The sequence below is a fragment of the Mercenaria mercenaria genome, chromosome 5, assembly GCF_021730395.1.
Source record: "Mercenaria mercenaria strain notata chromosome 5, MADL_Memer_1, whole genome shotgun sequence".
In the NCBI taxonomy this organism is placed as follows: domain Eukaryota; kingdom Metazoa; phylum Mollusca; class Bivalvia; order Venerida; family Veneridae; genus Mercenaria; species Mercenaria mercenaria.
Genome location: NC_069365.1, coordinates 32035350 through 32107438, shown reverse-complemented (window position 1 = coordinate 32107438; position 72089 = coordinate 32035350). Strand labels below are relative to the sequence as shown.

General features: G+C 35.2%; 2 protein-coding genes across 9 annotated transcripts in view; one reads left to right on the top strand and one right to left on the bottom strand.

Moving 5' to 3' along the window:
• The first annotated feature begins 14455 nt into the window (after positions 1–14455).
• LOC123556854 (FHF complex subunit HOOK interacting protein 1B-like) lies at positions 14456–64298 on the top strand. 8 transcript variants are annotated; one of them, XM_045347897.2, is made up of 14 exons: positions 14456–14573; positions 26193–27028; positions 29593–29751; positions 32509–32595; positions 39882–39929; positions 42894–43061; positions 43860–43939; positions 47218–47358; positions 48071–48094; positions 49965–50069; positions 51950–53181; positions 54072–54250; positions 54850–55048; positions 57313–64298. In XM_045347897.2, exons 2-14 carry the CDS (start codon positions 26267–26269, stop codon positions 57603–57605), a joined length of 3477 nt encoding a protein of 1158 aa, XP_045203832.2. In that variant the 5' UTR covers positions 14456–14573; positions 26193–26266; the 3' UTR covers positions 57606–64298. The 8 variants fall into 8 exon arrangements, with proteins under 8 accessions (XP_045203832.2, XP_045203836.2, XP_045203835.2 ...); XM_053543099.1 differs by having other exon boundaries at positions 14461–14584; XM_045347901.2 differs by lacking the exon at positions 32509–32595.
• A 1872-nt stretch (positions 64299–66170) lies between these two features.
• Positions 66171–72089, bottom strand: part of LOC123556857 (uncharacterized) — a 12253-nt gene continuing 6334 nt past the window's right edge. Inside the window, exons 1-2 of the mRNA XM_053543098.1 lie at positions 67089–72089; positions 66171–66879 (exon numbers count right to left, since the gene is read on the bottom strand). The exon at positions 67089–72089 is cut by the window's right edge and continues 6334 nt beyond it. The gene's annotated coding sequence lies outside the window, so the exon portion shown is untranslated. The remainder of the gene's footprint in view (positions 66880–67088) is intronic.

Genomic DNA, 72089 nt, shown 5'->3' with positions numbered 1-72089 from the left:
ATCGGGCCATAAGTGAAGGCGTACCGGGTACGCGTGCGCGTTGTTTTCAGACTTCCTCATTTATTCTTGGGTGTTTCCCCTATACAATACTTATGAGTTTTCCAATGTGTATTGCCCCATACAATACTTAAATTTTTTTTCATTTTATGCGAGTTGTCCCATAAAAAACCATAAAATTTTCATCTCAAACTAGGGGGCGGCAGGGGTTGGTAAGGGGGGTACGCGCGCGGGCTTTTTTCAAACTTTTTCGTTTTTTTTGTCTGTTGCCCCATTAAATACTTAATTCGTTTTCACTTTTTAGTGTGTTGCCCCATATAATACATAAATTTTTTCATTTTTATGAGTGTAGTCCCATATAAAACTTAAAACATTTTCATCTTTTAGCACCAAACAGTAAGATTAAGTATGATCTCAAACATCTCAAACTAGGTGGCGGCAGGGGTTGGTAAGGAGGGTACGCGCGCGGCGTATTTTTTTCAAACTTTTTCATTTTGTTTTTGTGTGTTGCCTCATTCAATACTTTTTTTCTTCATTTTTTAGTGTGTTGCCCCATATAAAACATAAAATTTTTCATTTTTATGTGTGATGTCCCATATAAAACTTAAAATTTTTCATTTTTATGTGCATTGTCCCATATAAAACTTAAACATTTTCATCGTACACGTTCGCGTTGTTTTCAAACTTTTTCATTTATTCTTGTGTGTTTCCCCTATACAATACTTAAAAGTTTTCCAATGTGTGTTGCCCCGTACAATACTTAAAGTTTTTCATTTTTATCTGCGTTGTCCATAAAAAACTTAATTTTTTTTCATTTTTATGTGAGTTGTTCCATATAAAACTTAAACATTTTCATCATATGCATGCGCGTTGTTTTCAAACTTTTTCATTTATTCTTACAAGTGTGTTTCCCCTATGCAATACTTATAAATGTGTTTTTCAATGTTTGTTGCCCCATACAATACTTAAAGTTTTTCATTTTTATGTGTGTTGTCCCATATAAAACATAGAATTTTTCATTTTTATGTGAGTTGACCCATATAAAACATAAATTTTTTCATTTTTATGTGTGTTGTCCCATATAAAACATAAAAATTTTCATCTCAAACTCGGTGGCGGCAGGGGTTGGTAAGGAGGGTACGCGCGCGGCGCTTTTTTTCAAACTTTTTCGTTTTTTTGTCTGTTGCCCCATTCAAAACTTAATTCGTTTTCATTTTTTAGTGTGTTGCCCCATATAAAATTTAAATTTTTTCATTTTTATGTGAGTTGCCCCATATAAAACATAAAAATTTTCATTTTTATAAGTGTAGTCCCATATAAAGCTTAAAACTTTTCATGTTTTAGCACCAAACAGTAAGATTAAGTATGAACTCAAACATCTCAAACTAGGTGGTGGCAAGGGTTGGTAAGGAGGGTACGCGCACGGCGTTTTTTTTCAAACTTTTTCATTTTTTTTTGTATGTTCCCTCATTCAATACTTTTTTTTTCTTCATTTTTTAGTGTGTTGCCCCATATAAAACATAAATTTTTTCATTTTTATGTGTGATGTCCCATATAAAACTTAAAATTTTTCATTTTTATGTGCATTGTCCCGTATAAAACTTAAACATTTTCATCGTACACGTTCGCGTTGTTTTCAAACTTTTTCATTTATTCTTGTGTGTTTCCCCTATACAATACTTAAACGTTTTCCAATGTGTGTTGCCCCATACAATACTTAAACGTTTTTTCATTTTTATCTGCGTTGTCCAATAAAAAACTCCATTTTTTTCATTTTTATGTGAGTTGTCCCATAGAAAACTTAAACATTTTCATCATATGCATGCGCGTTGTTTTCAAACTTTTTCATTTATTCTTACAAGTGTGTTTCCCCTATGCAATACTTATAAATGTGTTTTTCAATGTTTGTTGCCCCAAACAATACTTAAAGTTTTTCATTTTTATGTGTGTTGTCCCATATAAAACATAGAATTTTTCATTTTTATGTGAGTTGACCCATATAAAACATAAAAATTTTCATTTTTATGTGCGTTGTCCCATATAAAACTCAGCCTTTTTCATTTTTATGTGTATTGTCCCATATGAAACTGAACATTTTTCATTTTTATGTGTGTTGTCCCCTATAAAACTTAAACTTTTTCATTTTTATGTGTATTGTCCCATATAAAACTTAAACATTTTCATCGTACACATGCGCGTTGTTTTCAACCATTTTCATTCTTTGTGTGTTTCCCCTAAACGATACTTATGAGTTTTCCAGTGTAGTCCCATTCAGTACTTAAAAGTTTTCATTTTTGTGTGTTGCCCCATACAAATCCATATTGAAACAAAACTGACTGACTTTTTTGTTTCCTTCATTTAAGTAGTACAACAAAATTCAATATCATGAATCTGCTATCTATTTCAGGACAAACAACAAGTATCCCTGGGGTATTACTGGTTCGAGATTATAAGATTCTTTCTCTGGTTGTAGGTGCAGATTGGAATTTCCGGCCTCGAGGGTAACTGTTTAGGCAGTAACGAGGCTGCAGCCTCGTGGACGGACGACGGACGTCATGACGTTTCAAAGACAAATAACAATATTGGGCGCTATTGTTTGTAACAAACTCAGTTCGGTTTCAAACCGGTTTGCCAAACTTTCGATTTGTTTTGTAAAACTGGTTTTGATCTCGAAAAGGTTTGTGTCATTTGTTTTCAAAAACCGCTTACCGGTTTGTCAAACCGACCAAACTGCCCCCGGAGGCGGTTTGTTCGGTTTGTTGTATCCGAAATTCATTGCAGTTCGAGAGAAAATGGCGGACCGTGTGGACCAAAATGGAAACGGGTAAAGAAAAAAACTAAGAATTGGTTCATTTCTGGTGAAAACCCGTGGTAATCTTTATGCTCAGCCGAATTCATTTGTCAATAATTACTTCTAAAACATTCTCTTTGATTGGCATACAGCGTTTTTATCAGTTTCTCTAACCATCTAAATATTCCATTCGTTCCGTTCTAAGATTATTTGACCTCCAACAGTCCAAAATCCAATTACTGTTTAACAAATTATCAAGGCCTTCGAGTTGTTTATCGTCTAATTTACCACGGTTCAGAGTTCAGATGCATAGGGATTGAACCACGAAGGCGTTAGTCCGAGTGGTTAAATACTGAAGCATCTGAACGATGAACCGTGGTAAATTAGACGATAAATAACAAGAAGGCCTTGATTGTTTTCATTCTGACATGCTCATTGATATATTTAATAGATATTATACTGGACTTCATTTACGCGAGGAGTAATGTATCGGACGTCATGCGGCAATTTGACGTCATAATTGACGTAATAATGCTCTCTTACCGGTCCGCGCATCAACCGTTGTTTATCGCAGAATATACAGAGCTTGATTTCCTTCTTTGTTTAACTGGAAATCAAACCGAGTCATGTTAGAATATAGAATAAAGTTTTAATTTATAGTAAATGTGTCTGTTTCTGAAGGATAACATACATATGCAATATTTTGTATTTAAATAAATGTCTCTGTTGCTAAGCAAGGGATCACTTCTTGAAGTGTAAAGAAACACACTTACTTTTGTAAGAATTCTAGGTTCAAGTCCTAGCAAGAAGCCCTATGCACATTGACATAACTTTATATGCACATAAACATCATTAGTATATAAATACATATGCAAAGCAGTTCTCTAGCCTGACTAAAAGATGCAGTTTTAAATTTTAAGAGCAAAATGAGTTTTTTTTTTTTAATTTTCATGCATACAACTATTCATATCAATGAACATTTCATTTTCCAACTAAATTTTCATTTTTTTTTATCCCTGACAAGATATTAATTGAAAATAAATTGACTGACAGCTCTAGGACCTGTTAACTTATGCAGAAAAATGGCCGAAAAACACTGCAAAGTCATAAATACTTGTGGGGGACTAATTTTTACGAATTTCGTATTTGTGTAATTAATTTCTAACAAGCCGATAAATACCATCGTTTTAATCTTGAAAAGATGAATTCCATAAATTCGTGTCCCCATGAAATAACCATTTCAATATAGACAAAGCAGTTATTAACAACAAAAATAAAATGACTATTAAGTCTGTAAAAAGAACTGATCCTTGTTGTCAAATGTTGTACAATTTAATACAATGCTAACTTCGGAAACAAGTTTGCACAAGTTTGTTTCAATAATTGATAATGCATTGTCTCGTTAGTGCCTTGATGATGGTGACTTTCTCCTTGTAACTCACAGGTTCTGTTGATTGTTCTGACTGAGCTCCTAGCTTAGCCAGTTTGTCTGCCTCTTCATTGCCTGCAAGTCCACAATGGGATGAAATCCACTGAAGTGCTACTTTGCAGGTTATACTCAGGTTCTGCATTCTCCTGGCTAGCTGCGGAGCTTTATTGTTGATCAGAGCTTCCATGACAGACAGTGCATCTGTGAGAAAGACGACTGAGGAGCTTTCTTCTGCCGAGTCTTCAATCATTGAGACGGCCTTCATGAGTGCTTCAGTCTCTGCCTTGTAATTGCTGCAGTGTTTTCCCGTGGCTGCGTGTAGTGTAGAGAAATTTCAATTCACCGAAATACATATAATTATATACATAAGTATCAATTATGTTTAATAATGTATATCCATGGTTTCTGGTCCCCCTTAATACAGTGACATAAAAGTTCAAAGTATTAAGTATTATCTGATCAAGTCAGGGGTGTCATTGGATGCCATCCAACTCATTGTTGCCAGATTTTGGAAGTACAGTGTGTCATCAGAAAAAAATGTCAGAGAATAAATATGTCAACCAATTTTTGAAGAATCTTAATTAATATTTATTTAAACAAGTTTTTTTTTAGGTGAGATACACAGGCTGGTCTAAAATACAACTGGTTACTTAAATCAGTCCAGCATCAGAGTCAGAGTATAATGTGCTTTGCTTGAACCTTGAGTCGTATATAACATCATCTATTTTTGCACATTAACTACATCACAACTGTCAAACTTTGCTGAGTGTGTCTAAAACAAGGAAACAGCAATGATTTCAATTTAGGAGTTATCCCTGTTACAAAACACTTAATCTCTAATTTTCAGCAAATTGAAATATACAAAAAGTCTGCTGGATAGTGGATACAGTTAATTGATTAAATCTCAGTCTTAGTCTTTGTGGCCGGATGGTTAGGGTAGTTGATTTTAAATTATTTGTCCTTCACTGCTGTGTGTTCGAAACCTTGCTCAGGGTGTAGAATTCTTTCATGTGTGGATTTTTAAGTAATCAAGCTGACTTAAAGGACAGTGGCTTAACCTAGCTGCCCGCCCATGCCTTAAATAATGCATTCAAAGTTGATATATGACCTATAATTCTGTCAGTCTGACATTAAACTTAACAAAAACAAACATTTGTATTCACTCAATTGGTCTAATGGCTTATGTTGTTGAGTGCAAAAGGCAGTGACTCAACTGTCGATGCCATAATTAGCCTTGCTATATACACATGTTAAATAGTGTCGGCACATGAGGAGTAGTAATATTAGTACATGTTATTTAATATGTTTAGCTCTTAGATACAAAATCTGTCATTTATCTCCATTTAGAATAAATTTAATCACCAGTTTTTCTAGATTCGTCATTTTGTTCATACAAACCGCCTGTTTGTTCAAGAACTCATTTTAACAGAAACCAGTTTAAGTTTATCATTATTTTTTATCCAAACCAAAACCTAAAACCCAAACCGGATTTTTGCTAACAAAAGCGCCCAATGTTTAGTTCCGGTTTTGTTTTATCAGTTGCAGCGTAACGTTATGAATTTTTGATAAAATAACGTGTTTTGAATCGAGAAATATGCTATCAGGAACAAAGAGGAACTGTCAAAGTATTTGATTTTTATTCCGTTTTTTGAAATAAAATATAAATAACTACATAAATCTTTTACATATATGTAGTTCGTAATACGTCATTTAAAGCACGAGAGTAAAAAGCACCGGTAAAAATACCGGAAATCCCCGTTTGGTATGCAAGAAAACAACAGAAGCGACATTAAGGCATACTTATGCTTGTTTACGTGGGCTACAACAAGAGCCGTTTATCTAGAACTAGTTCCAGATTTATCAGCAGAAACATTTCTACAAACCGCTAAACTATTCTGGCATATTTTGCGCAGACAACTGTAGGATTCTTGGGGGCGTTTGTCACTATTAGTGACAGCTCTTGTATGAGGTTCAATTTCCATTCTTTTCACCAGACGGAACAACTGCAACGTCATCTTAGGAACGTTCTCCCTGACTATACGCGGACGTCGTCAAAACAGCGGCCGGTTATCACTAAGCAGCGATGATGTGACCTTCGCGCCTTTCCTTTTGCTGTTTATACGAAATAAACATCATAATTTTCAATGGAAAAGAATAGGGCGAATGTAAATATTAATTAATTAATGTAGTAGTATGCACGGTACTTCATTCATTTAAGTTTAGACCTAACTTTGTTTCTACAGTGTAAGATAGTTATTATTCTATGTTTATAAAACTATACTGAAAAGAGAATGACTGAATAAATTTGCAGATGAAGTTGTGAAAACAGGGCCTAAATTGCCCACCTGTCATCTCGTAGAATAGCTGTATTTATACCAGTATGCACCAAGTTCATTTGGGAGGAAAATGTAAGTCACTAGGTCGTGGTGGGTCTTTAACACTTCAAGCAATTTTTGAATACCGATGGTTAAAAATAAAATTATAAATGCTATAGCCTATTTATTAATTAATTATTATTATTATACCAGATTTATATAGCGCCCTTTTTATGATAAACACTTTCAAAGGCGCTTTACATAATATTATAGCAAACGCAGCCACACAGGGTGCGAAAGTCATCCTCTACTGGTACAGACACAGAGCGATCTGACCAGAGGGACAGAGTGAGATATAGCCCCCAGAACAGACAGAGAGAACGTTTTAGATACAGACGTGTCCGACTAACTTAGCCTAGCTCTTTGCGAATAGACAGTCTGGTTCTTTAACGTGCCCGGTGTACAGCACCGATACACGCGAAACTGTCTTTCCTGGGAAGAACCAGTACAGGCCTCTAGTTAGGCGGGAGACACTCGAGAGCATCTCAGAAATTTCCAGTGCCTGGACCGGGATTCGAACAGTCAAGCGTGTTACCACTAGACCACCGGCCCACCTTAACACTGGTAGCCACACGAGAACTATATGCAGATATAAACTTGTCATAGTACGCTACTGCGGAAAATATGAAGTGGTATTCTAATAGATTTTTATGCCCCCGGCATCTACTGATGCGGGAGGCATATAGTGATCGTCCTGTCCGTCCGTCCGTTCGTCCGTACGTACGTACGAGGTTAACCAAATGGGACCATTTCGTCTAGCGTCAATACCCCTTACTAGAATGACTTGATACTAACGCAGATGTAACCTGTGAACATTCCTCATCTTCAGACATCACCTGACCTCAGTTTGACCTTGACCTTGACCTCTTTTTGGACTTAGGTTGCTTTATATAGGCCATCTCTTGGTTAACCAAATGGGACCGTTTCGTCTAGCATCAATACCGCTTACAAGAATGAATTGATACTAATACAGATGTAACCTGTGACCATTCCTCATCTTCAAACATAACCTGACCTCAGTTTGACCTTGACCTCATTTCGGACTTAGGTTGCTTTGTATCGACAAGGATGCCACCGGGGGCATCAAGCGTTAATTAAACGCAGCTTCTTGTTTTATTAAAAAAATCGGTCTCTGTTTTATTTTGCACAGGTGACTTTTTGAAAAAAAAGTTTAAGATTTGACTGAATTTGAATTTCCCATGGAGGTGCGGCCAACATTGTCTGTACACAAAATCATGCGGATGACGTAGATCTAATTATAAATACAGTAAATCCAGACGGCTCGCTGATTGATTAGTTTGTATTAACACAATATTGCATTCTTCACACTGGCCATAGCTTTCGCAGAAGCGGTGGGGAAATATGGCCGGCTGATTACATTTACGCTGTCATCGATCCTTTTTCTAATGAGTTTTTCACGTTTGACTGAAAACAACCAGTGAGACAGGAGCACACATGTGTACTCTTTCAGCCATAAACATTTGTTCAGTGCAATTCTTTGTCCAGGTGGGGGCCAGGCCCCCCCCCCCCCCCCCCCCCCCCCCCCCTCCTCCCACCCCACCGCCAGCTGGCTGGCTAGTTACGAATTTTATTACTATGGATCCCTCAATTAACAAATTTATACACCAGCGCAATTGGCTTGATTTGACAGCAATACACAGGCTAAAGAGCCATAAAACCATGTCCAGTAGTGGAAATTAGCCCCCAGGCGTGTGTTACAGGTAAAAGTTTATCTGTACATGCTTCATTGATCGCTTGCTTTTTAAACGCGGTACTTGATTGGGTAGTGGAGAACAACTGACCAATGAGGTTGCCCGATACATGAGATTGTACGGCATTGTAATTTTACAACAATTATGAATTTAAAACTACTGTCTCAAGTTTACTCTTTTGGGTCCAATAACCTTACTTAAAAACTCTCATGGTTTTAAAAGTAGTTTCTCAGTAAATCTTACAAAACGCATCTAAAACTCGTGGAAATCTAAAAACATTTGGCCATTTGGCAAATAAATCAATCATCTTAAAATTTCAACATTTGCTTTTTCATTATATTTGCTTAGAACACAAGAGATGCAGAAAAAGTTCAAAAAATATTTTTCGTGTTTTTATTTATTTTATTATTAATATTTATTTGTGAACTTAGTAAATCATTTTTCTACAAATCATGTCATTTTGTATATCAATTTTGAGCAGTTTTTGATAACTTTCATTTTAGTGAAATTACACAGTCATATTATATTTTTTTAAATTAGAAAAAAGTGTTTTATATTATGATTGAAAGAAAATGGTAGAATGAATGAAATTTTATTCATTTGATTAAAATGTAGTATTATTATTGCTGACAATCATATAGTTTGTTTTATTATGATAAATAAAGTTGGTTTACAAACCACTAGCTTCTTTATTAATGGTAGCTGGTTATACATTGGATTGGTAGATATCAGAGCCAATACACTGAGACCTGGGTATCATACAAAAAATGAAGTCCATACACTGTGACTGTACAATCACACATACATTGAAAAGGCTTGATGAAATGATTAAAAAATAGACTTTTCCTTAAATATATAATACATTCATGCATCCTTAAATGTGTTTCAGGTAGCAGGAAAATGCATCTTTTCATGTGCCATATTAAAAAATTTCGACATCGGGAAGGGAAACCCCTCCAGCAAAAAAAACCTGGACACGGGCCTGTTAATGTAAACACTTCTGTACAATTTGACAAGGGACTGCCGTTTTTGAAGAATTTCTATCAAAAATGGTAAAATCTTGTATTAAACGACCCCTGAGCACGTTTGCATCAAAACGTAAGTGTGACACTGCCAAGTAAAAGCTATTTCTCCGTAATCGGTGAATTTTCATTGCAGACATACAAAAAATCAACCAAAAATGATTCCAACGCAGTGTGCGGTGGGTACAATTGCAACGCATTACGGTGTATCTTGTTTCTTTAACGTTCGTTAAAGATTTTTTCCTAAACTATGCAGCACTTCTGGGCAAAGGCCAAAAAAATCACTTTGACATTAGACAGCAACAGAAACTGAAAGTTTAGAATTTATATAATATTGAATTGCACATCCGTAACACACAAAATATCAAGAGAAAATATTGATTGTTTGATTTAATGCTGACCACATGCGACTTCTGCATCGTATGATATACCAACTTGACTGACTGAAGTACAAAACAATGACTAATACGTAGCATGCCATTACAAAATGCCATTGAGCAGCTGCGTTATAGGAGTTAAGACTTTTTACAAGTAGGCTGATTTAGTTCTTCTTTTACAATATCATTTTATTTTCAGACGTTTACCACAGAATCTCAAAGTGCCAAGGAAAAAGTTCATTTTTTTTACGTAGTGACAAGATGAGATTATGTGATCGCCCTTCGTCCGTCGTCTGTCCGTCCGTCGTCCGTACACAATTTCTTGTGAACAATAGAGATCACATTTTGCAATAGATTTTAATCCCTGAAAGAGCCAAAATGTGTAAATGTTTACCTTATGAACACGCTAGAAGTGTCATTTTACCTTTGACTTTAACCACACTTACACACAATTTAAGTCACAATAAGATCTCGGTTCCTTTTGAAAACCAGCTAGAATCCATCATATGTTCAAGAGATACTTCCCCTGTAAGTGGCAACTTTTCTATTCTGGCCCTTTCAGCCATACGAGGTTTCACTTATGCTTTGATTTGATAAAAACCTGCATGGAATGTTTATCTTAATAATCTCTAGGCCAAGTTCGAAACTGGGTCATGTGGGGTCAAAAACTAGGTCACCAGGTCAAATCAAAGGAAAAGCTTGTTGACACCCCAGAGGCCACATTCATGGCCTTATCTTCAGTTATGTTTATCTTGATGATTCCAAGGCTAAGTTTAACATTGAAAAATAAACGGAGAAACAGAGTACAAACAACTAACAACAGACAAGCAGAAAGCAATGATACAACAAATAAAAGACAAAAACTTCATTCTCCTCTATTCTTATTATAACAACTGAAGAGAAATGACAGCTGCCAACATTCATAAATATGTTAAAAAATGATGAAAACTTCTATAAAATGACAAATGATTGCAGCATGTGCAGTGTGTTGGAGAATACTCCCCCGCCCCACCCAATGTGTCACCTACTTTATTATTTTGTGGCCAAAACAAAATAAGGCCAGCGGAAACCCTGTCAATTTGTATATTTGATTAGTTCGTCTGTTATATGATGTAAAAGTCGCATGTGGTCAGCATGTAATCAAACAATACGTATTGTCAGTTGATATTTTGTTTATAATAAGAGAAAGGAAATATGAAGAAAACCTTCATGCATTCATATGAATTATCATAATTGAGGTGTATTTGGTACGAAAGAATATGGCGTTATTATTTGGCAGTAGATTAAGTAACATAATTATGGTTCAAAGTAAAGCTTACATTTCGTGTATGTATTCGACCTAACGGAAGGGCAAATCAATAGTATATTATTACTAAACATTCAGTTTCTATTGCTGTCTAATTTCAAAGTGATTTCATGAACCTACATAACCCATCCAATATCCCGGGAAAATGTTTATTACTTAAGTTAAAAGTCCGTAACGAACATTAAAGAAACAAGATACGCCGTAATGCGTTGCAATTGTACCCACCGCACACAGCGTTGAAATCATTTTTGGTCGATTATTTCATATGTATGTAATGAAAATTCACCGATTACGAGGAAATGATTGTTGCTTGACAGTGCCGTACTTACGATTTGGTGCAAACGTGCTCAGGGGTCGCTTTGTACAAGAGTTTACCATTTTTGATGGAACTTCTACAAAAAAGGCAGTCCATCGTCAAACTGTACAGAGGTATTTACATTAATGACAAAGAATTGCACTTGATTGTTACAGAAATCTCCAGAGTTCAGTACCGCAGAGCGAATCGGCTTGGTCAGGAGCTAGCGTTTACTTGTCACCTATGTAAGCACTTCTCCTGAATAGCAGCGACGCCACTCCGCTGGGGGCCTTCAACCGGAGTATGGGTACATCTGCAGACTCTAACATTTCTACCAGTCGCCGACAGTACCACCAACGAATCGGTTGACGAAGAACCGTTTGACGTCCCTCGTGGTGATGCTCCGAGCATCACTTCACATATAGAACCGTGAGCACGCTCCCCATCTATGTGCTAGTTCCGCTTCTTCTCCAGGAAGGAAAGTTCGTATCTATCACTGTTGCTCTTGTTTCTCAGCAGGCAGTGATCAGGAACTGTTGTCAGGTGTACGTGTCAATGGACAATACTATTGGTGAGCTATGGGACAAGTACGATGACCACGTGTGTGAAGACTTTCTAGCCCGTGTTGGTGAGGTTTACGACCGTATGTAAATCTAAAACTCAATCAAATTGAAAGAACAGTGCCAGTGCTCATCATGTAAATAGTGTACAAAGTGTATTATGTTTTATGTAATGTATTTTTATTATTTGTTAAAGTACTGTCTTTGTTATCTTTTGTTTGACTTTTCTGTTTTACAATTTTCTGTCTTTTGTATAATGTCTAATATTTATGTTGTCTCAATGTTTCATGTAAATAGTATATAAAGTGTACTTATAAAATGTATATTATGTTTAAAGTAATGTATTTTTCTTATTGAACTATTAAACTGTATGAAAGAAATGTGAGAATGAAAAGAAAGAAAGAATGAGTGAAAGAAAAAATGAATGAAGAGAAAAACATTTAGTTTTAGCATTACTTGTATTTATTTATAAAAATGTACATTTATGAATAAAGTAGTATACTAATAAATCTGAAGATTCAAACATTCAATTAGTAAATGAAGTTATTTGTATCTAATTACTAACATGATTAGTAATTTCATCTAAATAATTTTTTAGATAATTGCAAACGTGTGTGAAACATCATTGTTAATAATACCAACGTGAATAAACCAACACCCATAGGCCATATACTTTGTCACCTACTCATATTATCTAGAACTTGTAGAAGTCTATCAATATAGCTTTTATCAATGACTTACATGCACAGTCATTAAGAAATTAAACTGCAGAAAAATATGCCCCTAGCCACAAAAAAATCTAAGGGGTCAAAGTGTCAAATAAAAAAAATGTAGGGGTCAAGGTGTCACTCAAAATAGGGGTCAAAGTGTCACTAAGGGGTCAAGGTGTCATCTTTGGAGACAAATTTTAAGGGGTCAAGATGTCAAGGGGTCAAACCGTCTAACATTCGGGTGTAGGACCAGTTACGATATAGGACACCGGGGGGAGGCGTTAGAAATAATGGAGGGCTGACTTAAAGCCCTGTACTGTCCTTGCGCACACTATATGATCTTCCAGGTGGTTCCAATCCTGTAGCGTTTTCACAAAGAAAGAGTTTCGTAATTGCTCAGTTTTACAATGTTTAACTAGAAAACCACGTAAATTGTTTATTACTTGTTTTTCAAGAACGTTTTTTGTGTCACAGTCTGTGAATTTCTTAATTTTAATGTGCCTTCTCTGTTTCACCGGATGCAGGTATTCCGATGGAGGTAGTGCTGGCACCAGACCCTCAGCCACCTTGAATAGGAAGATCAACCGGTTTGACTGACGGCGTGTTGTAGAGTCGGACGTTCCAGTGTATTCAACATCCTTGTTACACAGCCCACATCTCTGGATTTGTAATCGCCTGTTATGAATCTAGCCGCTTGACGCTGAACCTTTTCTAATTTATCGATGTTATACTTTTCCCATGGGTCCAAGATGATTGATCCATAGTCCAATATTGATCGTACAAGTGAAATGTAAGCGGTTTTCCGACATTCAAGTGGACAATAACGCAAATTTCTTCTAAGAAGAGCCATTGTAGTGTTCGCCTTTTTTGTAACTTTACTTATATGTGTTGACCAACGTAGGTCTTCAGCCAGTGTTAGTCCTAAGTATAGATTTTCTGATACTTGCTGGAGGATATGTCCACATAAGGAGCATTAAATTTCATTCCCCAGATGTTAGCCCATTTTTCCAGCTCTGATAGATCTTGCTGTAAGATGTTGTAATCTTTCTGGTTTCTAATTTTCCGGTATAATCGGCAATCGTCTGCAAATAGGCGTACCTGTGATTCAACGGATATCGGAATGTCGTTTATATGGCACAAGAAGAGCAGGGTCCGAGGACCATGCCCTGCGGAACCCCAGAGTCAACTGTACATTTCTTGGAAGATTTCTTCTACAACAACTTGCATATGTCTTTCCATTAGAAATGACTTTAACCATGAGTGTATAGGTCCAATTATGCCGTAGCTGTTTAATTTAGATAACAATTCTTTGTGTGACACTGTATCAAAGGCTTTTGAGAAGTCTAGAATAATTACGTCTGTTTGATGGCCTTCATCATTAAAAGTTAATAGATCATTAAGAGTTTCTAATAACTGAGTTTCATAAGAAAACCACTACGAAATCCATGGTTCAAATTGTAAGTATTTTATTCCGTTCTAGGTGATTTATTCTTCAAGTAAATGTAAGTTACAGACATTTAAAATGGGTCCTGATGTGTGCTGCGGCCATTGGAAATATGTCAATTTTATATAGAATGTAGTGATAGTAGGTTTATAGGCCAATTCCAACAGCCGGATCACAAGGTCCGGGGTTCAAGCCCCAGTAGGGACCTTTGTATTTTCTCTCCCAGGGTTTACTTTGAGAATAAAAAAGAACAGCTTTTTAGTGTGTTGTAACCTTCTAAAAAAATGTGTCTGTTCTACACATAAAAGCTGTCTATCTATCTAAGCATACTGCCTCTCGCGAGTGTCTTACACGATAAAGAAATTCTTAGTGGTCCTTAGCGGCGGTTAGCGGTCCTTTGTGGTATTAAATAAAACTGCAAACATTTATCCGATGCAGATTTTTCGACCTTGAACTTTACATTTGTCAAAATTTTACTTTTAACTGCAATTGTAAACAAACAGGCGTTAAACAGACATTTTAGCATATATATATATATACTTGATTTTATTGGAGGTAAGTTAAAGGTAAAATGCTGTTCATGAATTCGTCATAAAAGACTTACAAAATGCGAGCAAATTGCTTAACATAGACAAATTGCCGATACCTGTGTCGGTGGGGATCAGGGGGATAACTTTAGTATAGGAAGAGTAGCTCTATAAACAAACTTCGGTCTTAATATTTTAAAAAATATACATGTACTGGTCCAGTGCCTAAATCTGGACACTTTTGGTGGTTTTATGACCATAACTTTGCATTCCAAAACCGCACGTGCATCACATTTCAAATGTATAATTTTAGGTTCTTTATAAATCTCTATGCAAAACAACAAAATCGTATATTGCTGATTTCATCATAAAAAAGTCATCCGAAATGGGCCAGTAAAAGCTGTCAAAATCGACCTTCAGAGTGCTTAAATATTCGGACACTATTTCGGTATGAAATGCAACGAATCAGTGCTCCAAAAAATAAAAATGAACACGACTTTGTTTGAAACAAAGCAGTCAGATTCCGTCCTGTAAATTTTGTATACAGACATCTCCGTTCGATTGAAGTTTTATTACCTGTTAATCACATGATCATGTGGACTTATTTCTAATTTAATGTATAATTGCCAAATATAACAATAATATCAGGGTTCTAGCCAGGATTTTCTGAAGGCATGTTGCAGAAGGATATTTTTTGACGAACAAAGGGGTGGGTGCGGGGGTATCCCCTCCCGCTGGGGGGTATGGGGGTCACCCCAGAAAATTTTGTGTTACTACAACTCGTTTTGGTGCATTCTGGTGCATTTCAGAGTGAAAAACATAGTGGTATTTTCAGTGATTAATAAGCATTATTTACATGCACAACAAGAACAAATAAAAATATTGGGTCATAAAAAATCCTATGGAGTTTATTTGCTGAATGACAATTAAAAGTTTATCAATTTTAAGTTGCTAAAAATGTTCATTTACTATTTATTGTACATAAAACAACACAATTTTAGCACTGCACACAGATCTATTTGTTTAAAGTTTATGTCTTCTATTCCTGTGGAGTTTATTTGCTGAAAACTTATCCATTTTTAAGTTTTTGAAAATGTCCATTGTTTGTTGTACATAAAACAACACAATCTGAGACTGACTGTCATCCAGGGAAACGCTGGTTTCCATTTTGGATCAATGCCCGATTTCCTTTGGCCATTCGGCGTGGCTGGGGGGGGGGGATTCTAAAATTGTGACCGGGGCCTCAGTGACCGAGTGGTTAAGGTCGCTGACTTCAAATCACTTGCCCCTCATCAATGTGGGTTCGAGTCTCACTCTTCATGTGAGGAAGCCATCCAGCTGGCTTACGGAAGGTCGGTGGTTCTACCAAAGTGTCCGTTCGTGATGAAATAATGCACGGAGGGTATTTCAAACTTTTCTCTACAAGTTCTATTTTGAAAGTGACGACAGAAAACATTATTTCTTGCACTGTCTTTTCGATATTCCGCCCGAGAAAACACATTTCATACATGTGAAAAACATTAATATTACGGCGATAATAATAAATTGTTCAAAAGCATTTTACCGTGTTACACAATTTTTGACTTAATTCCTTCCATTGTCTTTCATTGATTGCGAAAAATATTCGGACGATAATTGTTGAATCATCTGTCATTATATCTAATGACATGTATAATCTTTAAACTTGCGAAAACAGTCACTTTCATGTACACATCACAAGATACCGCCTGTCAAAGGATTTAAAGGCGGAGCTACGATGAAATTTACGTCACACGTTCCACATAGGCAGCTGTCATTGGTTTATCGGCTATCTTAACTGGCATCGCTTTACTTAAACTATCGGGTAAGCACGTGGAAGCTTTTCGAATACACTATCGGATTAATCGGGGTGTTTATTGGGATGATTTTATGTCATGTCGCTTCTTCAATTAAGGGATGACGGGGGAAATAAGGGATGTCGAATATACAACTCAAAGTCTGAAGGCATGTCGCACGCGACAGGCGATAATAGCCTGGCGAGAACCCTGAATATAATACGCAATAAAATCTATCTTAGCGGAAATTAATGTTTACACACATGCAGATTCTGTTAATGTCGTTATACTCTTTGACGCAACTATGCACTATAATGACGCCGCGCCGATTTTATCTTTTGAATTGCTTCCCTTGTCTTCAAAATGCTGGCATTTTCTTCTTTATTGAATTAATTATTATTAGGGATGGGAACGAATATTCGAATATTCGGAAATCGGTCGAATATTCGAATATGAAAATCAAATTCGAATATTCGTAAATTATTGTATATTTTTGTTCAAAATAAGTATCATTGATTTTGGGCAATATGAGCATGCTAATTCTACAGAATAAAACCATGTCATGTTTGTTTAACGAGTATCAAAATATGTCCAATTAACAAGAAAATAGCAATGCATAATTGGCAGGGGCCATCGTTACGGATTAACAGTTTGCAACAGGCGTCATTGTGTCAGATGCATGTCAAAAGATGTCCAATTAACAAGAAAATTGCAATACATAATTACCTGGGGTCATCGCTACGGATTAACAGTTTGTATTAGGCGTAAATGTGATATCTTTATAACGTTTGTTCATTTTTATTGGCGCCTGTTTTATGTAACAAGTTGTAGAATTTTTTTTTTCGAAAACAATACCAAACTTGTAGATATTGCCGATCTTTTCACAATATTTTGTACGACGTTTCAGACCATCCGCAGAATCGGTTTTCATCCGCAATCGGCCGTATTCGAATTAACTTTTATAATAAAATCAAGATAACATATGACTGATGCATAAGTTCATGTTGAAGGAGGTTTAAGTTTGCCTTACTAGCTTTTTACACGACGATTAAAAATTTTCAAAATGGCGGCGGTAATACAACAGCGCGTCACGTGTTTAAATGGGGCGACCTGCTATTTTTAGATAAAATTGCGACGGTCTAAATTATAATCGTTTTGATTTTTTGTATTATTTTGAAGCTAAAACACTGAATTAGTTATATATGTTCATGATTATATTGACAGAATCGTGAAATAAAATGCTAGGATCGGCGGGTTTTGCTAAGTAGGATCGGGTTACCCGAAGCAAACATTTTTTGGCCTTATTACGTACGATGATCCACGCTGTAAACAAATGAATACGTTGTGTTTATGCCAATCACTTAATAAGAATTGAAAGCTTCCATTAAAGCAAACCGAATATTCGAATATATTCGAATATGGCAAACCGAATATTCGAATATTGATTTCAGTATTCGTTCCCATCCCTAATTATTATATAACAGAAATCGGTTAAATTTCTTATATAAATACTGAGGGTAGTACAGAAATGTAAAACATGTTTTACATCAGTTTTGATCAACTAAGAAAAAGGGTCGTCTGCAACAGGAATAATTGTTTTCTCATTAAATTAGTACCTCGTCGCACCTCAAATAACTGGCGTGCGCTGTATGACGTCATCCCCCGCAACACACAATTTTTACTTTTAGCGGTGCGGATATTTGAAGGTAATTTTCTCGGGAAATACTTACATTCACACACTGTTGTTGACAACTGGTCATCAAAGCGTTCGTCTGCGTCGATCATGTTCATTCCAGTAAAAAATCACGACCGTAAAGCGTTTTTTAATGGTGTCCGAATTATTAAGCACTGTCTGGATTTAGGCACTGGACCAGTAGAGCACCTTGTTAACAAAAAAATAATTTATACATACCAGTTTTCTTAAGGATTTATCTAGATCTATGAAAATAATAATTCAAATCAATTTCAACTGGCTGGTAACATTGCCCGATCGGGCTTTCGACATAAAAACTAATATTTCTTGAAAAATAGTAAAGATATTTCTTTCAAACTTGGTCCATTTATTAAGCATTTCATATGACACAAATTGAAATAAAAATAACTTGGTTGCCTTCAGTTTTGGTAGAATTATTTCCCCTTTTCAGATTTTAATGATGCATAATTTTTTAAGTTCAAACAAAATATTTTCTAATGCTAAGTTTAAGACAAAAAAGGGCACTAGCTACTTTTAGCTAGTAGAAAATGTTGCTAAATTTGACCCCTGCCAGTTCGAAATTGTCAGGTATTTCTGCCTTCAGTTATGGGTTTTGATGCATAAAATTTGGCACAGTGGTAGATTTTACTATATCAGTCAGGGGTGTAACTGTTTCAAGTTATCACAGTTTATAACCCATCTGAGTTATTGCCTTTACTTTCATAACTTGTTTCAGTTATCATAAAATATTACAAAGCCCTCCTGTGTCAATTCCTCATTTTGAATGTGACTAATGCAATCATTTCCTGAATCATTGGCCTTTTATCTTTCCAGTTATGCAGTAAATTTGTTTACGCAAGGCTGATAAAGTCTTACGCAAATGGTTTTAAAGCTATAAAACTCTTAACATCCCATTATCAATGATTATGCTCATCAGGTCATGATCAGACTAAAAGAGAATTTGATTTACCACAGTTTGCTACTAATTACACTTTAAAAGTCACTTTGTGAGAACAGCAAAAAGGCTTTTTTTGAATAACTTACCTGGGTTATCTATATTTTATAACTAATACAGGTTATTAAATGCTTGAAAAAGTAACTGAAATAGGTTACATAACTTAAAACAGTTACACCCCTGACTGTATATTTTAACTGATTAGAAAGTGCTGCTGCCGATTTCTTGTAATATGTACGAACGCGAGCGTGTCATATTTCTGGCACGATTATTGGTATGATTTCCCTACGGAGTACACTTCAGCCCTCCCGTCCAAATCTAGCATATAAACCAGGAGCGCTAAAGTATCTTAAGCTAGGGTTTCCGCAAAATACCTTGCAGAAGGTTTTTCAAGTTCATGGTGGAATTGACTAAAAAACGATAGCTAAATACCAACAACGGACAAAGACACATATTTTATACATCCATTGAACATACTGTCTTACTGAAAGCACCGGAGATCTGTCCACCCTTTGAAATTGAAATTTACATACATTCACTTATGCAACACAACACGAGACAAATCTTGTTTATTATGAAGAATGAATTTAGACGAAAACAATTCTCACAGTTGGATTTTATTAACACTGCAGCCCGTTATGGTACGCATTGTGTGTGTAGTGTGTAGTCCAACTAATTTGACGCAATCCTAGGACATAATGAATTATTGAGTTATTTTTCTTATGGACAGTACCTCCACTCGCGTCATACTCTCAATGACCAAAATAGTGGAGGAAATTTCTGAGGAATTGTCTATCGGCACGGCCGTCATGCCGATTATTTTTCTTATTCACATGATGGTTGTGCCAAATAGTATTCTTATCTGCACAACGGTGTTTCAGTAGTTTCTACTTTTTGGTGTAAGATAAAGTTTTAAAAAAAACTAGCTATTAAAGTATCATGTTCATTGTTTAAGGTATTAAATCAATAGACTTTAATCAGATATTAAAACAATACTGCAACAAATACCATTAGTAAAATTAACTGAATAATTCATCAATATTCAATTGCAAATAAATCAAAAGAATGCAGATTATTATGCACAGAAAACATATTCTTGCATACATTGATAATAGTTAGTTATTATACCTTAATGCCGTGATAATACATTTTTTATTATGAGTGTTTGACGCGAATGGAGGTATTGCCCATAATGAAAATTAGTTGCTTTAGGGATAAGGGTTGATCTTTTAGCAATTGTATACATGAAATATATTAAAATGAACTAATTTTGATAGATTATTTACTTGTATCTCATGAATGTATGTTAATGACAGATGCAGATTATCTAAAATCCTAGCCTGTCCTATAGTTTTTTTGAGGCATCTTGGTAGTCAAATTATTTATGAATTAATGTGTTTTTCTGTTAAAATATTGTTCTATACTTTAGATCAGCTGTTTAGACATAGTAGAGGCTATGACTAGATAATAAGTTGCTTACATTTATGTTATCAGTACATGTGTTGAAATGCTGCTGCTCAAAAAGTATACTGTCATTGTTTAAAAGCATTCCAGTTGTGTTGTCAGTCGGGGTGTAACTGTTTTAAGTTATGTAACATATTTCAGTTACTTTTTCAACATAATTCAAGCATTTTATAACCTGTATTTGTTTAAAATATAGTTAACTCAGGTAAGTTATTCAAAAAAAGTATTTTTGCTGTTCTCACAAAGTGACCTTTAAAGTGATATTAGTAGCAAACTGTGGTTAATCCAATTCTCTTTTAGTCTGATCATGATCTGATAAGCATAAAGGGATGTTATCAGCCTTGCGTAAAAAATTTCACTGCATAGCTGGAAAGATAAAAGTTCAAGGATTCAGGAAATAATTGCATTAGTCTCATTCAAAATGAGGAATTGGCACAGGAGGGCTTTGTAATATTTTATGATAACTGAAACAAGTTATGAAAGTATAAGCAATAACTCAAATGGGTTATAAACTGCGATAACTTGAAACAGTTACACCCCTGACTGGTTGTTGTTCCAAGATAATATTTGACAAATAGAAGTTTCAAAGAAAAAGAAAATTATAACCATTATTGTGGTATTTCCCGAGCCTCCTATTTTAGTCATTATGATGCGTTTTCCCCTTACTAACAGGTTCTGATCCCATTACCCAGCAAATTGAAATAAATACATATTCCCCCCCACCTCCAGAAAACCAAAACATCATGGCCATAATTTTCTACCAGAGTGCATGCACAGGTTAGGAAATGCCACAATACTGGTTACAATTGGTAGTTATTTATGACAACATTTCTGTCGATGAAACAGCAATGACTGCACTCCACTGTGTAAAACAAATATAAATGTATAAAAAGTAAAAAAGTAATATTCTGTTTGGGAATGGCAACGATGAAAGTTCCAAAGCAAAAAGCAACATCTTAAAATTTAAAACCACGAGTAAAATTGTTGGGTTTTCTATAATTACTTGGGTTAAGTTACTTTTTAAACACAGGGCTAGACAAAGTCTTTGAAAGCAACTCGTTCTGCAGGGTGAGCTGTCTGGAAATTTCACTCATCCTGCTACAGTTTGTACTTGTACTGCAATTAACTAAGAAAAGGATTTTTACAAACAGCGTCTTTCTTAAAGGCTGTTGAAAGTGATAGTACCTGAATCTTGTTCAGATGAAGATGAATTTTAGAGTTGCAAACCGGTCTCTTCGCAGCTCTACTTTTATAAGATTTATTATATTTTAAGTATTAAAAGAATTGCCCTCGCCCTGTTGGATGTGTACAGTAACTTAGTAACAGCATGCTCCACTTGCCAGAGTCTGATTTCTACTCGTATTTACGAATGGATTTGGCAAGCCCTGAAACAGTCAGTAGATAATGAAGTAAATAAATCACGTAATAGATCGTAATTGCAACAAAACAATAGCTGGTTATAAACAGATAATGTGTCCGTTAATTGACTGCAAATTGCAACGCACGTTTCAATATGTTTATAACATACGCTACTTCACACAATGCATAAATGCAGACTGCATATCAGTATAGTGATGTTTTGTCATCCAAAATCGTTGGCAAATCATAGGAAGCAGTCAAAATTCAGAGGTTATGATTTAGAACAAACAAATTTTCTGTAGAAAATCGCATTTTCGTCACTCACAATTTTTATTTGCCACTTGAATCGTAAATGCGCCAATTAGCTCGAGTGGCAAACACCAGCTTGGGCCCTGAATTACAAAATATATCGAGTTGTTCAGAATTAAGCTTAGTATCTGTGTACAGGTAAATTTTGCTATCTTGGGCAAACAAAATATGATAAATTAAATTGATGTATTACACTATTACATAAACAAATTGATTACCCAATGACTAGAAAAACATTAGCAGATAGGCTAGGCATCCGGTTCATAAAACTTGCATCAATTATTTACCTCATCAAGATGAATTGCAATAAATAAAACCCCAAGTCACTTGGTAGGTCAAGGCCACAAAGGTCAGAGGTCAGATAGTTGTGGCTTCTCTATATCTTCAAAACTGTATGGAAGATTTTCATCAATCTGGCATCAAATTATTACCTCATCAAGTTGATGTGCACAACCTAGGTCACTACACCCAAGGTCATGGTCACACTTGGTGGTCAAAGATGATCAGATAGCATAAATTTGAATTTGAGTGCTCTATATCTTCTTAACCACTGGAAGGATCTTCATAAAACTAGCATCAGTTTTTCAAGGTCACAGGTCACACTTTAAGGTCAAACATCATGCTCACAGTATTTTACTTTCTTTGTTTCAAAGCTGCATTTGGGGTATTAATCACCTTTAGTGATAGCTCTAGTTTTAGTAGTTATGTTGGTTTAATATAAAGTAATTTAAAATAATAATATGAATAAGCAGCACTATAATGCAGGGAGTCCAGCAGCTGATATCTAGGGAATTATGAAAAGCTATGTACAAGAACCTATACATATGATTGAATATAGGACTGGTAAATCGGCAACTGTGGAAAGTTTCATTGAATGAATGTGTGATCAAAAGTGCAATTTTCTGTAGTAGAAGTATCTGTCTGTCACAAAGCTTGTCCGCACTCTAAGTCGAACATTTCTCATCCGATCTTCACCAAACTTGAACAAAATGTGTTTGACCATAAGACCTCGGCCAAGTTCGATAACTAGCCAAATCCGCCCAGGCACTTTTGAATTGTGGCCCTTGAATTACTGATTGTATCCACTCGTCCAGACCATCTAATTGGATCCACTCATAAAGACCATCCAGAGAAACTAGACATTTTTCATAAGGGCAGTTTTGGGAGACATGCGCTTTTCTCAAAAGCATCTCTAGTTTCCTGGGTGTCGTTTGGAACATAGTTCTGATTCAGTGCTACCTCAATCAGTTAATGCAGTAGGCATTCCAAATTGCTGTCAGGTCACTGTTGTTCTCCATTGTTTCAGAAATAAGTTGGCTCTTGCTTTGTGCACTGAATTTAATATGTGTACAATTGTTATAGGTTAAACACTATGGCCAGTAGCTTTGCAAAAACTACAAAATGTTTGTTTTTTCTTGTTATGAAATTTTTATGTCATCAAAATCATATTTCATGCCATACCTGGTAAGCTTTATGTTACTCAGGTGAGCAGTATATAGCCACATTGCTCTCTTGTTTTATTTCTCACCAAAATGACTGCAGGGGCCACAATCTGACACATTTTCCCAGAGATGCAATATACAGTAAATCTGTGAATTAACACTGGGAAAATCAGCTGACAATTGAAAACAGTATTGATGATATTCAAGTATAAAAAAATTCCTTCACCAACTTTCTATATCTCATATATCACAGCATGTATAATTCTAGATCAGTTTAATTTATAGAAGACAATAACTACTGGTAAATGTGACTGTTTATTTTGGGACTGCTGTTGGAACAATTACTCCCAAATTGAAAAGCACAGACAATATATTATGCAGTTGCAATTTTGCAAGATTTGATAGTTTATAATATATACAAAAAAATTGATTGGCATTATGGTACTTGAGATAATCAGATTAGCAAGATTGAATCAGTGTAAAATGGACCTTTTATGAATGAATATTCTTACATTTTCTTACACAGAAAGTGATATATTGTAATCATTTGTAACACTTTATTATAAGCCAATGTTGTTTTCTTTTGAAAGGTTGTGCTGTATATATATTGTTAAGGCCCCTAGAGTGAGAAATATTTATATAACATTACATCCTGTCATGAAATAGTTATAAGTAAATCAGTAGTGCTATCTTTCATCAGTATTTGCTTCATTAAGGATCACATATCTGTTACAAGTAAAACAAGTGAATGAAGTATTGCCATGCAATACAAAGTCCCCTACTGGAAGGCACCTAATTTTCTCTACTGCAGTATAACATAATGAACTGATATCTGTCAATGATGTATAAACAATATTGTACTACATATACAATATGTTATAACAACACACTTGGATTAAAATGTGCATATATAAAAACCCACAGTTGTTTTCATATTGAATTTTTTTGGCTGATTATAAAAATGTTATCATGTAAGTTATTTATAGTAACAACAAAGGGAAATTAATCTTTAAAAAAAAAAAAAATAAAAAAAATAAAAAAATAAAAATAATATAAGTCCACAAGAAACTCTTTACCAGGTAGAGATAGGTCAAAATACACCTAAAAATTGGATGTAACATGCATGCTGTACCACAGAAAAGTGGTCTCGATTTTTCTCTACCGCCAGTAATAAAAAAGTTACATTAAAATCTATTTATAGTAACAACAAAGGGACGTAATTCTAAAAACAAGGGTGCCTCATGGTGGTGAACATTTGGTCCAAGTTACATCAAAATCCCTCCATGCATGAAGAAGAAATGTTCCATACAAAGTCATTCTTGAATTTGACCTTTGACCTCTAAATATGACCTTGACCTTAGACCTAGGGACCTGGTTCTTGCGCATGACATGTTGTCTCATCCAGGGGAATATTTGTGCCAACTGATATCTAAATCCTGCTTTGCATGACAAAGTTATAGACCGGACAGGAAAAAAATCCTCTTGACCTTTGATCTCAAAGTGTGACCTTGACCTTTAAGCTAGGGTACTGGGTGTCGTCTCATCATGGGAAACATTTGTGCCAAGTAATATTAAAATCCCTTCATGGATGGCAGAGTTATGGACAGGACAGGAAAAAAACTCTGTTGACCTTTGACCCCCAATTGTGACCTTGACCTTTGAGCTAGGGGTCCGGGATTTGTGCATGACACGTCGTCTCATCATGGGGAACACTTGTGCTAAGTGATATTAAAATCCCTTAATGAATGTCAGAGTTATGGACCGGACACGAAACAGACCCTGTTCATGCTATGTTAACATTTGACTGCTAAGTGTGACCTTGACCTTTGAGCTAGGGGTCTGAAAGTTGTGCATGACACATCGTCTTATTATGAGGTACATTTGTGCCAAGTAATATTAAAATCCCTTCATAGATGGGAGAGTTATGGACCGGACAGGAAAAAAGCCTTGTTGACCTTTGACCTCCAATTGTGACCTTGACCTTTAAGCTAGGGGTCCAGGTTTTGCGCATGACACATCGTCTCCTCATGGGGAACATTTGTGCCAAGTAATATTAAAATCTCTTCATGGATGGGAGAGTTATGGACCAGACAGGAAAAAAGCCCTGTTGACCTTTGACCTCCAATTGTGACCTTGACCTTTGAGCTAGGGGTCCGGGATTTGCGCATGACACATCATCTCATCATGGGGAACATTTGTGCCAAGTAATACTAAAATCCCTTCAAGGATGGGAGAGTTGTGGACCGGACAGGAAAAAAGCCCTGTTGACCTTTGACCTCCAATTGTGACCTTGACCTTTGAGCTAGGGGTCCGGGTTTTGCGCCTGACACGTCGTCTCATCATGGGGAACATTTGTGCCAAGTAATATTAAAATCCCTTCATGGATGACAGAGTTATGGACCGGACACGAAATTGCGGACGGACGGAATGACAGAATGACGGAATGACGGAAAAGTGCATTCCTGTAGTCCCTGAAACTGGTTTTCAACCAGTAGGGGACTAACAATGTTACTGTTGTCACAAAATCAGAATTAATTCATTTTATCTGTCTTAAAGGTATCGTAAAAAATCATCCTCTTAGAAGTTGATAGCTTGTTTTCTTGTTTTTCAGTGAATGAGAGAATACCTGAAAATGTGTTTGCACAGATATAGTTTTAACAGCAGAAAGCCAGTGTAACTGTTACAATGAGCTGGTTTAAAAAGAGAACTGATTCCAAGAACTCCTCAGATGCCAGCAGTGTAAATAGTGAAGGACCGATGGAGCGTCGGAGCCGGCGTGACACGGATCCAGCCACATGCCTTGAGGTGTTCCGAAATCACTGGGACCAGGCTTACAACATTATTAGTAGAGATGTGGAGAATGGAACAAAGTCAACAGATGATGAGATAAATACAGTCAGTCATAACTTCGAGCAGATGATCACTCTACTTGCCGGGGAAGCCGGAGAAGATGGGCAGGGAATGCCAGGTCCGATCCTGCATTACCTGCTAGAGCACGAGATCCTTGAAAAGTTCTGTGGATGGTGTCACAGGTACCACGATGATGTGGGCAAATTGGTGCAGGAACAGCTCCGAATGTTTGAACATTTGATAAGTCAGTCAAATCAGCTGCTTTTAATTCATAAACCTGTGATACGTCCACTGTTGAACCTTCTTGCTTATTGTTCTGATGACAATACAAGTGGTATAGAGGCAAGTTTGGTGCTCGTTTTACATCAGCTGTGTGTGAGCATTTCAAAAGAGACTGTTATACTGGAGAGTGTGTTCAACATGAATGCTGATCATGGTCCGACTAAATTCCTCATATTTTCTTTGCTCATCCCATACCTACACAGGGAAGGAAAGGTGGGTCAGCAAGCTAGAGATGCCCTGCTCTTGATCATGACAATGTCTTCAAAACATCCTTATATTGGGATATATATTGCAGAGAACTCAGACTTTTGTCCTGTAAGTAATCTAGAGTTGTTCCCCTTTACCATCTTCATGATATGAAGAAATTGATGTTTTTCCCTCTATTTTAGCATCTTTTGATTGTTTTTAGCTCACCTGAGCCAAAGCCTCATGGTGAGCTTTTGTGACCGCTCAATGTCCATCGTGCGTCGTGTGTCCGTCAACATTTTCTAAAAAAATCTTCTTGAAAACCACTGGGCAGAATTACACCAAACTTCACAGGAATGATCCTTGGGTGGTCCCCTTTCAGAATTGTTCAAAGAAATTGATTCCATGCAGAACTCTGGTTGCCATGGCAACTGAAAGGAAAAACTTTAAAAATCTTCTTGTCCAAAACCGCAAGACGTAGAGCCTTGATATTTGGCATGTAACATCATCTTATAGTCGTCTATCAAGATTGTTCAAATTGTGCCCCGGGGGGTCACAAGTTTTACATAGACTTATATAGGAAAAAACTTTAAAAATCTTGTCTAAAACCACAAGACCTAGACCTTTGATATTTGGTATGTAGCATTGCCTTGTGGTCCTCTACCAAAAATGTTCAAATTATTACCCTCGGGTGAAAAGAGGCCCCGCCCCGGGGCCTCAAGTTTTACATAGACTTGTATAGGAAAAAACTTTAAAAATCTTCTTGTCTGAAACTACAAGACCTAGGCCTTTGATATTTTGTATGTAGCATTGCCTTGTGCTCCTCTTTGAAGATTATTCAAATTGTGCCCCAGGGGTGAAAAGAGGCCCCACATAGGGGGTCCCAAGTTTTACAGAAAAACTTTGAAAAATCTTCTTGTCTGAAACTGCAAGGCCAAGGCTTTTGATATTTGGTGTGTTGCATTGCCTTGTGGTCCTCTACCAAAATTATTCAAATTATTGCCCTGGAGTGAAAAGAGGCCCTGTCCCGGGGGTCCCAAGTTTAACATAGACTTATAAGTTATATACAGTCAGGGGTGTAACTGTTTTAAGTTATGTAACCTGTTTCAGTTACATTTTCAAGCATTTTATAACCTGTATTAGTTATAAAATATAGTTAGCTCAGGTAAGTTATTCAAAAAAAGTCTTTTTGCTGTTCTTACAAAGTGACCTTTAAAGTGAAATTAGTAGCAAACTGTGGTTAATCAAATTCTCTTTTAGTCTGAGCATGACCTGATAAGCATAATGGGATATTAAGAGTTTTATAGCTTTAAAACTTTATCAGCCTTGTGTGAAAAATTTTACTGCAAAGCTGGAAAGATAAAAGGTCAATGATTCAGGAAATAATTGCATAAGTCTCATTCAAAATGAGGAATTGGCACAGGAGGGCTTTGTAATATTTTATGATAACTGAAACAAGTTATGAAAGTTTAAGCAATAACTCAAATGGGTTATAAACTGCGATAACTTGAAACAGTTACACCCCAGACTGATATAGGGGAAAGAAAATCCTTTTGTCTTAAAGTTCAAGGCCTATGCCTTTGATATTTGGTATGTATCATTGCCTAGTGGACCTCTATCAGGATTATTCAGATTATGTCCCTGGGGTTAAAAGAGGCCCCGCCTTGTTGGTTACTTGTTATATGATTTATATAGGAAAAAATATTTCAAAAATTATCAGATCATATTTCCTAGACTGTTTAATTATATTTACCTGATGTACCAAAGTGATTACATGTCACCTTACTGTGACCTTGACCTACTGACCTACTTTCTTGTTTTTTGAGATACAGCCTTGAAATTTGGATGACATGTACAGTTTTGCATACCGATCTTAAAACTGACTTTCAGTTACCATGGATGTGACCTACTGACCTACTTTCTAATATTTTAGCATCAATTTGCCATTTGAAAAATGTGGCTCATATTACTCAGGTGAGCGATTTAGGGTCATCATGACCCTCTTGTTTGTTTGTTGGGGAGAGACAGATTTTAAAATGACAGTGGAAATTATCTTGATTTATTTCAAGTCTTAGAATGTCTGTAATTATTATATTTATAACATATGCATTGGAGTGTGTTAGCTGATTTTGTGTACCTGGTAAATGAGGTGAATACTGATAACTTTGAAAACCTAATACCTATTTAAGACTGAAGTGCTATTTTAAAGTAACGTCATGATGTTACATAGTTAACATTTTCTAACAGGAAAACCTTGTACGTATTTTTAACTCCTTTGATTTTTGAAGAAAAGTCTACATGGCTAAGAGTACTACCTCTTTTCTTGCATATATTGCATTATGTGAAGCACTGGCATTCTAGTGCTGACACCTGCAGGGATTTTATACTTGGAAATGAAAGTGAGATAGAATATATGAGCCGTGCCATGGGAAAACCAACATAGTGGCTTTGCGACCAGCATGGATCCAGACCAGCCTGCGCATCCGCGCAGTCTGGTCAGGCTCCATGCTGTTCGCTTTTAAAGCCTATTGGAATTGGAGAAACTGTTAGCGAACAGCATGGATCCAGACCAGACTGCGCGGATGCGCAGGCTGGTCTGGATCCATGCTGGTCGCACACCCACTATGTTGGTTTTCTCATGGCACGGCTCAATCTAATTTAATGTCATTATAATAGCACTATTTGAATTTCAGGTGCTGGCCACAGGATTGAGTGGATTATACTCTGATCTGCCACGTAAGATTGTGATCCCGTCAGAGAACTGGTGCCAGATTACTGATGATGATGTTCAAAATATTCCTGAAATGGCGATGTTTCTTAACTCCCTTGAATTTTGTAATGCTGTAGCTCAGGTATACTTCAGCCCTTATCCTGCTAAATTTCTGTAATGAAGTCCATCTTTCAATTTGTACAGTACCGTTAACTGTTAAAAGGGGTGCTTACTAAAAAGATACTGCCTGATGGGCAAACTGTTGAGTGCAGGTCTTTTGGATCTACACTAGTGGCAAAGGCAGAATCAATCCTGTCCAGCATGATAAGGGTTAATATGATAGAGCATATATTTGTATATATACAATATACTTCTATACATAGAGATTTACTTGTAATCTTCTTACAGGTGATAATCTCTGAATAAAGTACTTCAAAGTTATTTTATACTTAAACTTTGATAATACATTTAAATGCTAGACTTGATGCAGACACACATAATTACCTGTATCTCAGAGTTGATATGTACACAAAATTATAAAGTTGAACTTCAAAGATATACAGATATAGTATACATAGTTATTTATTCAGGTAGATTTCCTTAGCTTTTGATCTGCCAAAAAAAATTCTTTTCTAAATGTATAATGTTAACATGGAGGGAGAAAGATTTTTATTTAGTGTGGAGAAAGTTCATTATATTTTATATGAAATAAAGTTTGCAGCATATACTATACACGTGGTTTGTTAGGGGGAGCCATTTTCATCCGTAGTTAAAGCTGTTGTATAAGTGGGTGCCTGTAATTAAACATATCAGCCATGAAATGATTCTAGAATGACAATTTGTAATATTTTCAATGCCATGAAAGTGTAACTCAATCATGTGTAAATGTGTCAGATGAAAGGAAAATGTCAGATAATGATTAATATTGCAAGAACTGTACTTGAATGTGTATAGCCTAACACTCCATTTATATGTATTTGGATAAACTGCAAGTTTCATGCAAACTTGTCTCAAAATAAAACATATTAAAGTTGAGAAGATCTACTATATAATAGATAATTATTCTATAATCATGTGTTACAACAGTGTCATCTTTTCCTGATTGAATGTTATCAAGATGGAAGTTTAACTGAAGATTTTCGTTTAAGATAACTCCGGTGAAAGCAGTAAGATATGTCTCTAGGCAAAACAAACTTTGCCAATATAGCATTGTATACTGATGCTGCATTGATAGTGGATATGATAAAATACCTTCTGAATAGTTTTAATTAAATTTTACACTTACAGTGAAAGTATTGTCATACCTGTTATTTAGATATAGTTTTTAGCTCGACTATTCAAAGAGTAGTCGGAGCTATTCTACTCACCCTGGCATCAGCGTCACACCTTGGTTAAAGTTTTGCGTGCAAGTACTTGCAGCTATCATTTAAAGGCATATAGCTTTGAAACTTTTTTTCTTTTCTAGGTCAATTACCTAATTCACTGACAGGTTCCATAACTCTGATATGTATCTTGGCCAAATTATGCCCCCTTTTGGACTTTGAAAATCCTGGGTTAAGTTTGGCATGCAAGTTTCTATCTCCAAAACTAATGCAGATATTGATTTTAAACTTTACATGTGTCTTCAGGGTTATAAAACTAGGTGATGGCATCAAGTCCCATAATCCTGACCTGTATTTTGGCTAAATTATGCACTCTTTTGGACTTGCAAGTTACCATCTCCAAAACTAATGCATATACTGGATTGAAACTCTAATATTTTAACATTTAGGGTAATATTCCTGCTTCTGGGACAACAGTTAGAATAGTCAAGCATTGGCTGTGTTACGGACAGCTCTTGTTTTTTAAATAAGCAAAAATACTTCCGGAAAAAAATTTGTTCTGAATTTGGTTTAACTTGTATACAGCCATGTGTTAATGTTGCTGAATTTGCAGATAAAACAAAGCATTTCAGATCTTGAAATCTGACATAAATTAATATATTTCATTGTTTAACTTTTAGCCTGCTAAATTTCTACAATGGACTGGTCCGTCATCCAATTTGGGCAATACCATTTATTATTCGAAGGGGTGTTTACTGAAAATTTATTGACTGAATAGCAAACAGAGCATACCAAGATCAGCCTGCATGGATGTGCAGGCTGATCTTGGTCTGCACTGGTCACAAAGGCAGAATCACTTGCCACCAGCAGGCTAAGGGTTAAGAGAAGTAATAAACACTTTATATATTTTAATACCTTCATTACAATGAAAAGGCATTAAAACACTTCTGAAACTTTCCAAATATTTATTTGTACTTATTATAATAACAAGAATAAATAGAAATTCTAGCATTAAACTGATGTTGAGTCCTTTTCAAAGGGTTTTTAACAGGAGAGTAAATGTGTGTTACCAGAGACATTCTCTACCTTAGACTCTGTTTTTACTCTTTTATGTATGTTCATTTTGCAGCAAATGGTACACAATAATGGCTCCATAATGGATTAAAAGGAAACTGATTGCTTATACATGTACATGTTTTTCAACACATTTATTTTCAAAAAAATTGAAGTGTATTGAATTGGAGCTTTATGTGTCAAAATATTATGAATTGTAAAGAAATCAGTAGAAGATGTAGTAACTTGGGTATGGATATACAAGTCTAGAAATACCTAGTAATGGTACCACAGTCTCCATGATCTTAAGTGGCAAGACAACATGTCTCTCTTGTCAGTAGCATTATTTTGCATGAATAGGACAATAATATGAACATGTTTCCCTGTATGCACATTATCACTCTATACTCTTGCATTGTAGTTTAAAACTTTTCTTGTAGAAATAGAATGTCTATCTACTGTCACCTCTGAATACATAATAATTGTGCATGATAAAGGCAAGTTGACTGTATGTTTGATTCTAGATTGCCCACCCACTTGTACGAGACCAGCTCATCAAGTTTATATACAACGGCTTCCTTGTCCCAGTGCTCGGACCCGCTCTTCATCAGGTTGGTATTCTAACTTTCCTGTCTGTTAGACCATCCTAGAAAAAAATGATTGTTTGCTGTACAAATAGAGGAGTAAAATTGATATGTTAGAAGCAACACATTCTATGCAAACTTATTTGTTACTCATATTGAAACTTCTAAAATCAATTATTTTTCACAAAATTATTGTTTAAAAGAGACATAATAAGGAGCATAACATGCTGGCAGTTTTAGAATGGTGTAATAGCTGAATATGTCATTAGGTGTACAGCAGATATACATTTTGAAAGGATGGCTAGGCCTGTAGACTTATTGAAAATAGATAACTCTGTAGTGATGCCTGTCTTTGGATTGACAGTGTGTTATCTTGTTGAACTTTGTTAGATTATTGTTCAGTTCTTTATGTTTTATAGAAATACACTGGACAAAGTAAACAAATAGTTGTTTTCGAACTTTCAAACTACACAATTATCTAAATGTAATTTTTTTTCATTTTGATAAAGAATGTAACAAAAGAGGTATTTTTTCTAATTTCAACCCTTTAATATCTGAGCTGCTTAACTCTGTGCAAAAACTATACCCAGTATCCACATGTTAATCCCATCTCCTTATAAAATGATCCAACCTAACATTGCACTTCTCAGCTACATAGACCACTTTAATTAGAATATAATGTACTTATATGTGTGCGCTTTACTCTTTGCGTAATATCCAGGGTTTTCATTAAAAGAGACTGTGGGAGGGGATTCCCCCATGCTGAAGGAGACTGTGTAGTGTTTTTCCTAGGCATTTTCAGCGTGGCGCCGCGCCATGCCCCTTTTCCCGTGCGCCACGCTGCCCTCCAAGAGATCCATATGCGCCAAGTGCCTTTTGAATTGCCCACTTACAACTAATTATCATAAAATTGTCACTGTGTTAATAATTTCTTACCCGTAATTAATGAATGACACACGACACAGGAAGCCGGCTCGTGTATTTCACGATTCGCATAGCGGGTGACATGAATCGAGTGACGTAATCATGACAGCATGTGCTCGCTTTTCGGTCACTTTATCTTTGATCAGTATTGATAACAATTATCTAATTCGAAGTTGAAATTTAATGATTCAAGCATTATTTTTTCACACTTCGCTATTTGGAAGTTTAATGCAATATTGCAATATAATTGTAATAATCAGTTCTGTTAAGATTCAAACATTATTTGTATTGTCTTTCGTAAAATTCTGGAAAACTGTTATTGATACATGATATCTACAGAGACGCACATACACACGTTTTTCTTTTCTTTTAGAAAACGTATTATTATAAATTATGAATATTAAATTAAGCAAATATGTCAAACAATAGAAAAGAAAATGAACGCCGTGAAATATAAATGTCGGCATCGAAACCGCAAATGATTGTTAGCATTTTCTTTCGTAAAATATAGGAAAACTATCATCCCTACAAGATATTTACAAGGACGCACATGCATACGAATTTTTATTCTTTTAGTAAAACGTATCAACATAAATTAAGAATATTAAACTAAGCAAATAGGTGAAAATAGTAGAAAGATATACACTATAAAATGAACGCCGTGAAATGTAAATTTCGGCAATGAAACCCGCAAATGATCACCTCTTACGGAACGTGTGCCCGTATGTGCATAGTCGTATTTTTGTTGTTGTTTTTGTTTTTTAAATTCTTCTCATGTGGTTGTTTTTAATATTGAGAAAAAATGCAAAAGACTGATTGGGAAATGGACTGATTAAAGTGGAATAAACGTCGTGCGTAAGGAAAAAAACGGGAACATTTCAAGGCCATTTTTATGATTTTTGTATACTTCTTAGAATTATAAAATCTATTATCCGTCTATGCAATTAATGTTGTTGTTTTTTGTTTTTGTTTTTTGGCTACAGTGTGTTAAAGAGATGAGCCCAGATGGGCATAAATTTGAGGCAATGTTCTGTTAATGATTAACTTTGATATAAGTTAAATTAATTATGATCTGTTTGTAAAATTGAAAATGAAATTGTGTGTTTAAGAATATAAAGTAGGCCTAAGTTAAGAAAGTCAACAAATAGTATTAACTGACATGCTTTATTTGATATGTCTTATGTGTACTATATGAAATAATGTTCTTTTTGTAAAAGAGTGAATTAAATTGTGTGTTTAAGACATTGTTGTTACTTTTTGTTCATCAAAGTTCAGTGATCTAAAATGACTGATAAAATGCATAGCGAACCACGGAAAAGTGCCCTTATGCCCTAGCAGCACCACGCCCCATTCTGGTCCTGGGAAAAACACTACTGTGGGAGGGGATTCCCCCATGCTGAAGGAGACTGTGGGAGGGGATTCCCCCATGCTGCAGGTAGTGGTCTTAAGCTCTGGCTGCTTTTCCTGCAGTGAATAAAGTTTGAAATGGTAGAACTTCCTGTCCACCCTCTACTTTGCAACTTCAGCCTGCTACTTCCATATATTTATGAAACCCCGGAATATGCCTGGAAACATGTCCGCTTTTGGCTCTTACTACTAGGTAATCAAAATGCGTATTGTCTTTTTCTGGTGTAAAGGATATTGCATATATCCCTGTGTGGTTAGCTCTATTCTAGTGAAGAGGCCTTAGGTTTTAATACTTTGATTAGATGTATGTTCTCTTTGGTGACTGACTGAAGACAATATATTTATGGTCATTCATTTTTTTATGACAGGAAAGTTTGTCAGTTACTTGAAAAGGTTTAGACATTGGACAAGTAGGGGATCAAGTAACACTGTGAAACACTGCTATTGTGATCACTCACCCTCCGGCGTCCATCTGTTGTCCGGCATCCATCCTGTGTCTGTCCATCCGCACTTTTCTTCAAACAAAATTTCCTCTTAAACCATGTGGTGGAAGTTGATGAAACTTGATCTAGGTTGTTCCTTGGGAGGTTTTCTACCAAAACTTCAAAAAGTTCTGCTTTGTTGCACATAAGAGCAGCCAGTGCTAAAATAGAAAAATCTTTAAAGGACATTTTCTCTGAAATATCTGGCCTGATTTTTAAAGAATTTCACACAAAATTTTAATGATCCTTACATAACCGTCTACCAAAATTGTTCCAGTTATTAGGATTTGTCAAAAAAAAAAAAAATGGCCACCATGGGGTGTGGTCACATTTCCCTATATGTATATAGCGGAAACTTTAAAAATCTTCTTGTATGAAACTGCTTGCCCTATTTTAAAATGATTTCACACAGATGGTCCTTGTATGACCCTCTAACAAGATTTTTCAAATTATTTTGATTCATCAAAAAACATTGCTGCAGAGAGCATGGTCACTTTTCCATATATGTATATAAAAAACCATAAAATCTCGTCAGAAACAGCGGGCTCAATTTTGAAATAATTTTACACAAATGTTTCTTTGGTGACCCTTTAAGAAGATTGTACAAATTATTCTGTTTTTGTCAGAAAACATGGCCACCAGGAGGGTGTGGTCACTTTACCCTATATGTATGTAGCGGAAACTTTAAAAATCTTGTGTCACATCATTCCCTGAACGTCTTACCCCACCTCCCCCACCACCCAACACACACATACACATTACCTGGCGGTATTTATATAGTAGAAACTTTTAAAGTATTCTTGTCAGAAAACAAAATGGCACTAATTCAAATAATTTCACTTTTTTGACCTTGCACAACCATATGCCAAAACTGTTCAAGCAAGCAGCATAGCTCAGGTGAGCAATCTAGGGCCATCATGGCCCTCTTGTTGGATGTTACAGTCCTCTTGTTGGAGTTATTTATTTTTACTACAGACAGAGTTTGATAATCAGATTCTTGATTTGACATTTTGTTGTGTATTTTGCAACTTCACAGTCATATAGTCATAAAGTGACTAGTCAACAAGATTTTTATTTAAGGAAAGAGCTTTTTTCTTTAATTCACTGAGTAAATAAATCATGAATCTATTTCTTGAAAAAAACACAATAGATTTTCTAGAGTTTGTAAAGCTTTATAAAGGCTTTTATTTCTGTTGAAAAAAATAGTGAAATTATTGTTCAACGTGAAAGAAAGACAGTAACTGTTTTAATGAATACTGTATCATAAAATAAATTATATTTACTATTTTGTTTTGCATTGCCATGGAAACTAATGTTCATAACTTTATCATTTGTAAGCTGATTTTGTAAATTGTTTCAGTGCCATAAATGATTTAAGAAGAGTTAACATAGAGAATGTACAAACAGACAATGTTTCCTTTCCCTTTAAAGTAAAAGTTAAAATTGCTGTGTTTTGTATTTTTGAAATACAATGAATAGGGGAAAGTGTAGTCTCGAAGCATTTATTAAAGACTTGTCAGAAACTCTTCCCAGCACAAAATATTTTAGTGACTCAAATATTTTGCCAATACATTGAACAATTCTACATTTTAAAACAAATATTTTCCTTTATTGTTCAAAATCTGACAATGATTTTTAAGAAATAATATGAAGAATCCTTTGGTAAAGATTTACTATTCTCTTTTTCTAATTCACAAAAATCTGACTTACATTATAATCAAGGTCTGATAGTAATGGAAGATTAAGTCTTACATAATATTAGTATTCTATATAAATAGTAAAATAGATAAGTAATTGTTTAGAAATATTTATCGTAACTATTATCACCTTTACATTAGAATGGTATGACATTTTCTCCTCTGCGAGAGAGATATCATACCTATAGGTCTAGCTACTTGTGGAAGGTAAGGTGATAAGTTTTGTGAGCTATGCCTCCAAATTATTTGCATACATGGGAAATTTGTTTTCATTTTGTTACTTTTTCAAAAGCATTTGTACTAGTAGGAAGTTGGGCTATATTTGTATGAAACTTTTTCAGCTGACACCTGAGCACAAAGTGCTTGAGGTGAGCTGTTGTGATTGACGTGTCCGATGAAGTTCGGTGTGTAGCATGCTCCGTCCAAAGTTTTACTGTTAACTCTGTAGAGGTTACAGTTTTCACTCAATCTTAATGAAACTTGGTCAGAATATTTGCTTCCATGAAATCTTAGACATGTTTATTCTGAGTCACCTGGGAATAACAATTGGATGTCTAAGTCAAATCTTGGAAAATAACCCTAACATTCTAGAGTCCATATTATTATTTTATCTTCATGAAACATTGTCAGAATGTTTGTATTTATGAAATATAGGTCATGGTCTTAACTGGTCATTTTGGGTAAAAAACTATGTCACTAGGTCAAGTGACAGAAAAATTGTGTTGATGCCATAGAAACAACATTTTCTATTTGATCTTCTATGTCAATAGAACAGCTGATAGGAAAACCTTATATTGAACATTGTAGAGGTCACAATTTTAACTTGATCTACATGAAACTTTGCCAGAATATAGATTGGAAAGTTTGAATCTGGGTCATCTAGGCCATTCGTCAATGTTTTAAGTCTGAAATTTAGGCTTTGCCTGTAACTGCTTAAATTCCATTTTGAGCTTAGATTATCAAATAAAGTCTAAATTTCAGACATTAAATGTTGATGAATACTGGCCAAATAATATATTAGTATGATTTAGATCAGAGAAGAACCTATTTACATTCCAGAGGCTCTATTATAATTTATACTTGAAGTTGATTTACATGAAACCTATTGAGAGTATTTGTCTAGTATAAAATCTATGTCAGTTATGAAACTGGATTATATGTGGTTAGAAAGAAAGTAGTTCAAAAGGTCAAATTGTAAAAAAATCTTGTTAACAAGAAGGCACAAGTTCTACATTATTCTTTTCTTTATGAAATTTAGACCAAGATTAAAACTAAATCTAGGTTTTAAAACTTGTCTTTAGGTGAAATCATAAGAAAACCTTAGGAACACGGTAGAGGCATCATTTCTTATCCTATCTGCATGAAACTTTGTCATAGCATTTGTCCATATGAAATCTGTCTGTTTTAAAATCAGTCATATGGGGTCAAAACTAGGTAAGGTTATAGAAAATATTTGCAAACACTGTAGAGGCTTGATTTTCTGGCTGGTTCAAATGAAACTTTGTCAGAGTGTGTGTCTTGATACAATCTGGGTCAAGTTAGATAGTGGGTTATCAGGATTTTGAAAAGCCTTATTACATTAACAGTTCAAAGACCCACATTTTCTGACTAGTCTACATGAGACCTTGTAGAAAAACTTTTCTTTATGGCATCTTTGTTAAGTTGAAACTTGGTAATTTGCTTTACTCAGGTGAGAGATGCAGGGCCTTTATGACCATCTTGTTTAGATTTTTACATTATAAGTTATACATTATTCTTGGTACTAAAGTATTCATTGAAAACAAAACTGTAATTGTTATTAAAATTATTTAATAAAGAGATAAATGAGCCGTGCCATGAGAAAAAAACATAGTGGCTTTGCTACCAGCATGGATCCAGACCAGCCTGCGCATCCGCGCAGTCTGGTCAGGATCCATGCTGTTCGCTAACAGTTTCTATAATTGCAATAGGCTTTGAAAGCGAACAGCATGGATCTTGACCAGACTGCGCGGATGCGCAGGCTGGTCTGGATCCATGCTGGTCGCAAAGCCACTATGTTGGTTTTCTCATGGCACAGCTCAAATGTAGATGGCAAAAATTTAAAGTTTTGATAAAAGATTGATGCTACGTAATATTAAGCACATATTGTAATGTTTTTGCCTAATAGAATATCTTGAAACTAGGATCAATGGATATTTCATAATTTCTGCATAATAGCATTGGTTTTCTTCTCTCAGGCATTAATAATGATTAATGAAGTCACTGCTGGGTCGATGTTTGTCAGAACTGAATATTTAAAGGAACATGCATTCTGTATAATGCGCAATATTTAATTATTAATAACTGGTTTATCAGTAAAATACTCCTCCTCAATGTTGTTAAAATAACAAATTATTTATAGCATTAAACCTTGCAAAAACTAACATCCATAAATATTCAGAAATTCCAAAGATTTGTTAGATTAAGACTGTTTTAATGAAGTAACAGTGTCTAAATAAGGGAGACAAATAGAAGATTGCGTTACCATTTGGATGTTGATAAGTAGTCACTGTTTGTCTGCCAAGGCAGAAAATTGATCAGTTTTTAATTATAATTGACTTCATCAAATTTGTTTATTATTCTGCTTTTAATTAAAGTTTTTTCATACAAAATTTTATATGTAACAAAACAGAAACAATGACATTATATATACCATTTTTCTTATGTTCAAATTTTTACTACTTTTTTCTGGAGTTAAGAGTTACATTTATTGTGGTTGCACTTTATTATTGCTTTATATATATGTATATAAGATGTGGTTTTCTGATTTATTGTTCTGGTGTAGGACATATCGGGGCTTCCTACCCCGCTTCTTGATTCACCAATGTTTTCGGTCAGTATATTTATGTTTACCTCCCCTGTCTTCAGTTTGCTTCAGTTCTGTTCTGTTGTATGACTGAGTATTGTAGCTTTCACAGAGCTGAGTGGTGATCATACTGTACAGTAGAGTAAGCACATAGTGTTTGCTGAGATTTCATGTGTACAGGTTTAGGTTCTGCCTTTACAGTCATCTGAGAATACCTTTATCAGGTTTGCAGTGAATCATTCGTCAGTCAACTGTTTTTTTAAGATTTTGATTGGTTGACCAGTTCCTTATTGTTTATAACCAGTCTCACTTATCTTTGAAAGCAATGTAGACATAAATTTTCCTTTTAAAGTGTTTATATAGCATAATTGTTAATTAAAAGCTGTGAACTTCAGAGATTCATTTTAAATTACTGTCATTTATAAAATACCATTTCATTATACTATTTACTACAATGTATGAACATAAAATCATAAAGGCTATGCTACCTTAGCATCCAAATTGTTCTTCATTAAGGTCAGATACTGGAGTATGGGAGGGTGCAGGGATACAGGGGTTCAATAGGATTTTTATTTGTTAATAAAGTACAGTCAGGGTTACACGAAACATGGAAAAGAGGAGGATAATTGAGTGATTAATTTACTAAGGCCTAATATCTGTGTACCTGAAATCTCAGCCTTTGTATTTTTAAGCATACATTAAGTTTCATGTAAGAACAACATTTGACTAATTATAAGATGCTGACCTTGTCTGTTAGTAACAAGGAAAATGTGACATACTTCCCACTTCATTTTGAATTAAAAGCAGTCTTCGGCCTTTTGCAAATAAGAGCTCAACTTAGTTTCTTAACTCCTGCTTATGGACAGTCTAATTGCTGCTTATCAAATAGAATGCATAATGTTTTATTTGATTGTAACAAAAAAGTCACATCTTGCATGCAATAAATGTTGTCGTTTATATTGATTCATTTGTCTTTTTCTTGCACCAGAATCATTTAGCATAATCTTTAAGCTAACCTGTCTGAATTTTACAGCTTCCTCTACCATTTGTTTAGTCTTGAAATTCCAAAATGTTCATTAACTTAAGGTTTAAAGCATACTCTGCTGCTGGTCAAGTCATAAACTCCAGAATGGTCAAAAAATTTAGGTCAAAACTTTCTATATTGCCTCGGTAACCTAGTGATAGAGGCCCGCTTTGAGTGCGGGAGGTCGTGGGTTCAATCCCTGGCCACATCATACCAAAGACGTAAAAAATGGTACTACATGTATTAGCTTTCTTTCTTGGCACTCAGCATTAAGAGGATAGTGCTAGGACTGGTCAGCCCAGTGTCAGTATAATGTGACTAGAAGGGGTATCATGTCACGTAGGTCACAGAGGTTGAACAGCAATTAGGTTTCTATTTAAGTTCTGTCTGCATGAAGTGAAATTGTTCTTTTCCTTAAGTCTCCTCTTGCAGCAAGATTAAGGATATTTGGATTCTAAGAATTCTTACCCAGAATTCACCAGATCCCACCATCCATGATGCCTATATTAAAAAAACTAAAGAGACCCCTGACGATGACTGACCTTTCACATAACTTTTTTACACTCACCCACCCTACGTCCACCCAACAGTAAAACATTTCAGGATCTGGACCTGTGGATAAATGCTGATTGTTGTCATTGTTTTATTGAAATGCATAGGTTAATTCTGTTCTACAGTTAAAAATGGCTTTCTATAAAGTTACTCAGTTTCATACAGTAGTGAAGAGATCAATTTGATAAGAAAAAATCTGCAGCACTCGGTAGTATGGTATTTCATGCAGAGTATGTTATTTAGAATGAAGTCTAAGAAACATTATATATATATTATGGAATAACTTTGCTAGTTTTCTAGAGAGAATTTGTACTGTTTAGCTCAGGATCTACTGTGTTTAATTTTCAATGAAGATTTGTTCTTGTGACAATTTGATCATTGCCATTGTATTAGGGTCATCTGAGTCATGCTGGAAGTTTACCTTCCATTTAGTATGTAAAAGAATCATAGAAAATCAAATCAGGTAACTTAAACAATGAAATATTGAAAAGGTGTTAAACTGAGGTCCATAACAACTAGTCACCTCTTGAAAGTATATCAATTATAACTTGTTATTCAAAGTGAAGTCTGTGCATGGAACTTCATAGAGGCACAGTTTATGCTAGTCAAGATCTAGGTTTGGTTTTATTTCGTGTGAGTTTTGTCAGTGTCACATGAGATCTGTCTCGCATCATGTTTTTTCTTTTAAATATATGTAATTGTTCCTGAGAAAATTATACTATTAAAAGTTGCTATGTAGAGGCATGGTGTACTGGGCTGCCTGGTCGGTGCTTGCTTCTTGTACTTTGGTAAAGTCTTTTTCATACAACTTCATTGTGCTCTGTCCTGCTGACCTTCTTGCTGATATAAGGAGTATTTCTGTTGTATTACACTCATACTGTCATGTAGTATTTATTTACATCGAAAAGAGATGTTACTTTTCTTATGATGTTATTTTCATTATTTATTTATTGTCATCCTTTATTTTTATGTTCATTGCTGTGATATCCATATGTCTGTTTGTGTTGTAAATTATACTGTAAATCATAAAAAAGAACAGCTGCAAAATGATCAGTATTTTTACTGTTGCAAACTGTCTGCTTACTTGAAATATTTATTGACTTTTAGTTTAATAAGAGGGATTAAAAATGAGAATATAGTAGCATCTTTTTAAGTTTGCTTCTTAACTATTAAGTAGTAATGAAAAGCATGACTGAAATGAATGATGCAGTATGATAGTTTTTTTTGATTATCTTATAATAAAATTGAGCCATAAATTCTTTACAAATATTTTAGCCATTTTGTTAAGAAATTTATCTGCAAAGTGTTTCATGTAATATTTTCCAGCCCTCCGCAGGCATGATGTGCCTAGCTTGGCATTGGCTCTGCCTGTGATTCCTCTAGTTTGGGGTTACTGATAATATTTTCTTATTCAGAATTCTCGTGAAGAGGTGATCACAGCTACAGCCTATCTAGATTTGTTTTTACGGAAGATTTCTGAGCCATGTCTTGTGAAAGCTTTCTTGATGTTCATCTTCACTGAAAAGAATGATGAAATTGTTATCTTAGATTCTCTTATCACTAGAATCAACAGCAGCTCCAAGGTAGGAAAATTAAGATCCCATATCACTAGAATTAACAGCAGTTCCAAGGTAGGACAATTAAGATCCCATATCACTAAAATCAACAGCAGCTCCAAGGTAGGACAATTAAGATCCCATATCACTAAAATCAACAGCAGCAGCTCCAAGGTAGGAAAATTAAGATCCCATATCACTAAAATCAACAGCAGCAGCTCCAAGGTAGGAAAATTAAGATCCCATATCACTAAAATCAACAGCAGCAGCTCCAAGGTAGGACAATTAAGATCCCATATCACTAAAATCAACAGCAGCAGCTCCAAGGTAGGACAATTAAGATCCCATATCACTAAAATCAACAGCAGCAGCTCCAAGGTAAGACAGTTAAGATCCCATATCACTAAAATCAACAGCAGCAGCTCCAGGGTAGGACAGTTAAGATCCCATAACACTAAAATCAACAGCAGCAGCTCCAAGTTAGGCAGTTAAGATCCCATAACACTAAAATCAATAGCAACAGCTCCAAGGTAGGACAATTAAGATCCCATATCACTAAAATCAACAGCAGCAGCTCCAAGGTAGGACAATTAAGATCCCATATCACTAAAATCAACAGCAGCTCCAAGGTTGGACAATTGCAGTCTTTTTGACTAGATTCAACCGCAGCTGCGAAATCTCAGCCTCGGTATTTTTAAGCATACATTAAATTGAATCAGTAGAATCAATAGTATCTTTAAGGTTTTTAAAATCTTAGATGACTCATTCATGTTTAAGTACAAAATGTAGTTTTATTCAAAATATTCTGCCTTTGTTTCATTTCAGCTGTGCCTTGTATCGTTGTCCCTATTCTACACATTGATAGATCTCAACTGTGAAGATGCTATGTTTGATCTCGTCTTCAGGTAACATAAAAATAATAACAAGAGGGCCAAGATGGCCCTAGGTCGCTTAACTGAGAAACGCACTATAATAGTGTAAACATGTTTGACCAAAGGATTTCATGGAAACAAATATTCTGGCCAATTTTTATCAGAATTGGACCAAAAATGTGGTCTCTTGAGTTTAAACAAGTATTTTATTTGATGTGACCTAGTGACCTAGTTTTTTACGCCAGATGACCCATATTCAAATTTGACTTAAATTTCATCAGTGCAATCATTCTGACCAAATTTTATGAAGATCAGTTGAAAAATACAGCTTCTGTCGCACACACGGGGTTTTTTTTTTCTTTAGTTGACCTAGTGACCTCCTTTTTGACACAGATGACCCATATTCAAACTTGACCTAGATTTCATCAAGGCAATCATACTGACCAAATTTCATGAAGATCAGTTGAAAAATACAGCCTCTATCGCATACACAAGGTTTTTCTTTGATTTGACCTAGTGACCTGTTTTTGACCCCAGATGACCCATCATCTAACTTGACCTAGATTTCATCAATGCAATCATTCTTACCAAATTTCATGAAGATCAGTTGAAAAATACAGTCTCTATCACATACACAAGGTTTTTCTTTGATTTGACCTAGTGACCTAGTTTTTGACCCCAGATGACCCATATTCCAACCTGCCCTAGATTTTATCAAGGCAATCAATCTGACCAAAATTCATGAAGATCAATTGAAAAATACAGCCTCTATCACATACACAAGGTTTTTCTTTGATTTGACCTAGTGACCTAGTTTTTGTCCCCAGGTGACCAATTTTCAAACTTTGCCTAGATTTTATCAAGATTATCATTCTTACAAAATTTCATGAAGATCAGTTGAAAAATACAGCCTCTATCGCATACACAAGGTTTTCCTTTGATTTGACCTAGTGACCTACTTTTTGACCCCAGATGACCCATATTCAAACTTGACCTAGATTTCATCAAGGCAATCATTCTGGCCAAAATTCATGAAGATTAATTGAAAAATACAACCTCTATCACATACACAAGGTTTTTCTTTGATTTGACCTAGTGACCTAGTTTTTGACCCCAGATGAACCATTTTCGAACTTAGCCTAGATTTCATCAAAGAAATAATTCTGACCAAAATTCATGAAGATTAATTGAAAAATACAGCCTCTATCGCATACACAAGGTTTTTCTTTGATATGACCTAGTGACCTAGTTTTTGACCCTAGATGACCCATTTTCGAACTCGGCCTAGATTTCATCAAGTTAATTATTCTGACCAAATTTCATGAAGATCAGTTAAAAAATACAGCCTCTATCGCATACACAAGCTAAATGTTGATGGACGCCAGACGACAGAAGCCGGACATCGAGCGATCAGAAAAACTCACCTGAGCATTGCTCAGGTGAGCTAAAAATAAATATGATAAGCTTTCTTCATGTGTTTCTTCAGCGGAAAGATGAAAATCAAACTTTTTTGTGCAATGTTGGATTGTTGGCTTTAAGGAATGATGAAGGAGGTTGGAGCCTCTTTTTTCAGGTGCCTTTGGGGAAACAAGAAAGCCTTTTTTGACCATATATTGTTGAATTGTATGGGTTAATTTAGCAAGAAATGGGTCTTGTTGGAAAAAGAATGTCTGAAGAGTGGTATTTTCTGTTCTTGAACATACTTCATTTTTAGCTCGACTATTCAAAGAATAAGTAGAGCTATCCTACTCACCACGGCGTCGGCGTTACACCTTGGTTAAGTTTTTCGTACCAGTCCACATTTTGACAAAGTCTTTTGAGATAAAGCTTTGAAACTTTCAACACTTGTTTACCAACACCATGGCCAGTTATAGGCAAGAGCACATAACTCCATCAAGGATTTTGGCTGAATTATGGCCCCTTTTGACTTAGAAGTCATGGTTAAGTTTTTCGTACCAGTTCATATTTTGACAAAGTCTTTTAAGATAAAGCTTTGAAACTTTCAGCACTTGTTTACCATCACCATGTCCAGTTGTAGGCAAGAGTACATAACTCCATCAAGGATTTTGGCTGAATTATGGCCCCTTTCGACTTAGAAATCTTGGTTAAGTTTTTCGTACCAGTTCGTATTTTGACAAAGTCTTTTGAGATAAAGCTTTGAAACTTTCAACACTTGTTTACCATCACCATATCCAGTTATAGGCAAGAGTACATAACTCCATCAAGGATTTTGGCTGAATTATGGCCCCTTTTGACTTAGAAATCTTGGTTATGCTTTACGTACCAGTTCATATTTTTTGTAAAGTGTTTGACATAATATTATGTCTTTGAAACTTTTATCACCTGTTTAGTATAACAATCTCTATCTGTAGGAAAGAGTACATAACTCTGTCATCTATTTTGGCTGAATTATGGCCCTTTTTGGACTTTGAAATTGGTTCTGTTTTCATACAAGTCCACGTTTTGTCAAAACTATTTGACATATGGCTTTTAAACTTTGAACGCTTGTTTATCATTATGATTTCCATCTGTAGGCAAGAGTACATAACTATTTTGACTGAATTATGGCCCTTTTTGGACTTTGAAATTGGTTCATACATTGCCATTTAGTGCAAGACTTATCGAAATCAAAGAAATACAGGAACATTGTTTATCTAATCTATTTATTTCTTTTGTCTGAATATCTGTGGAAATATTTTGACCCTATTCTTCAATCAATTCTTCAAATAGTCGAGCGCGCTGTCATCAGACAGCTCTTGTTATTGCTTTAATATAGAGTTAGTATTATTTTGCTATGTTGTTGATAGTAAGTTATTTGGAATAACAGAGAATCTTTTAGTATTTTCTAAGAAGGTAAAGTAAAGTTTCTTGTTTAACGCGGGTAGTTGATGAAAGTCTCCACCAGGAATGGATGGAACAACTTATTTCCAGCCGAGCCCACGGCAGGTGTCATATTTGCCTCCCCAGCATCCATTCTTGGCCGATACCGCTGGAAACAGTACCAATTTAAGTAAATCACCCAGCACTGAACACTAGTCTGAATATCAGCTGCGACCGGGAATCAAACCAGGACTGCTGGCATTGTAGTCCAACCTGCTAACAACTGCGCCTATGATTCCCTTTTTGTGACTTGTAATTTCATACATTTAGAATGAGTTATTTATAACTTAGGGAAGAGTATAAAATCTCAGTCCTCTGTGATCAAGTGCTTGATTTCTGCTGCATCCCTGTCATATGACCTCCATAATGTCTGTTTTTATGAATTCAATAAGAGATATTTGGAACAGCTAATTTTGTGAATTCCTTTACAGGTACCTGATACCATGTACCCATGTGATGATCAGTCAACGGCGATCTGTCAGAGATCATGACATCTATTGTAGAAGTGCCGAAAAGTTCCTTTCTCTCAGACCTACCTGTTGCCTACCTGAGATAGACAGCCCAAAACACAAGTAAACTATGCATTGCACATTTTCCTTTCGATATTGTGGTTCATTTTGTGCATTCATGTAGTCATTATAGAGTCTTCTTTTATCATAATATGGCTTAAAATATCTGTTATCTCTATAATAATGTAATGTTTGCAACAGTTTAATAAGCTGACTGATCTTGACATTTTAATGTTGTTTGAGCAATTTTGAAAGATATGTTAGTGTCAGGGTATTTATGATTATTTTCATTCTGCTTTACAGCCAATTTTATTAGAGGCTTTTCCTTAAAATTTTAGTTTTTAAAAAGTTCATATTTATTGAAAATAATTACATGACTGAATTTTCTAAGTCTTCTGTCAACTTTAACCTTTAGCCTGCTGGTGGCAAGTAATTCTGCCTTTGCGACCAGTGCAGACCAAGATCAGCCTGCACATCTGTGCAGGCTGATCATGGTCTACACTGTTTGCTATTAAGCCAGAATAAATGGTATTGCCCAAATTGAATGGTGGACCAGTCCATTTTAGAAATTTAGCAGGCTAAAGGTTAAAGCAGGAAAATCATGTCATGACTTTAACAGTGAGTATGATCATAAATATCCTGGTACTAAAAGTTTGCATTTCAGTTTTTATGCTTTCTTTGTTGTGTTTGGATAAATTCTCTAAGACTTGACAACTCTTGATAGTTATAAAATTGTTGATGTTGTTTTTTTTCATTTTCTACATGTTTTGTTTAGATTCAAAACTAAAGTTAGCAACGGGTATGTTAAATACAGTTGATTTGAGCGTTTCCCTATTCTAAAGCACACTTATATTTCATTCAAGCAAAATGTTCACCTAATCAAAAAGTACTTTAAACTATCCATGCATTATTTTGATCTTTCGTACATGCACCTGAAAAGAAGCATATACTATTTAAATTTGTTTTTGTTTAAACTTAGTTTAAGGTGGTTATGCAAATAATCAAGCTCATGACTCTTCTGTTTTTTTTCCTTAGTTTAAGTATATTCTGAAATTTTGGAAAAATCATGAGTTAATCAAATTCTGTATACCGGTAGTAGAAAAACTACCAGTCCAAACATGCAGAACTACTTTAATGAAGTTTTTCTTAGTAATGTCTGGTTAGATCAGTCTGACTTGAAGAAAAAAGGTCATAAGTTAAATTCATTTCTGTGTGCTTCGGAGATCATTTATCCAGTTTTCAATCCTCCAGCCCAGTTTCATACTGGCAAGATATGGTATTAATGTCAAAGAAAACAAACTAGATGCATGGACTTATTAACAGCAGAGCTTAACTGAGCCCACCAGGCAGGCATAAGCAGTATAATCTTTGATAACAATAGTGGTGAACATTTTGTTTCATTAAATGGTACCTGGTCATTGCATACTGATTGTTTACTGAAGCAAGTGCTATGTTACTTTTATTCTATGTGTATAGCATGACAACTTCCTACAGCTAAGGAAATAGATGTAATGCAGGTGCTTTAGATTGTTTGTAGGTGGTATAGGAAAAATGGAAGTTATATAGTAAATTTATGGAATTCTTTGGCTGAATAGGAAACAGAAAAAAACAAAATCATCAAAAAAAAGCAACAATGCATGCATTGGCACAGTGAAAATTATGTGTGTTTACTGTGCAGTGGTAAGGTATCATAGATGATTTGGGATGATAGCACTGGAGTTTGGTTATGATGCACAGAATGACTAGAAGCATGAATGATCTAACTGAACTTGTAAATTTGTATCATTCTGCTAAGTTTGAGTGAGATATGTCTGATGTAAGAATTTCTTACTTATATAGTGTTACAAAATTTTGAAAAAAAAAATATGATGAAAATGAGTTCCCAGCAAGTTTTGAAAACATTGGGGTTGCTTGTAGGGCCAACAGTGTCAAGGTCACAGCTGTTAAGAAAAAGAAAAAAAAACACTGTCAACTTGATAACTTGAGATGGGATAGACAGATTTAAAAGAAATTGAAGCTGTAGAAATCTTATAAAGGTACAAGTGCTGAGATTGCATGTTGGGCCAGTGAAATCAATGGCACATCACTCATTAACTAGTGAAAGTTTGTTTCAAGAACAAGGCTGGCATCCATACAGGACCATTGGGTCAAAGGTCACTTTTAATAAAATTTGAAAAATGTTTTCCATCTGTAACTCCTTTTAAAATAAAGATTATAAAATGAAACTTATATTGAAGGTAACCTGTATTGAGGCAAATATTCGGATTTCTTATAAAAGTCTTCTATGTCAAGGTCACAGTAGAAAAACAAGTGTTGATTAGAAAAGATCCATTTAAATGCAGTTTTATTTCTTACAATTGTTACAATGTAAAAAATCAGGCTTTTGGATAATTTCCATGCCTTTTGTTAGCTTTTTAAGCTAAATTGCTTAGACTTAGCAAGATTATACAGTATGGGTTTGGTACACAGTGTTTCACGTAACCTGAAAAAAAACATACAAAAAAACAAGTGAGACACCAACAGCCAGGAAGTCTGAGCACCAACTTTTCTGTGTTTCAAATGAAAATCTACTTGTTTACACATATACTTGTTTAACATGTAAGATGTATGTTAAGGTTGCTATATAGATGTTTGCACAATTGTGGTATATGGTGTGTTATATGTTGTAGCCTGGGTGATCTACCTGGTCTTCCCACTAACAATTCTAACAGTCCTCGTCTACCTAAAGTATTCCGTTCTCGGAAGGATCGCAACAAAAAGCAGCTGATTAAGAGGTAACTTCTGATCGCTTAACCCGTCGACCACTTCCATATGTCCTTGACACATTGCATACTTATTCAGTGTTTGATGAAAAATTATGTATGAAAAAAAAACATAACAATTTGAGAAAAATATAATTTTAAGTATACAAAGTATAGTAGATTATTTTAGTGACATGCACTTCTTCCTCACACTGAGCAGAATTAAACTAACTCAACTGAAACTGTAGACTCTATTTACACTGATTTTTTCACTATATTTTACAGCCAAATACAGGTTGTTTCCCTTGAGCCAAAAATAGCTATATTTTTCCACTGAAATTGATATAATTTCCCATAAAGAAGGTCATATTTTCCCCTTGGAATTTTAAGAAAATGTTCTGTAACATGCATAGTGTATGCATTTTATGGAAGTTGGCGTTTATATATACTTCAACCCCAATACACTCATTTAGGTGCCAAATTCATAAAGACATTGGCATCAGTTTTTGCAAACTGGTACTCTGCCTGTTATCATTAAAATCAAATGATTTGGATTTCCCTTTTTTGAGGTTTATCATGCTATATATTCCCCTACAGGTTGTTTTGAAAAATAAAAAATCACTGTATTTGCAGAGATACTTGTAGAGAACAATTAACCTCACCTTTACTGTAGGCAAGAGCTTGTATCATAAGTGTCATTAGAACTAAGTAGTGTTACAAGGACTCAGTAGAGCTTGGATCTAGGGATCAAGTTCTGACTGGGCTCTCAGTAGAGCATGGATCTAGGGATCAAGTTCTGACTGGGCTCTCAGTAGAGCATGGATCTAGGGATCAAGTTCTGACTGGGCACTCAGTAGAGCATGGATCTAGGGATCAAGTTCTGACTGGGCTCTCAGTAGAGCATGGATCTAGGGATCAAGTTCTGACTGGGCTCTCAGTAGAGCATGGATCTAGGGATCAAGTTCTGACTGGGCTCTCAGTAGAGCATGGATCTAGGGATCAAGTTCTGACTGGGCTCTCAGTAGAGCATGGATCTAGGGATCAAGTTCTGACTGGGCTCTCAGTAGAGCATAGACAGGTTCTAGACCTGGTTGGACTGACAATAGAACATAGAGTGTGGAAAATGGTTTTGCTGGTCTAAGATTATTTTTAGATTTAGGTGTTACACTTATAAATACTTGAAATGATTGATATATGCTAAACATTTTCATGAAGAAACATCATGAATCCTCTTGAATGACATTTTTTATTCATCCAATTTGAAAGAAAAAAACATAAAAAAGAATAAACAATCCCTTTTTCCTGCAATTGCCCTATCTATTGCACTATTTGGCTTTTTGATCTGCAGATAAGAACAAAACTGGAGCATTTCTGATTGCAAACAGGGAAGATACATGTGCCCACTTTCTGTGCTTATATTATCAGCTTATTACTGTTATGATAAGGCTATTATGATGGTGTTTTATTTATATATATTAATATTTTACTTTCAATTTGATTTTGTTAATTTGCCAAAATAATGTATTATTTGATTTGAAGTTAAAAATATAATCCTTAAAACATGCAAATTTCTTGCAAAGTGCAGTTCATTTTCTATTTAAACATGGCATTCATAGTGAATGTTTATAAATAGCAGGAATAAAAGAAGTTAAATGTTTTCAAGCATTGTTGCACTATTTAATAATGTTTATATGGGCAGTTACTGTGGTCAATTAATTTTATGAGCACAAAATTTCATGCTTTGGGCCAGAACAGCTATTTGTGGGGATATGAATTTTTTAGTGAAATAGATAAAATTTTACTTGTTTGTTGGCAAAAATTTGATCCACAAAATCCACAAAAATTAATCCTCCAGGAATATTTAATATTTTACATTATTGTAAATTTTGCACATGTAAATTTTCTATTATCAGTGAGCCTGTAGTTGATCAAGTGAGCACGGCTTTTCCTCCCGGCACTTTTGGAAGCAAGTTGGAACATTTTGAGACAACTTACTTAGAATATCTGCAAGAAGCCCGTGTACGACTCAAGAAATGTAACCAGGCATGTCGAACGTGGCAGTATTTGTATGATGGTGAAAACCCAGCTCCGACTTGTTTAGGTGCAGATGTAGGGAACGTTTCCCATGTTTTAAATATTTCTGTTTCTGACTCAAATTTACATCAGAGGGATGTAAATAGAAGTAGTGTAAGTGATGAGGAAAGGGAGAGACATGTTACTGATAGTATCAAAAGTGGTCAGATCAGGGGTCAGATAGGAAAACATAAAATTGTACAGATCAATGCTAGCAGCTGTGATAGTAGTGTAGAACATACTGACTTTAATTCATCTGAAAGTGCAATAGCAAGAAGTGATATTGAGAAAAATGAGATTCTTCAGAAAAGAAATATGGCCAGTTATAGAGAAACATTTACTTCTGATAAAGAATTAATGCAGTTTTTGGATGAAAGTGGGAGTCCTTCGGATAAGTCTGTTTCTTTGGAGGAGAGTGTTAAATGTTTAGATACTCTTTTATCTTGTGTCTCTGCTTCAATTTCACGAACTTCAACACCGAGAAAAGATTTGAGTAATGAAGCTACACTGGACAGTAATTTTGGAGAGGAAAATGAAATGAGTACAGTATATTATGATTGTGAAACATCACAAAATGAGGCTGAAGACGTGTTCAAATCCATTAATGAAACTTCATACGACATCATTGATGATCCAACCAAGAGTAAAATCAACAATGCAACAGAGTTTGAAATTGTAGATTCACAGAGTTTAAACAATAACAATGTCTCAAGTAAATCCAAGAACATGACTTCATTTGTTGATATAACATCGGAACCAGACCAGAGTGTCTTACAACCAAAAAATCAGGAAAGAACGAATGAACTTGATATAGAAAAACTTGATGATGATGCTCTAAATATTGTTGATGATCACTATAAGGCCCAGGTTAAGAGTGGTATTCTAGTGACAAAATCAATAGAAAAAGATGCAACTGAGTCTTCTCATGAGCAGAAAGACTTACCAAAGGGAGATAAGTCTGTAAGGTTTGCAGCGGATGCCTCCTCGGCACCCAATCTACTGGAGTTTTCATCTCCGTCTGTTCTTGGTGTAGGCATGACATCTGTTAGACAGTCAACTACTCCAAATATCGGTAAGCAGGATATTATGGTTTATAACTTCCAGATAAAAGGAGTATTAATATTCCTTTTCCTGTTTCACTTGTGTCTTTTGACTTTTCTGCAAATGCTACAGAAAATGAAGTATAAGAATACGGCCAGAACTGGTGTTTATTAACTTTTTTCTAAGCTATTAATTCTAAGTAAAAGTAAAGAAAGAAATATCATAACCAAAAGCTTCCAGTACCATGTAGAAAGCACCGATTCTTGCAGGACCCATTAACTGTCAACTAAAGAAACATCTTTTAATGCTTATATTAACTGTGTTTAAGGATCCTATTACAGAACCATGTTTGATGGCTGTTCTCTAAAAACATAATTCTGTTATGAGACCATTTTAAAGATGATATTGTTAATGCTATTTTCTAAAGATATGACTATGTAACAGGATAATTATATTGCCTATATTTTTACTCATATTCTCTAAAGACATGGTTCTACAAAAGGACAATTATGATGTCTATATTGTTACTGCTGTTCTCTAAAAACATGATATTGTTGCAGGACAATATTAATGACTATATTGTAATTCCTATTCTCTATAGACATGATTCTGTAACAGGACTATTTTAATAGCTGTATTGTTACTGTCATTTTATCTTGACATGATTCTATTATAGTACAGTGTTGTTACTGTCATTTTACATAGACATGATTCTATTACAGTAATGTTTTTGGCGACAGTGTTGTTACTGTCATTTTACATAGACATGATTCTATTACAGGACTGTTTTTGGTGGCAGTATTATTACTGTCATTTTATATAGATATGATTCTATTACAGGACTGTTTTTAATGGTGGTGTTGTTGATATTATAATTTATAGGGACCAATTTTAATGGCTGTATTGTTAATTTTATTGCAGGACCATTTTTGATGGCCGTATTGTTGAAACTTGAGGGAATGATGCAGAACTCTCTTCCTGTCAACCTGATGCTGACTGGGCTGATTTCTAGACTTGCTGTATATAGACAGCCCCTTTTGAGGTCCTTCTTGCTCAACAACAGCCTTGTTTTCCAACCAACTGTCAAGTCTCTTGTTCAGGTATATTGATTTTCCTTTTAACAGTTGAAAAACTCTCCTGCATCAAAACTGCAGATTTTACAATACTGGTCTGATCAGATTCATCATGTTTCTGTTTCCAGCTAGACTAGCTGTGTGGAAAATTGTCAAAACTTTATGGGGTCATTTATCATCTGTTCTTAATTCTTTTACAGTAATTTATAGACGCACTTTTACATTAACCTTTAGCATGTTAAATTTCTAAAATGGACTGGTCCATCATTCAGTTTGGGCAGTAACTCTTCTTATTCAAAGGGGTATTCACTGAAAATTTACTGACTGAATAGCAGTTAGTAGAGACCACGATCAGCCTTCACGGACGTGCAGGCTGATCTTTATCTGCATTGGTTGCAAAGGCACAGCAGGCTAAAGGTTAAGATACTCAACATACAGACTTAGCTCCCTTTGACCAGTACCAAAAACAGGCCTGTAAATATTGGAACGTTCTAGGAATGGGAAGATTAAAGGGCATGATATATTTTATAGTTTATAAGAATGAGAATTGGTATAATTTCTTCACTATTCATAGTTATGTACATGTTACCTTATTGTATCTGTTATTTCTCTTCCTCTGTGTACAGGTGTTGACAAGTGTGAGACAGAAAGTAGATCATTATTCTTACACTGTGCAGAATTTTGAGGCTCTTTTACTGAGAGCTCGCAGAACTCTTGCACAAAGGGAGGGTCTGTTACCAGAGAGGGGTCAATCATTGACCCCTAGTCCTGAATTAGTCCACAACAAATTGAGGGCTTCAACAGTCACAGAAATTCCATCTAAAGGTGAGATATAATTATTAAAACAAATTTGAAAAACATTGTAATTAGAAGTTTTTACTGCTGTAAGAAAACTTAGAAAGAATTGACTTTGTTAACGTAACTTAAAATGAAAATGATCTCACTTAAGATAAGCCCAGATGGTAAATTCTGGCCAAGGAGTTCCTGTTTGATCCACCTATTAGTAATTGGTAACAAGTTTTTTTTGTCAATTCCCCATCATTTTTCAAGCTCCAGATTACTTTATAAAAGTCTTCCAAGGGTGGTGGTAAGATCTTTTTGAGTTTTAAAAAATTCTTTAATATCAATTTCATGGCCAAAATATTAACTTTCTCAATGTAAAATTAAAGCAAAGTCGCAATTTCCATAAAAAAAGAATGTACAAGATATTTACTAAAGTTTTGCATAGAAATGTCGCTTTTGTGTTAAGATATCCTTCAAGTTTTATGATAGCCTGTTCACAAACAAAATATAAAAAAAAAATGAATTAAAAAAACATGCTGACGAAAATGACTGAAATGCAATGGTTTCACCCATCAATATCATCTTTGTGCCCCCCATGAGTGGTGGGGGCATTATAGATTTGCTCTTGTCCTTGCGTCCGTCCGAAGTTCGTGACGCGCCTAGCTCAAAAAGTATTTGATATAAATTGATGAAACCTTGCATGAGTCTTTATCATGATATGAACCTGCGCACCTTCTATTTTTCGTCTGGCTCCGCCCCCTATTTTTAGAGTTATGGCCCCTGAAATAGTAAAAAATGCACATTTTCACCTTGTGACACGCCTAGCTCAAAAAGTATTTGATATAAATTGATGAAACCTTGCATGAGTCTTTATCATGATATGAACTTGCGCACCTTCTATTTTTCGTCTGACTCCGCCCCCTATTTTTAGAGTTATGGCCCCTGAAATAGTCAAAAATGCACATTTTCACCTTGTGACACGCCTAGCTCAAAAAGTATTTGATATAAATTGATGAAACCTTGCATGAGTCTTTATCATGATATGAAATTACACACCTCCTATTTTTCATCTGGCTCCGCCCCCTATTTCTAGAGTTATGGCCCCTGAAATAGTCAAAAATGCACATTTTCACCTTGTGACGCGCCTAACTCAAAAAGTATTTGATATAAATTGATGAAACCTTGCATGAGTCTTTATCATGATATGAACTTGCGCACATACTATTTTTCATCTGGCTCCGCCCCCCATTTTTAGAGTTATGGCCCCTGAAATAGTCAAAAATGCACATTTTCACCTTGTGACACGCCTAGCTCAAAAAGTATTTGATATAGATTCATGAAACCTTGCATGAGTCTTAATCATGATATGAACTTGCGCATCTCCTATTTTTAATGTGGGTCCGCGCTCTATTTCTAGAGTTATGGCCCCTGAAATAGTCAAAAATGCACATTTTCACCTTGTGACACCCCTAGCTCAGAAAGTATTTGATATAAATTGATGAAAACCTTGCATGAGACTTTATCATGATATGAACTTGCGCACCTACTATTTTTCATCTGAGCCCGCCACCTATTTTTAGAGTTATGGCCCCTGATATAGTCAAAAAATGCACATTTTCACCTAATTATGTGCCTAACTCAGAAAATATTTAATGTAAATTCATGAAACCTTGCTTGAGTCTTTATCATAATGTGACCTTGCACACTTGGCATTCTTCTTGAGAATTCTAGCATTTATTACAGAGTTATGTCCCATGAAATAGCCAAAATAGTGGATATTTTGTTTCTGATGCTCATAGCTCAAAAAGTATATGGTATAGAATAATGAATCCTTCTCATATTTTTTTTTTGAGGCTATACCCCATTCAGACTGCAAACATTTGAATTATTTCACCTTATTTGTGACAAATGTACCAGTGGGGGGCACACCCTGTGTCCTACAGACACATTCTAGTTGAGGATAAATTTAAAACTTTATCAAGAAAATTAAAAAGTTCCTATTACCACTCTCAGAGTTCTTTAGAATGGAATATCAGTGGTAAATGTATTGTCTTATATTTGAACAGGGAAAACCTTTTCATGGTAAAGGTTTATCAAACAGTAGTCAGTTAAAGTTAGTATTTAACTGCTCAACAATGTCTGTAGTGGGAACAATTATTGTATATATTGAATGCAATGAAGTTGTACCTATCTGGTCAAAAATGTCCATAGTGGAGACAATAACTGGTAATATTGAATACAGTGAAGTTTTATTTTATGATGAAAACATAGCATATTTTCTAACAGATGGATCTATTGCTTTACAGAAAAACGTCACAGAACTTTATCAGAACTACTTTTTCGACGAAACCCAAACGATAAGAAAATGGGGTCAGCTTCAAGTGCTAAAGGTGCAAAGTTAGAAATTCTTGCCGGAAACAAGGGAATGCGATACATTAATCGTAAACAAGAAGAAAAACGAGAGCAGCAGGTTGAATCAGTGAAAACTCGCAACGCTGTATACTGTGCAATTGTACTTGAAGAATTTGTAAAAGAACTAGCGGCTTTATCCCAGGAACATGCTTTGCTAATAGATGAGGATGAATGGTGTGAGAGGTGATTACTGGTCAAATGATTTCTTCAAATATGGCTATATATCTATATTTTTATCTTATGTGCAAGTGGAAGAATTTGTATTAGGTTCAATTTACTTTTTACAGACATTGGATATATTACATATTAAAACAGAGTTATCAGTAAGAATAAAAATGTGAGGCCAGATAACTTAATATTTTTGTGCTTACCTGTTCTTGCCAATATTTGTTTGTGACTCGTCACTTTTATCAGAGTTTGTCTCGAACAGAAAAGAAAATTCTTGATTGTTCAGATCATGTCAACTTAAACAGTTTTTGTTTTGTTTTAAGAATATATATAATATTATAATATTAAAAAGAGAAGTACTTGCTTCAGATTAGAAACTTATTTAAGCACTTTAAAGATAGTTTGACAACTAATCTGTTTGTATAAAGTGAATGAACAGTTTATTGTAAAACATTTGAAGAGTAAGTAATTAGCACATCTGGTAATTATGTAATCCAAAATTTGAAGGTTAAAAGATCTTTTGTTCCGCAGAAAAATAAATGTAAAGGTTTCCTAGGGATTACTTGAAAAAATAATTACTTTTCTTTCAACAATCCCATCAAATATATTAAATTTTATATTGACCTTCAGTTAATGGAGAATGATGATGCTTTAATCTTCAAGACTTCCAGTTACCTCTGTTGCATGTGTTGTTACAATGAAATCTAATATATTAAGGGGACATAATTATTTGGGTTGGGGGCAGCTTATTGCCATGTATCAGCTTTACATATTTAGTTTATATTTTATCCAGTCTAAATGGCCATCTTTATAGGTATTTTATGATAAGTTTTATGCATCAGGTAAAACATAAATTGGCAACAAATATGAATGCTTGTTCCTGTCTATTTTGGATGTTGGCATTGAATATAGCTAAGCTTAGCACTGTTAGCTTTATACAATCTTCAGGTAGCCACAGCTATTTCTATATTTTACATCTAAGGGACATGGGAAGCAATATTTTCTGGAGTGAAAATGTAAGATCTGGTGTTCACACAAGAAAGATGCTTGATCTTAACATGTAAGACAACAGATTTTCTTTTGCATGCTTTCAATAGTTTAAATCAAATTTTGTTTATTTGAAATCTTTACTCTGTGAAATTATATGATTATTTCACACTTTTTTCAGTAACTCACAAAAAAACACGTTTATAAAATGACACAGTTTTATGTTGTATGTATAAGTTCTTTATGTCCTGTATTCAGCATCTTTGAAGGCTAAATGAAATAATAAATTAGTTTTTTCAGAGTTTGTGCAATTGTAAAAATTCCCATTTTTCGTATAATTTATTGTCATTGCTGAAAACCAGTATTTTAGGAAATCTGATGATAAAAAAATATTTAAAATTAATGTAATATGATATCAGTTAAAGTTTAAAAAGAATTCAGATGTTATCAATTGTTTTTGCTTGTATTTGGGACATTTTTTCCCCATCAAAAGTCACATTAACACCATTTAGGTAATATGATATGGCAACTGACTAGCCTTCAATTTGTGCAGGGGTGGGGGGGGGGGGGGGGGGGGAGTCAACCAGCCTCTCTTCTGGTAAAGTCAAGAAATTTGGGTTTATATTCTGTTTTAATGCTGTCTTTGTTTAAAAATGTGACTAGAAAAATATTTTTAAAAAGCTTGGGTATTAAAACAATGGAGCTAAGATGTGAGCATTGTTAATCTAGTGATAATTGCATTTTAGGCCGATTTACGCTTTATGAAAAGCATGAGATATGAGAGTAAGTAAAGAAATTCCAGGCTTATTTTGTTTCCATTAATCAGCTTTGAAAACTAGATTTTAGTTTATTTAGCCTTAAAGATGATTTTGTGATTAAAGTACTTGCTACCTATATGATATTCAGGAGTTGTGATTTGTACTTTTATGTTAAGTTAAAGAAAATGTTTTACTCTGTGTCATTGCTTCGTTACCTGATCTAAATCAGCTTGTTTTATAACTTACATAGGAAACATCTGTATTTTTATTATAGTGGAATTGTACTGATTTTATTTTTAGCTCACCTGTCACAAAGTGACAAGGTGAGCTTTTGTGATCGCGCGGTGTCCGTCGTCCGTCGTCCGTCCGTCCGTCCGTCCGTCTGTGCGTCCGTCCGTCCGTAAACTTTTGCTTGTGACCACTCTAGAGGTCACATTTTTCATGGGATCTTTATGAAAGTTGGTCAGAATGTTCATCTTGATGATATCTAGGTCAAGTTCGAAACTGGGTCACATGCCATCAAAAACTAGGTCAGTAGGTCTAAAAATAGAAAAACCTTGTGACCTCTCTAGAGGCCATATATTTCATGGGATCTTCATGAAAATTGGTCAGAATGTTCACTTGATGATATCTAGGTCAAGTTCGAAACTGGGTCACGTGCCGTCAAAAACTAGGTCAGTAGGTCTAAAAATAGAAAAACCTTGTGACCTCTCTAGAGGCCATATATTTCACAAGATCTTCATGAAAATTGGTCAGAACGTTCACCTTGATGATATCTAGGTCAAGTTCGAAAGTGGGTCACGTGCCGTCAAAAACTAGGTCAGTAGGTCAAATAATAGAAAAACCTTGTGACCTCTCTGAAGGCCATATTTTTCATGGGATCTGTATGAAAGTTGGTCTGAATGTTCATCTTGATGATATCTAGGTCAAGTTCGAAACTGGGTCACGTGTGGTCAAAAACTAGGTCAGTAGGTCTAAAAATAGAAAAACCTTATGACCTCTCCAGAGGCCATATATTTCACAAGATCTTCATGAAAATTGGTCAGAACGTTCACCTTGATGATATCTAGGTCAAGTTCGAAAGTGGGTCACGTGCTGTCAAAAACTAGGTCAGTAGGTCAAATAATAGAAAAACCTTGTGACCTCTCTAAAGGCCATATTTTTCATGGGATCTGTATGAAAGTTGGTCTGAATGTTCATCTTGATGATATCTAGGTCAAGTTCGAAACTGGGTCACGTGCGGTCAAAAACTAGGTCAGTAGGTCTAAAAATAGAAAAACCTTGTGACCTCTCTAGAGGCCATATATTTCATGAGATCTTCATGAAAATTGGTCAGAAGGTTTACCTTGATGATATCTAGGTCAAGTTCGAAAGTGGGTCACGTGCCATCAAAAACTAGGTCAGTAGGTCAAATAATAGAAAAACCTTGTGACCTCTCTAGAGGCCATATTTTTCATGGGATCTGTATGAAAATTGGTCTGAATGTTCATCTTGATGATATCTAGATCAAGTTCGAAAGTGGGTCACGTGCCATCAAAAACTAGGTCAGTAGGTCAAATAATAGAAAAACCTTGTGACCTCTCTAGAGGCCATATTTTTTCATGGGATCTGTATGAAAATTGGTCTGAATGTTCAACTTGATGATATCTAGGTCAAGTTCGAAACAGGGTCATGTGCGGTCAAAAACTAGGTCAGTAGGTCAAATAATAGAAAAACCTTGTGACCTCTCTAGAGGCCATACTTGTGAATGGATCTCCATAAAAATTGGTCAGAATGTTCACCTTGATGATATCTAGGTCAAGTTTGAAACTGGGTCACGTGCGGTCAAAAACTAGGTCAGTAGGTCTAAAATTATTAAAATCTTTTGACCTCTCTAGAGGCCATATTTTTAAATGGATCTTCATGAAAATTGATCTGAATGTTCACCTTGATGATATCTAGGTCACTTTCGAAACTGGGTCACGTGCGGTCAAAAACTAGGCCAGTAGGTATAAAAATAGAAAAACCTTGTGACCTCTCTAGAGGCCATATTTTTCATGAGATCTTCATGAAAATTAGTGAGAATGTTCACCTTGATGATATCTAGTTACAATTCAAAACAGGGTCACGTACCTTCGAAAACTAGGTCAATAGGTCAAATAATAGAAAAACCTTGTGACTTCTCTAGAGACCATATTTTTCAATGGATCTTCATGAAAATTGGTCAGAATTTTTATCTTGATAATATCTAGGTCAAGTTCAAAACTGGGTCACATGAGCTCAAAAACTAGGTCACTATGTCAAATAATAGAAAAAACGACGTCATACTCAAAACTGGGTCATGTGGGAAGAGGTGAGCGATTCAGGACCATCATGGTCCTCTTGTTTTAAATAGTTATCAAGTTTTAAAGATAACTGATAGTAATCATAAGTTTTAGAATTAATTTGAAGATTGGGTAAGGAAACTGCTTATAAAATCTTGCACTTTAGTTTTAAGTTTTTCATGATTTTGTATTGTTGACTACACAACACAGTTTTATCTGCTTTCTTGGATGCTATGTTCTATTCTCATTCACGTCCAGGCTTTAGAACATCACATATGTTACAGTACAAGAATTTGTGAAAACAAGGCTATTCGGCTACTAAACTTATTAATAACAGCTTTTTTTTTTTACAGAAGATCAATATGTGACAAGACTTTATGTAGTCATTTTTACTACCTCTTAGGTAAGGCAACTTAAATATACCTAGAAGGAGCAGTGATATGCGTTCTAGAGGTTGCCATGGAAACACCATTAGTATTTATTGGTCAGGAAAATACTGTGCTTAATACACTTCTATTCAGTGCCAGAGATCCTATGTGTATGTAACTGTAGTAAAAGTTAAACTTCACCAAAATGGAACAAAAATTAGTTTCTTCGCCAAATTATCTCACTTATTTGTTGTATACAACCTTACAGTTACATCTCACCTTATTTCTGCGAGGTCAGTTAATTTGAATACTATGCAACGACAGTCTTACTTCTCTAATGACACCCCTGAAGAGTAGACACCTCTACAAAGGCTGATAATTCTTTTCCTTTAACCCTTACCATGCTAAATTTCTATAATGAACTTGTCCATCTTTCAGTTTGGACAGTACCATTAACTGTTAAAAGGGGTGCTTACCAAAAAGAAACTGAATGGTGAACAGTGCAGATCTTGATCAGACTGCATAGATGTAAAATAAGTTTACATAGGCAAATTAATTACATGGTTATGATTTAGGTGAAAGTTTTGCTATGCAACCAGAAAAAGTCAGTTTGGCAATAAGACTTTGTATGGCCCTTATTTTACACGACAGGGACAAAAAATGAAAATAAGGTGTGAAACTTCAGAATTATGTGTAGCTTTCTCTGCTAGTATTCTTTGTTCTCTAAATAGATTGAATTTGTTGATCAATGAATGAAACCATTCCTTTGCATAAAGTAAACACCATTTTATTTTATAACATTTTATAATTATTTTAATGAAAGATAAAAGTTCTTTGTAGAGTGCAATACATTTTAATTGTCATGAATTATTCTGTACAAGTTAAATATTTTTCCCTTTGTATGTAATTTTTAGCACTTTGAAGCTGATTTTTAGGTACAAAGTTTATTCAGATTTTATATCTAGGACATTCTTCTGATTTATTCTGTATTTTATATTAAACAAGAATAATTGAATTTTCTGAAATGTAAATACATGAATGTTTTAAACAGTTACGTTTCATCACTATTTTGGAATTTTGCCCGATCAGTACATAAATTATTTGCAAGTCTTTTGTTCCTAGGTCATTGTAGATTTTAAAACTGATAAAAAAATAGAAGGGTTCAACATTTCTGTTGCTTTAAACTGTGGCTGTTGAATTCTTAAAGCCACTGCATATTTTATGTTTTTGTCCAAACTCTGCTACATCAACCATTTATCTCTGTTGAATTGCAACAGAATTTCCCCATTTTTAAACCCATTGGTGTTAGTTTTAATACGACTTTCTTGTATGCTTAAGAATACATGTTGGTTCATTTTTTTACGAATATACGAAAATTATATTTATTGTAACTTTTTATAAATGTCTGTGCAAATTGAAAGCTGTGTCCTGTTCACCTGGTAATTTTAAGTTTTCATGCTTGTGTGCATATATTTTAAAATTGGACAAACTTTTACATTTTTTGTGTAACTTATTTAACATATCAACTTATAATGTATGCACCTATTGGGGGCAGCAGGTACATATACAGTACATCCAGATATAAGGAGAACTTAAAAAACTACAGAGTTGTTAATACAACATATTAAGAACATTGAAAATAGAGCATACCGGGAGTATAAATGCATGGGTTTTCTATGAAGTCTGTTTAAAGTAGCTGCTTTGATGTAGACAATAGTGTGATGAGCTGTATTTGACAGTCTTCAGTTGATTGAATAGGGAAATCAGGACAATTATTTACTTGATTTTGTAGATTATTCATGGCATGATTATCCACAGTGTGAGATATCATTATCACTTAAATCATTTTAAAGCCAAATTGTTTAAATAATCCTTTGCGCAGGAGTTTTTTAGTCACAGTGTTGTCTATACCAGATGTCACGTTGTAACCAGCTATATATTTATGATAATTTTTACACATGGTTGTAAACCAAGCGAGACCAAATAAAGTGCAGCTTTTAGCCAGATGCACAGTCTAAGGCCAAAATATGGCCTTGTTTGTCAGTATGGTAAAGGTTTCATGTTTTTGTCCCAACAGTCATTTATTAAGTGTTTGTTTGTTTGTGGTAAACAAGAGGTGTCATTTCTTATACACGAAGCTAGATTTTTAATGCTGTTCAGTTTTATGTGTTAAGCCTGCCTGTATTTTAACGAACCAAGGACATATCTTCCTGCTATTTATTTACAGTATACATGTACTCTTTATTATAACCCTAGTCAATGTAGTATACACCGCAATAAATCACATGGAGAAACATGTTCCGTTTTTTATTGCATCCTTCTCATTTAGTTTTATGAGTTTTTTGGCTGAGTTCTCTGATTACTGATGTTTATGCCCCCCATCGAAGAAAGAGGGGTATATTGTTTTGCAGATGTCGGTCGGTCGGTATGTAGAACAATCCGTTTCCAGATGATAACTCAAGAACGCTTTGGCCTAGGATCATGAGTTGATAGCGAGGTTGGTCATGACCACCAGATGACCCCTATTGATGTTGAGATCTGTAGGTCAAAGGTCAAGGTCACAGTGACCTAGAACAGTTAAACCGTTTCAGGACGATAACTTGTGAATGCTTTGGCCTAGGATCACGAAACTTGATAGGGAGGTTGACCATTATCAGCAGATGACCCCTATTGATTTTGAGGTCAGTAGGTTAAAGGTCAAGGTCAGTGACCCGGAACAGTTAAATGTTTTTTTTTGAACTCAAGAACGCTTGGGCCTAGGATCCTGAAAGTTGACAGGGAGGTTGGTCATGACCAGCAGATGACCCATATTGATTATGAGGTCAAAGGTCACAGTAACCAGGAACAGTTAAATTCCGGATGATAACTCAAGAACACTTGGGCCTAGGATCATGAAAGTTGATAGGCTGGTTTGTCTTGACCAGCAGATGACCCCTATTGATTTTGAGGTCAGTAGGCCAAAGGTCAAGGTCACATTGACCCGGAACAGTTATACCGTTTCCGGATGATAACTTGAGAACGCTTGGGTTTAGGATCACGAAACTTGATAGGGAGGTTGATAATGACCAGCAGAAGACCTCTATTGATTTTGAGGTCAGTAAGTCAACGGTCAAGGTCACAGAATAGTAAAATTTTTGTGTATAGTGACCAAATAATTTCGGTTTCTTATGCAATTACTGAATGCATCAAGGGTGGGGGGGGGTGGCGAAGCATTTTGTGTTCTATGAGCTCTTGTCTAGTTTGCAACAAGTGAACGAGTATTGCAGTGGCAATACAAAAGTCCCCCTACCAGTATAATACTTCGCTAGTGTTCCGTCTCTTTAGGTTATTGGTATTAGTGTCAACACTAAAAATGCTTCAAGGCAGTTAGGAGCTAAGAAACTAAAACTATTTTTACTTTAATTTCAATAGTGACCTTGACCTACAAGCATAGATTATGTACATGGCACATTGTCCCATCATGGGAAACATTTGCATGCAGTATTAAAAGTAATGGAGAAGAAACAAAACCTTACTGGACTTTCAATAGTGACCTTGACCTTTAACTGACAACCAAGGGTCATGTGCATGACAAATAGTCTGATAATGGGTAACATTTCTATGTACACATGTAGTAATAAAAAAATCCATCGATGCAATTAAGTTATGGGGCACAAACAAATTTTCACTTGACCTTAAACAATGACCTTGACCTTTTACTGACAAGCATAGGTCATGTGTTGACACATTGTCTCATCATGGGGAACGTTTGTGTGTACCACTAAGATAATCCATCAATGCAAATAAAAGTCATTGAGCATAAACAATTTTTACTTGACCTTCAATAGTGACCTTGACCTTTGACCTACAAGCATAAGTCATGGATGTGCATTGTCTACATATTGCCCACTATACACATATCAAGTTGAACCTAGCTTGAATACTTTTCTAGTAATTGCAGGATCCAGATTTGCAGATGGACGGACAGACGAAGGGAATTCCTATAGTCCCTTCCATTGTTCCACTGGTAGGGGACTTAAAATTATTCAGTAAGAATGCAGTCGTTATTTCAATACATTTGCAATAGTACAACTTTACAGTAAACAAGTAATTAATCCTTTAGACAAGGCCAAAACACACATTGTGGACTGAAGAAACTGGGAATGTCTTCTATAAAGCAGAAATAAGGTAGATCTTATCTTCTTTATTATAACAATTAAAATCTCTATTAACAATTTCAGAGCAAACTGCATATATTTATGTAAATTATGTGTTATAAATGCAATGAATTGACTACATAACAATTACAATGTTTGTGAAATCAAATGATACATCAGAAAATCAAGGAAATGTCTTGTAATCTAAACTTGATACTGGCATTACCATTTTCCTGTTTAAATAAACCAAATCTCCCATAATTTTAAGCCAAGTATATGCAAGTTAATAACTTTCAACAACTTGCATTCTTTCTGAAAAAGTCTTAACTCAAAGGGAAACATTGAAATTTAACAGTTTATATGACTAAAAATTCACCAATACAGATCCAAACACTGAAATATATATAAAAAAAAAGTTTCAAAATAAGTGTAATTAGAACATCCTAAAACTCTGAACAAAAATCAAACTGAAGTTGCCTAAAATAGCAACAAGGTGTCATAAATCTATGTTCTCAATTTCAGAGCTAGAATCATGTGTATGGCATTCCAATGAATAGGACCCATATACAAAACACCAGTAGAATTTTAGGACCGAAGTCACATGACTGAACATAATTTAAATATAACAATTAAATGCCAATAAAATTGCTTATTGTTCACATATATTTTTAAACTCTTGTGCATGAGAAGCCTGTGCCCTTGGATGAGAGTAGTGCTAAAGACATTATGATTTTATTTAACCTTTAGCCTGCTGGCGGCGAGTTATTCTGCCTTTGCGACCAGTGCAGACCAAGATTAGCCTGCACATCCGTGCAGGCTAATCATGGTCTGCACTGTTCTCTATTCAGTCAGTAAATCTTAAGTGAACACCCCTTCAAATAATAAATGGTATTGCCCAGATGGAATGATGGTCCAGTCCATTTTAGAAATTTAGCAGGCTAAGGGTTAACTTTGCGTTGAGTCTGTATCCTAGCAATTTATCATAGTTAAGAATTTTCTTACTTAACCATATTAATTCACCTTTAAGCTTATATCTAAGGAAAAATGATAAGTAGTTAACATAAGGCTATCAGTGGAAATGATGAATGCTAATTGATTCGACACATTATACAATTATTGACCGGCAAACCATTCAGCAAATGTTCTATTGCTTTATTTTCTAATTTCTGACTAACTACCCCAGTAAACATGTGTTGGATATCAGTCGCTCATATGGAACAATTGAACTAAGGACCAACAATTTATAAACAGTCATGTAATAATATGTAATATGAGTACATTTAAAAATGTTATAAATATAAAAATTGAAACAGACAGCCACCATGGCCCTATACGACTCATGAGAGTTCAAACAGGTAACAATTTCAGAAGTCGTTGAAGAAACATGCCAACTTACTTTAACAGATGGCCAGCAGATTCTTTGGGTAAGATTTTGAAATTAGCCCTGGCCAAAGGGTCATGCTTTTTTACTAACAAAGATGGCTTAACAATTTTAGTAGAAGATTACTTAGTTAATTATTTTGTAAATTAATCTGAAATTGGGCCAACAAGTTGAAGTTTCAATTTTGAATTTCAGATGTAGGGAAAAGTGACAGATGTAGGGAAAAGTGACAAAGTCTTCTGACTGTGTTTTAACGAATCAGAAGAACTTGAAACCATCTTGTCTTTTAAAAGTTTCAACATACAATATACAAATAGGGAAAAGTCACCACATCCTCTGGCAAACAAGCTTGGCAGAGGGTCACCCAAGGAACATTTTCTATAAAATTATTCAAAATCAGACCAGGGACTAAGGAGAGCATACTGTTCAAAGATTTTTCTAATCTTAGCTGATGCAGCTATGTGACAAATCGAACAAGAGGGTCATTGACCCAAAAGCGCTCACCTGTGTACAAGGCTTCAAGTGTGTTTGTGTAAATAAGAGTTAGGTTTCTTCTATGTTAGCCTATATTATATACATGTCACACACACTTTTGAACCTAGGGCAATAATTTGAACAATTATGGTAGACATTACAAATCTGATATCACACGCCAAATATCTAGGCTCTAGCTATTATTGATTCAGAGAACAAAAGTGACCGCGCCCCCTGGCAGCCATGTTTTTTGACGAATCGGAATAATCTGAACAATCTTGGTAGAGGGTCACACAAGAACCATTTGTGAAAAATTATTTTAAAATCGGGCCAGCCGTTTCACATAAAAAAGAATTTTATGTACATACAGGGAAAAGTAACCACGCCCTCTAGTGGCCATGTTTATTGAAGAATCAAAATAATTTGAACAATCTTGGTAGAGGGTCACACAAGGACCATTTGTGTAAAATTATTTTAAAATTGGACCAGCAGTTTCACACAAGAAGATTTTTTAATTTTCCACTATATACATATAGGGAAAAGTGACCATGCCCTCTGGCGGCCATGTTTTTTGACAAATCAAAATAATTTTAACAATCTTGGCAGAGGGTCACACAAGGACCATTTCTGTAAAATTATTCTAAAATCAGGCCAGCAGTTTCACACAAGATGATTTTTAAGTTTCCACTATATACATACAGGGAAAAGTGACCATGACCTCTGGCAGCCATGTTTTTTGACAAATCAAAATAATTTGAACAATCTTGGTAGAGGGTCACACAAGGACCATTTGTGTAAAATTATTCTAAAATCGGGCAAGCAGTTTCATACAAGAAGATTTTTAAAGTTTCCACTATATAAATATAGAGAAAAGTGACCACGCCCTCTAGCGGCCATGTTTTTTACGAATCGGTGTAATTTGAACAATCTTGGTAGAGGGTGACATAAGGACCATTTGTGTGAAATTATTTCAAAATTGGACCATCGGTTTAGGAGGAGATGTCATTTGAATTATTTTCTATTTTTAGCTCTGGCAGCCCCTATGTGCAACCAAGAGAAACCGTTTGAACAACTTTGGTAGAGGACCACCCAAGAACATCAAGGCCAAGTTTCATCAAAATCCATTCAGTGGTTTTGGAGGAGATGTCATTTAAACACAAATGTTGATGACGGACGACTTGACGCACGCACGGACGAAGGACACAGCGTGATCACAATACCTCACCATGAGCAGTTTGGGCTCAGGTGAGCTAAAAAGATGGAAACTTGGTTTGGGTCCCATAAAACATTTCTGTGGAATTACTTCAAATTTTGTAGATTTTCTTTATTTAGGTCTGGTGGCTAAATTTCTTTGCAAATCATTACAACTTGAACAATCTTGGTTGACAGTCATCCAAGGAACATCTGAGTGAAATTATTTTAAAACTGGGCCAGCAACTTCTACATTGTATATACATAATATAGGGAAAAGGGGCCAACCCCTCTAAGTTTATGACAGGCAGCCATGTTATTTGATGGATCAAAATAATAAAATTTGAACTTTAATTTCCCTTAAAGAAAATTAATTTTTTTATGTTCTCGTCTTTAAACAAGAGGGCCATGAAGGCCCTGTATCGCTCACCTGACCTATTGACCTAAAGATCATCAAGATTAACATTCTGACCAAGTTTCATTAAGATATGGTAATAAATGTGGCCTCTGAAGTGTTAAATAGCTTTTCCTTTGATTTGACCCGGTGACCTAGATTTTGACCCCACATGACCCTGATTCAAACTTGACCTAAAGATCATCAAGATTAACATTCTGACTAAGTTTCATGAAGATACAGTCATAAATGTAGCCTGTAGAGTGTTTGAAAAGCTTTTCCTTTGATTTGACCTAGTGACCTAGTTTTTGACCCCACCAGATCCAGATTTGAACTTGACCTATAGATCATCAAGATTAACATTCTGACCAAGTTTCATGATAATATGGTCATAAATGTGGCCTCTACAGTGTTTACTAGCTTTTCCTTTGATCTGACCTGGTGACCTAGTTTTTGACCCTACATGACCCAGATTCAAACTTGACCTTGAGATCAACAAGATTTACATTCTGACCAAGTTTCATGAAGATATAGTCTTAAATGTGGCCTCTACAATATTAACAAGCTTTTCTTTTGATTTGACCTGGTGACCTAGTTTTTGATCCCAGATGACCCAATATCGAACTCGTCCAAGATTTTATTGAGGATAACATTCTGACCAAGTTTCATTAAGATTATGCCAAAATTGTGACCTCTAGAATGTTAACAAACTTTTCCTTTGATTTGACCTGGTGACCTAGTTTCTGACCCCAGATGAGGCAATATCGAACTGGTCCAAAATTTTATTGAGAGTAACATTCTGACCAAGTTCAATTAAGATTAGGCCAAAACTGTGACCTCTAGAGTGTTAACAGTCACATTGTTGACGACAGACGACGGACACAGAGCAATCACAAATGCTCACCTTGAGCACTTTGTGCTCAGGTGAACTAAAAATGGTGTTTATTTTGAAATAAAACAAGCAAATTCGATGAATTGGTATCCCCCACCAAATGGGTTTGTGGCGAGGAATGGCAAAGAAATATATCCGGCAAAAAGTTGAGGATGTTACTCAGAAGCAAATAATTTCATAAGTCAGGATCAATTTAACAGAAAACAAATGTTCCAAGTGTACATAAAAAATTATGCGAGGATGATCCTGATTTATGAAATTATTTTGAATGGAATATGTTTACTGTATTAAGCTTAGCTTTTAGAATTATATGGAGTTATTTGAAATGTGAGCTTGAATTGTAACTAGAACGAAATATTGTATTCGAGTGTTTGGCACCAAGCATCGCTGTTTAACAAGTACATTAAGAGAGCACAATCAAGTAAGAAATCTGGAACGTGGGTGGTGGCTGGGTGTAGGGGTTAGTGTGGTTAGAACTTCACACATGTTAAATTTTCATGGAAGGTTTGAAAAAAAAATTAAAACAAGAGGGCCAAGATGGCCCTAGGTCACTCACCTGAGTAACACACCATAACAGTGTAAACATGTTTCACCTAGTGATTTCATGGAGACAAATATTCTGACCAATTTTCATTAAGATTTGGCCAAAAAACATTGCCTCTTGACTGTAAACAAGCATTTTCTTTGATTTGACCTAGTGACCTAGTTTTTTACCAACATGACCCAGATTCGAACTTGTCCAAGATTTTATGAAAACAAACATTCTGACAAAGTTTCCGGAAGATTGGAGCAAAAAAAAAGGCCTCTAGAGTGTATAAAGCTTTTCCTTTGATTTGACCTTGTGACCTAGTTTTTGACCCTACGTGATCCAGATTTTAAATCATTAAAGACTTCATGATAAACATTCTGACCAAGTTTTATGAAGGTAGAATTAAAATTGTGCCCCCTAGGGTGTAAAAAAGCTTATTCTTTGATTTGACCCAGTGACCTAGTTTTTGACCCCACATGACCATGATAAAAATTCATCCGAGTTTTCATGCAGACAAACATTCTGGCCAAGTTTCATGCACATCAAATGAACAAGAGTGTTAACAAGCTTTTCCTTTGATTTGAATGGGTGACCTAGTTTTTTGACACCATATGACCCAGTTTCTAACTTGGCCTAGGAATCATCAAGATAAACCTTCTGACCAAGTTTCATGAAGATAGGGTCATAAATGTGGCCTCAAGAGTGTTAACAAGCTTTTCCTTTGATTTGACCAGGTGACCTAATTTTTGACCCCATATGACCCAGTTGTTTCAAACTTGGCCTAGAAATCATCAAGATAAACATTCTGACCAAGTTTCATGAAGATAGGGTCATAAATGTGGCCTCTAGGTTGTAAACAAGCTTTTCCTTTGATTTGACCGGATGACCTAGTTTTTGACCCGACATGACCCAGATTCGATCCAGGCCTAGAGATCATCAAGATAATCATTCTGTGCAAGTTTGTATCAAATCAAAGCACAAATGAAACCTCTATATGGCTGAAAGGGCCAAAATAGAAAATTTTGCCCATTTCAGGGGCAGTTAAACTCTAAAACCCATGATGGAATCTAGACAGTTTTCGAAAGGAACC

Excerpts from the sequence above, each read along its gene's own strand:
- LOC123556854 (XM_045347897.2), top strand. The coding sequence starts at position 26,267 with ATGAGCTGGTTTAAAAAGAGAACTGATTCCAAGAACTCCTCAGATGCC. Across the intron at positions 39,930-42,893 it reads TTGATTCACCAATGTTTTCG|AATTCTCGTGAAGAGGTGAT; the intron begins GTCAGTATATTT and ends TTTCTTATTCAG. Across the intron at positions 43,062-43,859 it reads GAATCAACAGCAGCTCCAAG|CTGTGCCTTGTATCGTTGTC; the intron begins GTAGGAAAATTA and ends GTTTCATTTCAG.